The sequence below is a fragment of the Paramormyrops kingsleyae genome, chromosome 16 (genome assembly GCF_048594095.1).
Source record: "Paramormyrops kingsleyae isolate MSU_618 chromosome 16, PKINGS_0.4, whole genome shotgun sequence".
Taxonomy (NCBI): Eukaryota; Metazoa; Chordata; class Actinopteri; order Osteoglossiformes; family Mormyridae; genus Paramormyrops; species Paramormyrops kingsleyae.
In genome coordinates, this window is record NC_132812.1 from 31,506,449 (window position 1) to 31,578,537 (window position 72,089).

General features: G+C 41.4%; 1 long non-coding RNA gene and 1 other non-coding gene across 2 annotated transcripts; both read right to left on the reverse strand.

Moving 5' to 3' along the window:
- Positions 1 to 3,373: 3,373 nt before the first annotated feature.
- On the reverse strand, positions 3,374 to 39,725 carry LOC140578734 (uncharacterized). The gene is made up of 5 exons (XR_011983011.1): positions 39,541 to 39,725; positions 39,320 to 39,390; positions 26,423 to 26,505; positions 5,129 to 5,219; positions 3,374 to 4,731 (listed from the first exon to the last, which is right to left on the reverse strand). It is a non-coding gene; the product is annotated as an uncharacterized lncRNA (long non-coding RNA).
- An 11,346-nt stretch (positions 39,726 to 51,071) lies between these two features.
- On the reverse strand, positions 51,072 to 51,164 carry trnai-uau (transfer RNA isoleucine (anticodon UAU)). The gene is given in 2 exon segments: positions 51,072 to 51,107; positions 51,127 to 51,164. It is a non-coding gene; the product is annotated as a tRNA-Ile (tRNA).
- Between the last annotated feature and the right edge of the window lie 20,925 nt (positions 51,165 to 72,089).

Sequence of the window (72,089 nt, forward strand, 5' to 3'; positions counted from 1 at the left end):
TTGTGAAAACCACTAAAAATACCATGGGGTCTCTGTGCTCTCCATTCAGGACACTTACCACAAATGCTGCATCCACAGGGCCTGCAGTAGCCTGTATAAGTTCTCCATTGGTTTCTTAGCACTCCCCCTGCTGTTGGGACCAAGGTACTGCCAGCACCTGGGTTCAGGGGCCCCAAGCTGGCCCCAATCAGTCTAAATGCCACATATTAAATGCGTTCCTTACTTAGGAAACATTGAAGCAGCATTTTCTGCTAACCAGCTAGTTAAATACGATCTCCTGTCTCTACTCAGTAACGATTTAGTTTTTGGAACATATATTCATATATGAAGTATAAAAGTTTTTTACCTTGTAGGGACAGTTTTATAAAAATCTGTGACTGCAATCAAAAAAACTAAAAATGGCAAATGTCTTGTATTTTGTTTGGTTACTCATGGTTAAGGTTAGGGCAGGGTGGGGGTTAGGCTTATCATAGTTGGAAATAGGGTTATGGCCATAGAAATTCATGGAGTCCCCACAAAGATATGAATATGTAGACTGTTTGTGTGTGTGTGTGGGTGTGGGTGTTATCAAAAAGGCCTTTGAGTTACAGAATAGAAAATGATGCATATTCAAGTAAGAATGAGATTCATGTGCATTTAATTATTACATTCCTTTTTGCATTTTAAATTTGAGCAGGAGGAAAAAAGCAAACATTTGTGGATGTGCTGCACATTGGCTGTTCAGTGAGTTAGCCGTTCCTCAGCATTTAATAAATATTACATGAAGGCTGAAGTGACGGGCCAGCTGTATAATATTGGAGTGGAAATGTTTAATTGCCTTCAGATGCAGAAGAACACTGTGATTCTGCAAAGTGAATTAGATTTAAATATCAGGGCAAATTCTCGTGAAGTGCTTTGGTGACATAATCTCAACCTTCTGTTGGCCTTTTAAAAGTGAAATGCACATTTCAATTGCCCTGATCTGTCAGCAATAAAGTAGAATAAATAATTAAATGTGTGGCTCCTTTCCACAGACAGCACATTGTTCTGGGGTGATTATACCATAAGATGATTCTACAGACTAGTGAAGCCAGCACAATGCTCAAGAAAAACAGGCTTCAAGTGGATTTTAATTTTTTTTTAATTTTTACAGCTGCTATGTTAAATATTGTGTCATACCGGTAATCATACTCCCTAAGGTTATCCCCAGGGAACGGTGATTCAAGAGAACTTTATTACAAGCGTGGTATTAAGTACTGTTTTAAAAATTTATACACACTTACACGTAATCATACTGGTTAAGATTACCCAGAGAGATTGGCAGACGAGATGCCAGATTTTCTTATCCTCTGAGCCACTTGTCTCTGTCTAAGTGTTTGTTTGAGGGTCATTAGGAATCACCATGTACACTAGAGGATGTCTATGTAATAGTGGCTTGACAGGAGACCCCTGGGATGCTTCCATGCTCTAACTGGCTTCCCCACTCATCTCTCTGCTCCCTCCAAGGAGCCGCACATATGCTCCTCCGAGCGAAGTACATGGGTCGCCTCGAAGAACACAGGAAGGGAGGAACTGGGCCTGCGCCTCCATCTGTCGATCTGGAGGCCTCCGCTGTTGTATCTCACTTTGTGGTGCCGCTGCGTCCTGAGCAGGTGTCCGTGAAAACACACGCAGGCCCATCTTCACACTTCACACGCAGGCCCATCTTCACACTTCACACTCACAGGTTTAAAAGAAAAAGTAGATGGAGGCTTTGGGGTATTTTTGCACAGCTGACAGATTTAAACGCTTTGGACTGGAAACTTCCAGCTGATGAGTGAACATTTGCTTTCCTGTCATTCTGCTGCCGTACCCTCTCTCTCCTTTGACAAATGTCCTGTTCGGGACAGTGCAATGCGTTATGCCGGGCATCGCCTGAAAGAAGGATGTTTCCAAGCTAGAACAGGCCCCTCGGGTGAGGAAATATGACGAGAGAGCAGAGGAAAACACAGGCCTGACAGACTAACAACACCTTTCTGTGTCTCACTTCAGATTCATTTACATAAAGTCACATGGAGATTTTTAATATATCCTCACTTCGCAGCTCACAAGGAAAACACAACACATGCTGGACAAGGAACATGGCTCAATGAATGCATTTCAATCAATATTGTCTTATTACAGCTTCAAATACCGGGAAATGTTCATCTATAGCTAATGATGCAGTGCAGAGTCACAGAATGGTAAAGAATATCTAGCTACGCCCTGCGAGGCCAGGGCCAAAACCCTAACCCAGGAGATACAAGACCATGACAATACTCACTGTTAAGCAGCTCCATCCAAGTTTATCCGTAAGTTTGCATTTTTTCTTTCAGGCCCAAAACAACAAAACCAATAGCATCTTTTGATCATTAAGTCGCTCGGTCTTAGCTCTGAGTTCAGTCCAGATTCATGCACAGTGACAAACCCAGCCCTGTAAGACTATCTGTGAAAGTACAGCCAACTCAAATTTAAATATAAAGTACAGTGAGTCATCAGATCAATGCATGCTAATGGATTTATTCAGTTTTCACCTCAACACAGAGAACTGAAGGGCACTTTGCTTTGATGTCAAAAGAAAAAAGGCAATTACAAAATGTATTGCATAATGTACCATCTGCTTTGTAGTTTTTTGGGGACCACAGAACGCAGTATAATATACAGTATTATTATATAATGCATGCGGATGCCCTACAGCTTCTTAGGGTGCTTTCTGACTTTTTTTCGTTGCTCAGAACATTGACGCCAAATTACCCAGGTGAGCTTATGTACCAAAAAATGATTACCCTGCGACTCGTTAAGCGTGCGTGACAGCCCGTGAGACGACATTTGTTGTTTTAATCCTGTCTGGGGCTGGTCGCGGTCAAACGGTGAACCAAAATATTAAGTTAATAATGCAGTCAGCCAAAAAAGGCTTTCACACAGGGACTTGCTGGCTGGTCACCATTTTTCCAGCTCTGTCCAGTTGTCTGTTTACATTATTGTCATTGATGACACTTGACATTTTATTTACAATTAAGCTTCATGCCAATTGTGCCATAGCTTACATCCCATTGAATTCCACATATTTTCCTCATTAACATTGTCTCTTCTTCATTTTGGTTGTTATAAGTGGTGATTATAATCATTTTAAGTGGTGATTTATTAACAAACCATTCTTGCTTCTACCTCTAACTAGATCCCTTTTTATTGCTTTTTACTCAGAAAGCAATGGGGATCAATGGAATTGTAGCTGACTTTAACTAATGTGCACCAGGCCCATTGAAATGTTAATTTTGCATTGTGCCTCCCATAGTTTCTTACAGAATTTTTTAAATTATTATTTCATATGATTCAATTAAATTTTACAGGCAGGCACTTTAGTATTTTTCCCGTCTAAAGTTTAAAATGCTGTTGCCCACTAAATTGGACCTGCGTTGGATCATTCTCCCTGTATAATGATATAAAAGGCATCAGCCTTTCACCGGCGAGTAAAGCTCAGCGGACCTGCCGAGTGTGCAGGCGGGAGGTGCCAACGGATGAACACCGCCTCCTCTTAGCACCGTGTTCTAGGTCGACTGTGGCGACTTGAGTTTGTGGGATTTAATTAAATTCCAGCACAAATGGAATGGGGGGAGTGTGGTTAAGTCCGCCTCTGATCCAGGCACAGAAAAATTCTGCGTAAACCTGCTAAAGAAAGCTGAAATGCTTGATGGCTGGGTGTCATTTTCAGCTGGTAATATCATACACAGGAACCTCCTTATTTATTTATTGTTTTAATTATCTGCTACTGCATATTTCATATAGCTACATTCAAAGAGCTTGCTGACCTGAATAGCCAGAAGTATGTTTATATAACAATATTCACATAGCAACTGTCCTAGCAACATACAGTATGCAGTGTGCAGTGTGCAAAGCACAAAGCACAGAGGCTAAGAGACGGTACCTGAATAGGTCAGAGGATGAATTACCAGACAGGGTACCGCTGTTATGCTATTGAAAAAGGCATTTGTGCTTCAGTGTCCTCCATAAGAATCCTGGTTCTGTTCATGTGAAAGAAAACTGTATAAGAAGCACAGGATTACAATATACAAAGACCATTGAAGAAAGTCTTTCAAATATGTGGATTTTTTATGATTACCTGCTCGTTTGAATGAATGGGAAACACTGTTTCCTTATCTTATAATGCGTATACAATGCATACGTGCATGTAGCTTGTATGATTTGCTTGTATGACTTCTTAGTCTGCAGATTCTCTCCAAAAAACGTTTGTATTATGTCCTTTCAGTTTAGAAAACGGCAGCACTGTGACAGAACACATCGGTGCAGTGTCACAGAATCATTTAGGCATTATTGTTAAATTTCAACTCTCTTTTAAAACATTCTGGTCCTTGTAATATTTAACTAGTGATTTAGACAAAGAGAGAGAGGTAAAGAGCATGCTCTGATTACAGCACGTTGCTGCACCCCCCACACCACCTCAGGGATGAGAACCTGAGTGCAGCCAGTGACACCCCCATCACACTACCCCAGATGGTTTTTTCCAGTGGCTGCAGTGCCAGTCCTGCCACCAACCCCCACATTTTCCCTCTAAATTGAAGGATCTACTTGCAGGGCCGGATGTAGAGTAACATCATACCCAGGAGAAAGCAATTGCAGGTTAAGGGCCTCGCTCAAGGGCCCGACCGAGTAGGTCCACTCCAGCAACCATTTGAACCAGCAACCATTCGATTGGCCTCAGGGCTTCCACTCCACCTGCAAATAACAATACAAAAGAGAGTTTGTAGATAACTGAACACTGGCCTGCATTTTTTACAGGATTAGCCCAGTTGGCTTGTAGCAAAAATTCTTAAATAGCACCCCTATTGCAATAACAGAAGAAATGTTTTTACAGTGTTGATCACTACTAGTGTGATGTTTGTAAATGATTTGAATGCTTTGAAACAGCTTGCAAGCTGTTTAATACTAATTTATTATGTAGCAAGTGTTATAAAGGTTATTAAGCATTTTATACAAAGGGTCTGGTTCAAGGGCCTCAGGATCACGTCTTTGCAGATGACGTGGTCCTGAGGGCGTCGTCGGGCTGTGACCTGCAGCAGGCACTGGGGCCGTGTGCAGCTGAGTGTCAGGTGGCCGGGATGAGGATCAGCACCTCCAAGTCTGAGGCCATGGTTCTCCACCAGAGAAAGGTGGATCGCCCTCTCCTGGTGGGGGATGAGTTGCTGCACCAAGCACTCGGGGTCCTGAGTGAGGGAAGAAGGGAGCGGGAGACGAGTGCTGTACTATTCTGTCGTGGTAAAGAGAGAGCTGAGCTGGAAGGCAAAGCTTCTGATTTACCGGTCGATCTATGTTCCTACCCTCACTTATGGTCACAAACTTTCACTAGTGACTAAAAGAATGAGATTGCGGATTCAAGCGGCAGAAATGAGTTTCCTTCGCAGAGTGCTTGGGTTCAGCCTTTTTTTTTTTTTTCAGCCTTGAGTGAGGAGCTCGGACATTCAGGAGGGGCTCAGAGTTGAGCCACTGCTCCTCCGCATCGAAAGGAGCCAGTTGAGGTGGTTCAGGCATCTATCTACGATGCTTCCTGGACGGCTCCCTGGGGAGGTGTGTTAGGCATGTCCAACCAAGAGGAGGCCCCGGGGCAGACCCAGGACACGCTGGAGAGATGATATCTCTCGACTGGAATCCCCCAGTGCAGCTGGAGGAGGTGGCTGGTGAGAGGGTTTTTAGTTTTTAGTAAAAATGCATTGTTGCAAAATCACAAGAGTGAGGTTGTTTATTACTGCTCACCGAAAAATCTGGTGAGGAAGGCAGCTTAATTTTTAACATATGTTCATATTTTCAGTAACACCTTAATACAGTGTTATCCTCTTACTTACGTATTAATTAGCTGCAAACTAAGGTGTAGTTATGTACTAGTGGTGGCCTAATGGTTTGAGGTGTGCACTCCTACAGTATTTGAAAGACTGCTGCTTTGAGTCCCCTACCAGTAAAATGCCCTGGAGGTACTCTGAGTGAGTTACTGCTCCCTGGATGCTGAATTACCTGCCATCCCATGTCATGATGTCACATGTGGGTTAAATGCATAGGATGTGTTTTGCTGTGTGCTGTGGTATGACAACTAATCTCTTTCATTTCACTGATCTCATATTCGTTCATCCATGGATCGTGATGCATCTTTTATCTCAAGTAGTTACTATATTTGTTTGTGATTTGTACTTCAATAGTAACTTCTGAACACTGCATAAAAGTGCCGACATGCAATAATCCTGCTGCCCTTCATGCAGATTTTCACAAAGATTTCATCATGCATTGAACACGGAAATAGATTCCTGATTCCTGAAGAAAGTCAAAAAAACTAATTTTTCAGGAATGAATCCTGCCAAGACGTCACCCTCTCAAAACAGCTGCCATCAGTCATGCTCACACAAGGAAGATTATATGGAGAGTAAATTTTGCCAAAGTGGAATTTTATAAGTTCTCATTCTGTAAGCCTCCTTACAGGGTTAGGGTTAGGGTTAGGGTTAGGGTTAGGGTCCTCATACCCTCCCGCTCTCCTTGCCTCTCCAGGGAAAGTGAACGTACAGCTACCCTCTGCTCTTCTCTGGTGCTGAGTTCAAGGTCACTGACTAAAATAAGCCCAAAGCATATGGAAAGTCCACTTTGTGCAGGTCATCCAAATGCATGTTCTACCTTCGCCGGTGGATCTTCTCAGCAAGGCCTTTGTTAAATTTTCTTGTGTCTACTGGGACAAACATTTTCTTGGAAAAGCCTGTCGCTGACAAGTTTCAGAACTACAAAGCATACCGGTAGTTTTGTTTGTGGGTCTTCAGTTTTCAAGAGATTCAAGCCAGTTGATGAATCTGATCCTGCTGTATCTGCAGAAGTGAAAAAGTGCTCCATTTCAAATTTTATAAAGAATTTCTGTTGTCTTCACTGAGATGAAGACTTCGTAAAAGTGGAAAGAAAACTTTAGCTTTTATCCCCATAAAGAATTTTTCTCTAAGCTTTCCCAAACACTTAGAGCAGTTTGAATGAAGCATAAGAAATAGTGCATTAAAAATAGCCTCTACATTATTAATACATCATACTGACTAGAGTGGCTTTATGTTTGCCAATAATATTCTGTGATAAAATCTTGAAAAGTAAGGAGATGAATGAGAGCAGATGCTACTGACAATTTATTTTCATACATGGAATGAAACGAGAATATTCATTGCAAACACAATGGACCTGGTTGTAGTTATTCTGTCATAGTATGTTACAGGAAAATCTACTCCTGTGAAATGGTTTTATGTGCATTCATGGAGAAAGACACTCATTAGCATCACTCTAAAATACATGAAGAAGTTCTTCCTTGCCATTTTTAAATGTTGGGTTGATACCTGTAATGCAGAAAAGAGGCAAATGTCCTCATGCAGAAAAAAATACTGCTACCATCTGCTTAATTTCCTGACCATTTCAACTCTGTTGACACATGTGTTTCCATATTCTATCCAGCAGGCAGCTGGCTGTTTTGTTGCTAAACAGAAAAATAAACTTTATATCTGAATTGGCCCCATGGGATATTTCGGGCGGACAAGTGAAAGAGTGTTTTAAATTCATCCCAGTCAATCCATATACTTGCAACAAATAACTTTAAAACTGAGCAGAGTCATTGTAAAAGAGCATAAACTATTATAAAACAGAGGAAGTGACTATTATGGCTTGTAAGCAGTTTACCTATTTTCTTTCGATGGCAATTAATCATGTGAAGATTTGGCCTCAGTCCTGCTTTTGTGGGTAATGACACTCTATCAATGCTGCATTTATAGCTGCCAATCAATACAGGGTTTGTTAGGGAATCTCCTTAGTCCCATATGTTTGGCAACAGAGATTTCATTAGCAATGCCAATGTGCTCCCTGCACCGTGACAGCATATCCTCACACAAATTAAAACCTTAAAGACAATCCGAAAATTGATTGTTTCTCTTTTGTTACATCTTCATTAATCATCCTTTTCCAAATAGTGTATCCTTATGGGCTCGGCAATCACATAAGATTAAAGGTTCCCAGGTCTGCAGTGCTGTAATGTCTCCGCACTTTTTGGACATGGTGTGACTGTTTTAATTCATTCCGCTGTGGCGAAAGATCCATCAAATAGCCACTCCCATCTTTTACTGTAACTATACATCATTTAAAGCATAACATAGCATCTTAAACAAGCCAAATATGACAGTAAAACTAGCTTAATGCACAACCTTTCCATAAAAGTGTCCTGTGTGCCACATCTTTACTAATGTGGACCTATGAAGGTGGACCACTTTAATGAGACTAAGTTGCCCTACTAAATTACCACATTCACTTCTGTCTCAGTCATTTGGCATGTTAAGCAATTACAGAGAGCTGGGTGTCTGGACATTGATCAAGTCAATGTCGCTCATTAGCTCTATTTCTTGACCATTTCTCTTCCGACAGAAACTCCTCTTCCCATGACCCTGAGTAATGATCATTACACTCACCCACAGCCTGGTCTCGTTCACCTTGGGAGTCCACAGCACAACCATTTGCTGATAACTAATGACTTCTAACAAAGCTTACGTGACGAAACCTGAGGAGCGGTCTCTGCATGACCTTGTGCTCACGGGCATGACCATACACCTTTCAATTGTTCAAATAATTCTTCTCCAATCCTCAGTCCTGGGAGTGTACTAAGGAACAAAGTTACAGTGTAATGAGTAAGGAGTAAGGAGCTGCACATATCCCAGGAGGACAGCTGCAAGAGTAAGTAAAAACAGTTTACTACAGCTTACCTTTTTATCTAGATTTTTTTACATATATTTATTAGGCTACACTAAGCTGCTCTGAAGTACTAATTTACTGCCCATTGTAACATTCCTAATTTTGTATAATAACAGTAAATAGATGGAGGACTTTTAAGAAAGTATAACAGGCATTATAAAATTACAGTGTCCTGTAAACACACAATTAATCTTAATGAAGAGTAATGATTTAGTTAATGGGGCAACTCTCTGAAGAATGAAGAATTTCAGTATGAACTTGTTTGCTTTCAGTTACAGAGAACTTAGGAATGTCCAGATACATCAAGCTATCATGTGGAACAAAACCCAGCGTGCACAGTCAGTGCAGACCTGAGAGCCCGCTAAAATGTCTTTTTAATGGCCATGTGAATGAATTTCTCACTGGTATTGTGGAGCATTCTTAACTACCTCTGTTGCTATTTGCACATCCTTCCCCTGATACGCCACATATTTATTGCATGTTTATTGTTTCGCTTTGTATATTGTACTGTCTTTTGTTTTGCATGGTGTTGTCTCATTGCACTGCTGTCTGTCCTGTATTTCCCCGCTGTTTGTCCTGTATTTCAGTTGTGTCTTTCCTGTATTGCACTGCTGTTTGTCCTGTATTTCACTGCTGTTTGTCCTGTATTTCACTGCTGTTTGTCCTGCATTGCACTGCTGTTTGTCCTGTATTTCACTGCTGTATGTCCTGTATTGCCCTGTTGTTTGTCCTGTATTGCACTGCTGTTTGTCCTGTATTGCACTGCTGTCTCTCCTGTTTGCACTGCTGTTTGTCCTGTATTTCACTGCTGTCTATCCTGCATTGCACTGCTGTCTCTCCTGTATTGCACTGCTGTATGTCCTGTATTGCCCTGTTGTTTGTCCTGTATTGCACTGCTGTTTGTCCTGTATTGCACTGCTGTCTCTCCTGTTTGCACTGCTGTTTGTCCTGTATTTCACTGCTGTCTATCCTGCATTGCACTGCTGTCTCTCCTGTATTGCACTGCTGTATGTCCTGTATTGCCCTGTTGTTTGTCCTGTATTGCACTTTGCACTTATATGCAAATATGGCTGCACAATGCATTTAAGTAGATGCTTTCCTCCAAAGTGATGTACAACTCACATGGTCAGACAGTACCTGAAGCAACATCACTCTGGGGATCTGAACTAGTGACCTATCACAAGTGCACTATCACAATTTTCCCAACAGAAATTATGTGTAAAATTCGGCCTGTAGTGTAGCATGGTGGCTCCGCAGGTGACAGCCTGGCTCCGCAGCCCAGACCTCCAGTGCGTTAGGTGCGCAGCTGGCATGTTCTCCCCAGGCACATACTGCTGTCCAGTGGGGACTTGGGTTCCCTCCTCTGCTCTACAAATACACAGGTAGGTAAACTGGCACCTCTGAGCTGCCCAGACCGTGTGCCTGTGTATCATGGTGGCCTGATATACCGCCTCATGCTCTCTGTTTCCAGGTGTAGACTCACCACGTATCAGATGAGTGGTTATGGAAGACAGATGCATAAATAGGTGTATGTTTACAGAGAAGCTATATAATTAATCTTAAAATTATACAAAAAAGCACTGGAAAGTAATGCATTAGAGGAGAGAAAGCCAGAGAGCAGCAGCAGTCATTTCAAGGTTACTGAAAGATTCATGCCCTAAGATGGGATTTGCTGTTACCTCTTAACCAGAAGCCAGGCCTGTGTCATATACAGCAGTAATAAACAGGTCAAACCTATAATCTGCTTTGAGGGAAATCATTGGCTAAATAGCTGAAATAATTGCTCTCTTCCCAAGCTGAATGCGATGGCTGTTTTAGTAAAATCCATGTGTACAAGTTATTCATTGTGTAGGACAAAACAATCATTGTTGTTCCAATGCAATAATGATGTGAGTATGAGATACCCTCAAGTTTTGCTTAGTGTAGGACTCAACTAAGCACAGCAGGACATCCGGATGTGCACAGTGAAATGACATACAGCGTCACTTACAGTTTCCAGGATGCTTAATTTGCTCAGTCTGTAAATCTAAACTGTGCTGGGCTACCAGAGGTTAGAGTGCAGCAGTCTAAAAGTATTATTACATACAGGTATACGAATTGTTCTTGTTATTCAAGCAATAAGTAAAGGAGGCAATTAAATAGACCTGAATCATGCTCACAAAAATGAACAGGAACACAGCATGATGGCTAAGAGGACACACAGGATGTAATGCCTCTTGAAGAAACAGCCATATCAAAATTTGCTTCAGAATTAAATAGCCTGCGAGGGATATTTAGAACAAATAATCAGGAAGCGTCTAGGGCCCTTAGCGATGTTTAGCGATGTTTAGCGATGTTTAGCGATGTGCGCGCCTCTCAGCTGCCTCCTGTTGGCTGTCGTTCAGCCGTGTCACATAACGAGGCAGCGATAGCCCGTGCCCTCGTGGAAGCCGCTTTTACAGTTTCTGTCAGACAGCAGGACTGCATTGCACTGCAGACAGAGCCCACATTAACATGCAACTAGCTGCTACTAATACAGCCCTGTTCTCAAACGAGACGGCTGTCTATTCCTAGGCCACTGTTTCATTTTTGTTGGTGTCCTTTTCCCCCAGATACTTCCCAGTCCAGTTTTAGCAGGAAATGGTGGGAGCACTGCCTATTCCGCTGTGGCAGAAGCCCGGAGAAGCCCAGCGCCGTGTCGCTTTCATTTAAGCGGGAACTCAGTGGCTTTACGGGGAAAGCGACTACCGTTGCTTTTTTCGAGTGGCTGTGTCTGCTCCCAGCCATTTTGAGGGAGTCAGATGAAGTCTTGTTTAGAAATACTTTGTGGTGCAGTTCCAGAAATGGCACATAGGCAAATGAGAGCTTATCCGTCGTGCAGGAACTTTCAGAACTCCAGAAAGATCTAATTTTTCAAAATCAAAATTTAATTATGTTATGCAAAAACTACCTGTACGTGTGAATCACGGGTGTGTGTGCCCTGCGATGGGTTGGCACCCCACCCTGAATTATTCCCTGCACTGGACCCGTAGCCTCCGGGATATGCTCTGGACCCCCCAGGAGTAAATAAGATAAGCGGTTACAGAAAATGGATGAATGGATGGATGGATTGATTTGCAAAAGCAGAAATTATCCAACTTGTTTCCATATAAAATAGGATACAGAAGAGTGTGTCAGCAATCTGTAAATATGTGACTGATGTGGCAGGGTCGAGCTAAATAAAAGCACAAGCATACACTCTAGTGAGGCTCTATTTACTAAACAATTGGCCAGCTGAAGTCAGGAGAAAAGGGGAAACTTGTTACTGTGGCATTGTGGGATACAACTGCCAGCAGGTACCTCTAAAAATAAGGGTGCTGTGAATGGCAGGAGGCGTCTGGAAAGAGAAAAGGAAAGGCGGGGGGAAAACAAAAAGAAAAAGAGAAAAGGGATAGATAGATAGATAGATAGATAGATAGATAGATAGATATATTGAGAAAGAGAAGTAACCAATAGCTTGCACCAGCAATCACACTACAGCCGTCATTTTCAGAGTTTCCTTTCACAGTCAGGGAGGCTATTTTAAAGGGAGCCGTGATCCTGGGACCTAATTATATCGCTGTAGGCATGGCTGCCTATGGCTGCGTGCTGGCCAGCTGTCCAAAGCACCAGTCCTGAAAGGTGTCTGCTGTCCGGGCTCCGACCACATGCCCACCTGTCTATCAGTCAGAATGCCGTCGGACCCAAGGGGGCTACAGTGGAATTAAGCACATTGAGCATAAACGGGTATCTGCCTACCTGATACCAGAAATAATAATTCGTAATAAATAACATCTAAGCTAACCAACGTGCACAATTACCTGGGTGTCTGAGGCAGGAAACATAAAACAGAAAACTATCATTACTACCTTCTGGCCATATTCAGACACGGCGACATGATTATAAATAGTTTGCAATGATTGGTGATTAACCTGACGCAGTGATGTTTATAATGCTCCACGGAGTGAACCATGACGCTCCACGGAGTGAACCGTGACGCTCCAAACAACAAAGCTATTGGTTTTTAATAGCCGACAATAACATAGCTGGCTGGTTATAATCTCATGCCCAAAGCAGCATGTTCTGCTTTCATATCCTTATGAGTTTCTTCAATTTAACTGAAGTGTTGAAAAGTGCATTGTCATCCAAACTGATTTATTAATAAGTTACTGACATCCACGTACATGCTCACTTTCAGTGGTGACCGGTTTTATGTGCTTGTATATATATACTCATCTTCTTAAACTCATCTACTGCGTCACATAAGGATGCCCTAATGCATTCATGTAAATTAACTCGCTCTCCCACCACTGGTCACCAATAACATTACTCACTATTCACACTGATTATGGTCATAACCTAGATTGTTTTTTTTTCTGCTCACCAAGCAGAAATATCTATGTTTTTTGGTGGGGGTCACTGCTGGCATCTGATAGGTCATCTTGTGCCTAGAAGGTAAGAAAGGCGAGGATGTGATAGTATGACTTGGAGGGCGCTTTGGAGTACACAGATTTACCCAGTGATTGTGTTTACAACATGTATTTTCATTTTAAAGTGATGTGATTACTATTTGCTATGTAATTATATTTGCTAGCTATGTTAGGATTACCAGTCAGAGCGCTTGTTTTGCAAAAGTTTTTAGAAATCATGACTAATCCGACCCACATACATAATCAATAACATTGAGCTGGTCCTAGTTAGGGAGGCTGGTAAGAACTAAAATTAACCTGAAATTCTTACGGAGAGAAAAGCCTCCTCTGGGTGAGCTTATGTTTTTAACAACAGGATGCGGAAGATTTTTCCATTCATGTTCGGAATTAATTTGAGCTCCTGTTCTGTAATTGTTCAATTTATAGTGCTTAAAGAGCCAGAAGCAGATTTATTTTAGCTTTCGTTAATAAATACCTTATCGTTCTGCTGCCTGGGCCTCACACAGCCACTTCGCCCCACATTTGCAGTTTTACGGTATTATACTTTAATACTAATAGCTATCAGGTACACATTCTTAGATGACTGCTGGGCATTTCATTACGGCTTAGCTGTGAGCAGCCAATCGGTGATGACTGAAGGGCTTAGAGGCTGGAGCCAGAAGTAGGACATGTGAGGAAAGGATCCAACACAGGCACAGACTGCGTGACAAGGCAGCGGTCAGAGATGTTTGTTTGGGAAGACGGAAGATGGAGATCCTCAGGGAGGAATGGGAATCCTAGTCAAAGGTAGGTACCAGTAAAGTGTAAACATAATTTATAAATCTACAGAGAATGCTGAGAGACAGGTAATGAGGCTTAAAGATGAAGCTGAAAGATGTCCTCTGACAGCTTCCGTAGAGCCCAGAGTCCGGAATGCAATCTTATCCCGCACATAATGGAACGGCAGCGGGGAGGTGAACTCCTAGCGGGGGAAACATACTTTGAATAGAATTTTGAAAAATTTCTCACTATTTTTAAGCAACTTTTTGTGTGCTCTGTTTGAGATCTTTTTTGTAAAAGTGTGGGTTTTCTTTAGACTGAGAAGGCGTTTTTATTTTTTGCTTTAGTTAATATATGCTAGTTATTTTTTATGTATTTTGTTGGAATTCAATATTCTTTTATAAACAGCAAAGCTGCCGACTGTTTCAGCCTGAACAGACAGTGGGACATGGAGAAATCGGTCAGTTTGTTTTTTTTTTGCAAATATATGTGCAATTTCATATTGGTAAGAACATCTAAGCTGACCAGGTTCACTGCTATAGCTCTGTATATAACTACTTTTTTTGTTTGTTTAAGTAAAATTTTATTACATTCATTTATTTAGCAAAGAACTTTGTTCATAGCGAAGTACAAATCAGGATCACGACACTGGGCATGGACACAGAGTCCTAAACTGCAGGGCAGCACAGCCCACATACTGCCTACGTGTCACAAACAGCGGCACGTACTGTACTGCCGTCAGCTGCACTGCCGTCAGCTGCGCATGCTTTACTGCCTACGTGTCACAAACAGCGGCACTGCCGTCAGCTGCACTGCCGTCAGCTGTGCATGCTTTACTGTCCACGTGTCACAAACAGCGGCACTGCCGTCAGCTGCGCATGCTTTACTGTCCACGTGTCACAAACAGCGGCACTGCCGTCAGCTGCGCATGCTTTACTGCCTATGTGTCACAAACAGCGGCACTGCCGTCAGCTGCGCATGCTTTACTGCCTACGTGTCACAAACAGCGGCACTGCCGTCAGCTGCGCATGCTTTACTGCCTACGTGTCACAAACAGCGGCACTGCCGTCAGCTGCGCATGCTTTACTGCCTATGTGTCAAAAACAGCGGCACTGCCTTCAGCTGCGCATGCTTTACTGCCTATGTGTCACAAACAGCGGCACTGCCGTCAGCTGCGCATGCTTTACTGCCTATGTGTCACAAACAGCGGCACTGCCGTCAGCTGCGTATGCTTTACCATTACTCAACAAATATACTACTGCATCAGCAACAAGAACTGCGCAAAAAAATATCAATAGTACCTTATTGTCAATCTGAATACGATTTCCTGCAGAGGTGAAGCGTAGCCATGTTTTAGCATGGCAAAAGAAGTTTTGAATATTTTTCTAACACAATGCATTTATGATACTGCTTCAGTAACTGGCTATGTATAGAACAACATACAACGTTATTAAAGTCTGGCAGGAAAAACACAGTGTATAGCCAGGAAGGAAAGAATAGAAACAGATGATTTAATGATACAGATTATTCAGGGCTGCAGACATCTTCCAGTAATATTGTAAATAGGATCAAATTCCCCACAGAAGTGGCATAACGATCCTAAATAATACCAGGTCTAGTAAGTGATTCTCTTCCTATCATCAGGCAATATCCTGACATTGTGAATTATTTATACCTGTCAAGACAAAACAAGCCAGGAAAGGAAGTACTAGAATTGTTTCAGTTGATTGGGCTTGTCTGGTCCAATGGGCACGTTGAATTATTGAGAACAATTTATCTTCTGGCCAAAATTCAGAAAAGTTTTTTTTTTTTGGCTTTGCAACCGAAAGAGCCCTCTGTTGTTTTAATATTTATGCCTGTAAGTGCAAGATGTGATTCTATTCTACCACTCTACTATCAAAAGTGTGGGTCCAATTATTGTTAAGTGGCCAGAGTGTTGGACCAAATAATGGCCAGCTAGACTTCAGGAGTTCGTAATAAAATATTTTTCTTTATATTCATTTTTCTAACTCTTAAGCACATTTATTGAATAGTTTAAAGAGTTTTAGTGTGGCTATCTGTTGTACTGGTCACTTATAGGGTTTATGAGTTAATTAATAATTATTGATGGTAGCTTTTGAGAATTCTTAAACAAAAATATGGAGCCTCATTTAATTGTCTGATTATCAGCACCAGATTTGAATAATCTATGAGAATGACGAATTACCAGTGATACCAGTGATAACTGGCACACAATAGCACTTACATCATTTTAAGAATTCTGATGTATGTAGGAGTTTCTGGGAAATGACAATGTGACTACTGGATTCACAAATAGTCACAGGGAACGGTTAGTTTCTAAGAGTTCCTAATAATTCAAAAACAGCCATAGAAAGTGTTCATTCTAATCTAAGAGACAAATGATATTTATAAATGTTCCATTGAGGCTAGAGCTTGTAACGCGTGTGTGTGTGTGTGTGTGAGTAGACTAGGTTTATATTACATTGTGGGGACCAAATGTCTTTTGACATTGTGGAGACTATTTTTCAGGTCCCCGCAAAGAACTGTGAATGCAATCAAAAAAGTAAAAATGCCAAAAGTGTCATATTTTGTTTGGTTACTTTTGGTGAAGGTTAAGGCTGGGTAGGGGTTAGGGTTGTCATGTTGTGGGGGGGGAGCTGTCATGAGAGGGGGGTTTGCATAAATTACATTTGGGGACCAAAATGTCCCCAAAATGTGGTAAAACCGGAAATTTCCTCACTTTTGGGGATATTTTTCAGGTCCTCATTTGGATAACATCAATTTTATGAAAATATGTGACTGCAATCAAAAAACTAAAAATACCAAAAGTTTTGTACTTTGTTTGGTTACATATGGTTAAGGTTGGGTAGGGGTTAATGTTGTCATTTTTGAGTTTTGCCTATAGAAATTAATAGATGGTCCCCACAAAGATATAAATGCAAACAGTTGTGTGTATGAGAGAGATATTAGGGATCTCCCATTATACAACATGTAAATTCTTAAAGATGTAACTGACCTGTTGTAACTGAATAAAACTGGTATACTTGTCCAAATGAGATCCAAGTTTATAACTTTTTAAAAAAATTTATGTTTTTGTATAATTTTATACCTTTGCAGCTGTTAAAATCCCATTCACTCTAATGCAAATAGGCAGGTTTGTTCAAAATCCATAAAAGCACCCGAAAGCTTTGCATGCCGAGAATTGGATCATTCGTTGTAAACCGATCAAAGATTATAAAAAATAGCAATTACAGAAAATGTGAGGACATCCTGCACTATTGTAAGCTACAAGAGAAACCAAAAAGGTTAAAATACAGTAGAAGTAAATTACTGGAATTAATTATTCATGAATAACCATTAGGAACATTTGTTATTGCATTGTTAAAACAGAAAATGCAGTACCTGAAAAAAATCGGTAAAAGGCTTTTTTTCCCTTTTCTTCAAAAAATGCTTTCTGCTGCTTTAATGTGGTTTGTAAAGAGCTTTATAACTTAAGTGGGCAATCCACTAAGGTGTAACTCATACTTTGGGAGTGATGCCGTTAAGGAATCACTTTGCTGATTGGTCGTATGGCGTGTCACTGCTCAACAGAAACGCAGGATGTGCTGTGTGTTCGAACGTAAAAGGATGCATAGAATAAAAAAGAAAAAAACATTCTATGAATGGGTCAAGACTTCGCAGACAGTCTTTGGTATGGTGCCATTTATGCTATTTTTTTCACAGGTGAATTCCTTTAGCCGGTTGGCTCCATTGAGTGCTTTTTTGGACTTAGATAAAATATGTGGCATCACAATAGGCCTGGAAGAGTGCAGTGTACTTTGACGATGATGCACAAATTTCGTTGGAAGTCTTATGTAATGGCTTGAGTCAGAGAGAGGCCTTGCAGATGTCTGATTTAAGCTGCTCTGTACATGTTCTGCTGCAAATGTCCAGGACCTGAAAAGCTGCTGCACTCTCTGCAGATTTCACATGCAACTAAAATCATTTCAGTTAGGGGAGATATGATCGCAATCCCATCTGTAGATTGAATGGTTCCAAAAGGATTCTAGAGGTGACACGTTCTTCAGTGGCATAAAGACGCATTAACATTGTAATTTGGTATTGCTTCTGCAGATTATACCAAACTACTTGCAATTTTCTCAACAGGAGAAATACATTTTAAGCCACAATGTTTCTGTTGAGCCTACGCTATCTGTCGAATCCACTATGCTGCCAGATGAATTCATGTTTCTAGCCACTATGCTATTAGCTGAGTTCATGTTCCTAGTCACAATGTTATCAGTAGAACTCGTGTTCGTAGCAACTATCCTATCTATTAAGTCCACATCCATGGCCCCTCTATGTATAGTTGTATACTATCAACTACATGCCTCTATCCAACAGTTGTTTTCTATTAAAACTAGATTTCTTATCAGTCTTTATCAGTATCAGTATTTATCATAAAACAATTCATTTTCATTGCAGTACTGTAGGTTTTGAAAAGCCAGTGGCAACAACAAACAACAAATAAGAACATGAAACATTTGAAGAAAAAAAATAATATATATATAATATAAAAGAAAAAAATATATATATATTCCCAACTAGTGACAATGCTTTGAGTTATAACACAAATTTAAGAAAGTTTACATCTTCACCATTCAGTCAGAGTTTGCTTGGTAATTGTTCTTAAAGTGATATTGTAGCCTTGGGTATTATTAAAAGTTAAGCTTGAAGTGCTTTTTTTCACCATTTCATTCAAAGCAATTTTCCTTATATGTCAATATGTGTGAACACTGTTACATTTTAAACTAATATTTTAATTGCTTCTCAGGAACAGAGGGCAAGCCAAATTGGTTTGATATCCCAGAGGATTTTTCCTTAATAGGATATTTTCCACTCCCGTTCTTCATTAGGTCACGACCTACAAGTCAGCCATGGGATATTATTGTAAAAGCTCATTTCAGTTATGTAAAAATTAAGAAAGGTTAATTAAGTTCTGGGGTCAGAGTGCAAAGTGGGTGTACAGTATATGGTCAGTTTCTTGCAGTGTAGCGGTCAACACTAATATTAAATAAACTTGTTACATTGTAGGTAGTTTCATTCGCCAGTAAACATTGTATAATACAATTATGGAGCAAAATTAATTTTCATTACCAGTGACTAATGTCCAGTGATATGTTTGCTTAGTAATCCAGTCTTAAATTGACTTTGGGTGTGGAAATAGCCCGACTGCATTTCACAGAGAATATGCATTGGTGCTGCTCACAAACCCTAATGCAGTGTGTCCCAGCCAGGGACTCACAGACAGTCCACATTTTTGCTCCCTCCCAGCTCCCGGTAGGAGCAAAAACCTGGACTGCTGCAGGTCCCATGAGAACTGGATAGGGAAACACTGCTCTAATGGATAAGCACCTGCAATACAAGCATCAGATGACCCAGGCTGACAAGAACCCTGTTTAGCTAATGAGCATAATAGTGTGTCCTTATTCCCTTTTGTCAGTTAAATGGCCCCCTACACTGGGGAGTTTGTGACTCAATGCTACTGCAGATGTCTGCCACTAATCAGATTAGTAATCTTTCATTGCTGAGCTGCCAGGAAGAGTGCCAATTATTCCAGGAATGCGCCTTATTCTTATTTTTCCATTCTATTTCAGAAACCATATGAAACTTTTTTATTGGTCTTTTGTTTTTTTTGCTCCTAACGTCTTTGTGATTTCAGCATTACATGTGAAACCGAGTGGGACGCCACAGAAGCACCATGTTTTGCAAAAATGAGACTGCAGCATATTTTTTTCTGATCAGAAATGCTTAGTCTGCTGTTTTCATCCTCTGACGTGTGTCTGCATGTGTATCTCAGTGGCTCTGCCTATAGAGGCTTGGTATAAATATTTGGGGGGACAAATTTGCAGATGATATCCCTCACGGTATCAGCAAAACCTGCAGAAAAATGGACACTGTGGGGACTTCACTCTATAACTGAGCAGTTTTTTACAATTCCAACAAATGTTTGTTGTTCTATTTAATGACCAACCATCCATCCATCTTTGAAGCACTTCTCTTGGTTACAGTAATAGGAGGGACCTGGAATCTATCCCAGGCACCACAATTTGTGATTGAGCCTGGATGGGATTCCAGTCCATCATACACAGAATTGTACGCTATGGGTAACTTAGACACCAGTTAGCTTGACATTTTGTTTGCATATTTTGTGCATGTGCGTGTCTGTATATGATTACAACGTACAGCGGGAAATGAATTTTTGACACACATTTCACATGTACTTCGAATGATCAGGTATCTGAAAATAACAAAGAAGACTTAACTTAATCTTCTAAAAGCACGGTGAAATTAGTAAAGTTACCACAGCAAAATTACACCAAATTCAAGAGGACAATTGGACATGTTGGGAAGGAGGACAGGTGAGAGTCAGATTTCAATTTCACGTCCCCATCTTTGCCTGTTTAAGGTATAGATCACTGTATTTAATTTCACCCCCAGTAAGCTGAACCACAAACAGCTCATCTTTGTTCCAGGTTGAACTGTGCTGATATTCTCTGTCCAGGCCTCATTATTCCTGAAAATGAATCCGGCCCAGTGTGGAGCCGCGTGTTTCTGTTTGTTGAAGTGACTGGAGGGTGTCTCACGGTGAGTCAGGTCGATAATCTATTCAGGTCTCACTTACTGCCATATTCATGACAGCACAAAATAATGTCCAGCAGGTGCAGCCAGAAGACATGTAATCAGCCTACCCTAAATGAAAATATAATACTTCATAAAAAAAAGCATCTTTCAAGCCTGAAAAGATGCCTGATTTCAGATTCTGTAGATCATTTGCACTCTGGAAACCTTGCAAAAATATATTCCTTATAAGAAGTGGCAAATTCATGTTGACTATACAGAGAATCACCATAGGTAAATTTAAAGGCAGTGTTTCCCAACACGACCCTTGGGTACTCCCAGTCCATGTTTTTGCTCCCTGCCAGATAGTCCACTTTTCTGCTCCCTACTGGAAGCTGGGTGAGAGCAAAAACGTGGGCTGCTGGGGTCCCTGAGGACCGGGTTGGGAAACACAGGACATAAACATTAAAAAAATGGTTGAGTGGTAATGACTGTCTTGTTACTGCGACTCCCTTAAGTACTTCAAAAGACAGATGACAAAGCAAATGGTTTTGGAGAGGTTCTGCTTCCATTGTAAAATAACTGTCACCGTGGCTGCTTCCACTAGCATGGAAAATGATCACACGAGGGGATTACAGACAACCCTGGAAGTCTGTGTTGTTTTATCCCAGGGCCACTTCATCTTCAAAGATTTTGGTGATTATCCTCTTATTGGAGCAAATAGGGCGGTGGAGGAGGAGCCAAATCCTACCGTGTGTGACCGTCACATGACAGCCCAATATCCAGCACTCATATTCATCTTAGCTAACAATATCTGTTAAAGGGGAACTCTCAAATCTATAGAAACAGGCTTATTATCACTATGTTTTAATGGGATACTTTTTTGAGAGCAGTAGAAACCTGTGACATCAAAAATTAAAAAGAAAATGAACTGAAATTTAGATATGAATGTCTGAGTCACTTTTACATTTACCTGTATGCATAGGTGACAGTTACTGATTAATCTCAGTTTGCTCAGAGTTTTGTATTTTGTATTAGTTAGCAGTTTCCAAAATCATGTGGAGGCCATCTCTCATGAGAAGTCTGAATGGTATTCCCACTTAGTGCATGAACTAAATAATGAAAATATTAAATTCTGCGGTAGTCAGAATTTCATTCAGTCATTGTGTAGTTTCCCTCTGGCCAAAAACTCAGTGTTTCTATACCAACAGTAGATTATTACTTTTGTTTCAGGGTGACATCTAGTGGTGGGAGGACTAAAGAAAAATACCCAAAACCAGAATCAATCAGGTGCGAATAAATAATCCATAAGTGCATGTACCAAACTTAAAAAGCAAGTCATGCATGCACCTAGACCACAACTTGAGAAAGAGACACAATACTGCAAACCTAAGACAAAGACACAGTTCACAGGGTGAAAACAATACAGTGAGTATTTTGGATGAAGCATGAGCCTGAATCATGTAAAGGTGTGACAGTCATATTATTGTATAGTAATTGTTATATTAAGTCTGAAAATAATAATACATTACACAATATTAATAATAATACAGTAATAATAAGAGTGACTACATAAGGTACTGTACTGTACCTCGAGCCGACGAAACACTGAATCTGGACAATGTTTTCAGAAGCCTCACAAAGCATTACATGCATTCACTATTACAAACCATTGTATTTAACCCGAATAGTTAATACAATAGGCTTGAAGGCAGGTCAAATTGTCCGTAAGTCGGAAATTCTTAAGCCAAGGACTGCCTGTATTTGATTATTTTTTTCAATCTGTTTTCCTTTTACCTTTTCAGAGACATGAGTTAAATTCAGAGACACACACTGTTAAATGTGATGAAGGAGTAGTTTGGTTAATTGCTTGTATTTTGTTGTTTATATTTCTTGTATTTTTTAATTCATAATCACCCCATGATGCTGTAAAAGAACAGTGGGCCATTTTTTTGCTTCCATGAAGACTAAAGAGCCGAACTGTGGGTAGCACAGAGCAGATATTCTTCACTATACCACCTCACAATGTATGTACAAACAGATGGGCTCGTGCTACATGGCAAGGCACGATAGAATGTGCTAATTAAGGGCTCAGTTACTGCCAATTAGCAATTAATTAATTATCCTACTCATAATGACTTGCAAGGCCAAAATAGCCGAAAGAATGACAAAGACACATATCTCTTTGTTAGTAATGTAGAAGCCGTAAGTACCCAATATAACTGAAATATAATTTGCTTGAAAAAGACCTAACAACTTAACAGTTCTAATTTTAACATCTATCTATCTATCTATCTATCTATCTATCTATCTATCTATCTATCTATCTATCTATCTATCTTTTGATCTTTATCTTAGCATTTGTGGAAATAACAAGTATCCACCCAAGTAAATAACTGCTGTTTTCTATTGTTTACCCAAACGCAGCTTCCGAGCTCCATAAGGCAAGAGTGAATGTCTTCTAGCCACACCATGTGACATGAAACCTACTTATACCTATTTCATTTATTTACATTCCTGCAGAATTCTGAATATCTGGAAAAGCATCTGATTAAAGTTTCCGTAATGACATTCCAGAGCTTTGTCTTTGTCACGGGTCACTGCATACTACAGACGAATCTCTGCGGATGGCTGTAATTTAACAAAAAACTAAATTAACCAAAAAATCTATTAATCTATTAATTTATCTATTTTAATTAAACAATTTTGTGGATACATATGGTGTTAATTATTAACTCGGTAATTTATGGGTTGCAGTAATTAATAATGGCACGATCACAAAATTAAGCACTATTAAACACTATTAAGCACTATTAAACACTTGTGACAATGGAGTAAATTATAGAACAGGTAACAGCAGCTAAATAAGACAGCTGTGGTCATTGTGCTATCAGACTCAACAGCTTATTCACATCTTGGAACTCTACCATCTGTGTGAGTGTATTTTTGTATTTGTTGTATTAAAAACAGTTTTTTTTATTCAATTGTAGAAACCACATATCACATGTGTGTCTGTATAACCTGTAAATATGTCTGCTGTATTTATTAGCAATGTTACACTGTATCTTTTATGCATTATATTATATGATGCATTGTATGAGTGTATCATGTCTTTATAGTGCACATTATATACAGTACCAGTCAAAAGTACCTACCCATAGAAAACTTTACTCTCTACATTTTTCAGTGATTATAAAGAAATGTAACTATAAAATGACATATATGGAATTATGCATTAACCAAAAAAGTATTAAACAAAAAAAACCCTTTGTTTGGGGGGCAGTTCTGTGGGTTGGGACTCAGAAGGTTGCCAGTTCAAATCCCTGGGTTGGCAAAGTGATCTCACAATTGGGCCCTTGAGCAAGGTCCTTAACTCCGATTGATCCAGGGACTGGCTGATCCTACTTTCTCCTCTACGTTAGCTTCATGAGGTGGCCTCTTGGGATGCTTTTCCAGTCGTCCCGAAGGAGTTCCCACATATGCTGAGCTCTCATTGACCGCTTCTCTTTGACTCTTTCGTCAAACTCCTCCAAAACCACTTCTACTGTGGCCAGGTCATGTGGCCAGGTCATGTGGCCAGGTCATGTCATGCGACACCATCACTCTCCTTTGCAGGCAGCCTGTGTGTCCAAACTTTTGACTCGGACTGTACAAGAGGTATTGAAATAATCCTGTACCAAATTTGTGTGTCTGCTTAACCAATAAATATGTCTGCTACATCTATGAATAATTTATAATGCATCTTTTATGCATTATGTTATGTTATGATGCATTGTATCAGTGTATATAGTCTGCATAGTACACCTTGTATACAACTCAAACCATGATATTCTTAGTTGGTTGAATTAAATGGTTAAGTAGTAAGGTACCTGTTGTTCAATCCTGGACTCTTGTTTTTTTTCCCCTCAACACACTTCAGATTCCAAAGCTGTTCGGTCTTTTCTCCAGGCGAAATAGGTTATTGAGCTGCATGTCATGTCAGGATTGCTCCAGAACATCTCTTCACCCCATTCATGCCCGTAGAGCACATTTACATGACAGTGTTACAAGATCCATCTGAATATGGTGTTACGCCAGCTACTCTAAACACAGTGAGTCATTTGTTTTTAACATTCCTGTTACCCTAGTCCATTTCACTCCCTGTCTCTATATGAGAGAACTGAGCTCTCAGTTGAAGACGTTATGCTTCAGCTCTGTGCGGTTATGATCGAGAGGCTACCGTGACTCGATCGTAACCCAAAACCTCACGCCATATCGAAGGGCTGACCGAAGGTCAGGTTCCAAACCACAGATGGGTACGTATTCCAAAATGATGTGAAGATAGCTTCAGATGCCGTTAGCTCAAAACCAGGAATTATGAGAAAATCAAAGGTGAGCTGACAATAGTATCTGACCACACTAATTACACTTTGGGCTTCAACAGGCCAGAGTCATTCTCAGAATTCATTTGCAACCATGTCCTTCCCCTCTGCAGTATTTGATAGCAACGGGGTCCAAGGTGATATGACAGGTAATTACTGAATTCATTACTGACCCCATTTAACAGTCCCTTATTACTATACAGTAAAAATTTAATGCTCCTGCAAGATTTCTGGCAGTGTGTGGCCGTCACTAATTCACTATCAAAAGAATAACTAACTACCGCACAGGAGAAAAAGAATGGGGAGCCTTTTCTGGGAGCCGTCAGATCTGTGCTCTAATTTTCTGTGGTCACCATGCAGGAATTTCACGCAGTCTTAAAGGAATGAAATCATTCCGCTATCCTAAGCACAGTGTGGAGAATAAATGAAGAGTGCTTTCTTTGTGAGTTCACGGTGTAGAGCGTATTGTAAGTCACTAAAATGAGGCTAGATTTTCATATGTATATATATTGTTTTCACACTTTTCACCCTGAGCTGGCATCTGCCCTGAAAGGACCACTTATCAAACATGACTGGAATCTGTGCAGATGCTGGGGTGCTGCTGTGGGCAGGAGGCACCAAAGCTAATAAATAAAGAAATAAAAAATCACCAATGCTGACTAAAATCATACGGCACACTTTAGATATGAAATATGAGCAGAGCTCATTAACACAGGTTAGCGCAGTTGCCATTTACAGCCAGGCTCGGGATCTATCCTTAGCTGAACTACGCTGTCTGCCATCCACAGTGGCATTTCTCTGATGATTCTTGTGTGTTCCAACTCATAGCAATCGAATAAATCCCACAAGTCACGCCATTTCAGAACGCTGGTCCATGTAACCCAGGAAGACATTCAGGTGGAGCTATATTAAAATACATAAGTTGTTATATAGAATGGAAACAATGAATCACTCCCACCTTGACTTGTGTATTTTCCTAGATAAGCAAATATATGTGTGCATGTGTGTGTATGTGTGTGTGTGTATAGATAGATAGATAGATAGATATATATTGCTTTTTTGCTTCCTATATATATATATATATATATATATAGACATATATAAAATTAAACTACAAGTCATTGAAAATGAGGTAGATTTATACATGCATTATTTGCATTTTTAGCAAGTAAAAAATCAATTTCTACTTTGATGATTTAAAAATTGAGCTAAAAGTCTGAATTATTAACTTTATGATAAGAATAAATAAGTAGGGTGTTTTATATAATTTCATATCTGACTAGTGTCCAGGCTCTATGTAGCGCAGCGCAGTGTGAGTAATGCCAGCATCCAATCCTTAGACAAAGCCAGAGACATAACAGAGGTTTACAGGTCTCACACCTTCCAGCCAATCATCAGCACCCCCCCCCCATCCCCCCCCCCCGCAATCGCAACTCCCTCTGAAGCCCCCTCCCACAGTGTAGCTGATTGGCATCTCAAGGTAATTCTAAATGTGCCCCTTATCCTTGCTCAACTCACCTGTCACACATGACACAAGCTTGGGGGGGGTGGCTTGACATCACACAGCATTGGGTGGGACCGCACCAGACTCCTGTGTGAAGCTGCAACGATGCAGACAGTGATCAAGACTTTCCATAAAATGTAATTACATTCCAGATAAATCATCAGTCACTTGTCAGCAGCAATAAAAATAGAATTTACCATCTTAACTATAAAAATCAAAATGAGATAAAAACCCCTGATTGGTAGGCTAGAATTAATCTGCAAAGTCATGTGTGTGTAAAATGTAAAATTAAGAGTATATATACTGTATATCCTCTTAATCATGAGTGCTGTAAGGGGGGGAAAGTTAGGACAATTCCAGGGGCCCTAAAAAAATATGGAACATAATTGGATTGGTATGGGTTGGGGGCCCAAAATTTCCAGGCCCACCCTGACTTTTCACTATGGTTTATAATGTATGTGAACCTGATCTGTGATCAGTTCAGCAAACAATACAGTAGGTGTCTCGTGTAGCCTCTCCACAATCAGAAGCAGTTTGCCTTTTCCAGCTGTAAATATCTGTTTCTTGCTTTTCAGAGTATTTAATGGTTCGTTGATTCTTCCCACAAATGAGTTTTTTTCCCCCCCAAGTGAATACTTTTTCCCCATTTACTGAAATCCAAATAATTCCACCGTGAGCCAGTAATAACTGAGGCAGCATGTTTATTTACAATAGATGTACAGTATATTGTTCGTCAGTTATAAGTAACATTTATGTCACTACTTAAAGAATTCAGCAGTTAAATGAATACAGTGGGGTGGCATGATGACCCCTCACCCTCCCTCCAAGGGCTGGGGGTTCAAATCCCACCCTTGCTTTGTGTGTGGAGTTTGAATATTCCCCCCACCCTCTGGGTACTCCGGTTTTCTCCTGTAGTCCTGTGCTTAGACTAATTGGTTTGACTAAAATTTCCCATGGATTGGCTTCCTGTCCAGGTTCCCTGTGCTTCCCAGGATTGGCTGCAGGAATGCCGACAGATGTATACAGTGCAGGGAACAAATATATCACTCCTCCCCACACAGACCTGACCCCCAGTGAGTTACCCCTTCCTTTTTCAAAACTATATATTTCCTTCATTAATTTTTCCGCCTCCCCATTATTCCCCGTGGTCTGTAGAGTTGAGGATCATTATAAACCTCAACACTGAACTGATTTAATGATTTTCGTTGCAAATTACGAGGATACCTGGGACGGAGGTTACCTTGAGGAGATTTCAAACACAAATGGAATTTGTTCACATATCGAGAAGAAGTTGAGGGGGGGGCTTTAAACAGTAGAGATGAGCAGATACGGTTCTGGCCGTATCTAAACTACACTTCCAGCCACCCACAGAAGCCTCTCAGACTCTCAAACAGATATTTTGTTCCATCTTATAGAAATCTGATGTCCCACAAGTCATAGCATGTTGCATTGCAGGTCTACGTAATCTGAGGAAGTCTTTGAGGGAAGGGAACATTAATCATTATGACCTATAACTTCTGTCTGCCCGCCATTGAAAGATCCATCCATCCATTTCACACTAAATTTGACAGCTCCGATTCACCTTATGCACGTTCTTGGACCAGAGGAAACCCCACAACGACATGGTCAGTGACTCGCACCCTCATCTTCCAAAGGTGTGAGGTGACCGTGTTTCCCCACCATTGACGTTTAAAAAATATTATTGTAATTCATTGGAACGGAACTGGATTTTTACATGTAATATTGTCATTTTAGGCAAACGCAGGGCTGCTGCCAGTGATTTTGGGCCCCATGACAACGTATCATATTGGGTCCCCAACACAGACAAATCCAATTATGTTCCAGATTTTTTAGGGCCCCTGTCTCTCAAGGGCCCTTGGAATCATCCTAACCTTCCACCTCCTTTACAGCGGCCAACTGAAAGTTTGTAACCCTGAATTGGACTATTGGTTACAGAAAATGGATGAAAGGGAAACAGTTTGTATATAACACAGAACTGGGCAGTGTGCAATTATATAAAACACTCCGATTATTCATTCTTACAATACATTTACTCATTTGTGCTTTTAGCTCAAGTCTTCAGATCAAAAAGGTTAACAATTACAAACTAAAAGTATAATGATTGTGTTAAAAAGTACATACCATCCCATAGTCAGTGTGTTATTGTTGTTTGTCTCAACCATTAAGTAGTATATAATACTACCCCAGTATTTGTATAAAATGTTGCTAAAATTGGGAAAATAACTGTGTAGCTAAATGTTAGATGCAATACGATATTTGATGTTTTCACCATGGTTACAGCAGGCAATCTCTGCAATTGAGCAATGCCAAAAATTGCAAGGTTGGAAAATTTTCAAGACTTTAAAAAATATATTTTTTGAAAAATCTGTTTGAAGCATAACTCCTAAAAAAAGAGATGGAAATCTACTTATCTGTAAAAACATTGTTTTATTCGGTTTCTATTTATACATTTTATTTGATGTAGTACTGTTAGAAGTAATTTAAAAAGTAATGTGTGATGCAGAAGTCAAAACTAAAAATGAGTTCTCTCCAGTTACAGATCTAATATGCATTTTTCTTATAGCACTTGTTTATCGCCAATCTGTTTGGTTTGAGAGATATAAGGCTGTGAGCAGCTGAGGCTGAACTTAATTTATGACCAAAAACAAATGCAAGGCGTGATGCAACCATGGTTATATTTTGGATGCAACTAAGGAACAGAAATGAAGGCTTTACTGGCGGGGAGGAGCAGCCCAATGGGCACACGACTCGATTTTAGATCGCTTTTCTGTTACCATGGCAATTGATCACTAAGCCTGCGCTTATTGACACCTTTGTTAATGAAATCCAGCTGGTCCTGATTGGTTTAATCAGGGTGTTAGGGTTGAATTGGTCAGGTGTGACAGATTTTGTATAGCGTGAGATGTGTTCCAGTGGGGAGTTTCTGTGATGGTTGAGTTTGTGATGTGAATGGTTTCTGTGCGTTTTGCACATTGGACCTGTTTTGTTTTTATGTTTGTTGTGACAGATTAAGTTGTTATTATGTATGAGCCCTTAGCATTTTGATTTTTAACAGTTCGATTGTAGACGTAGAAGCAGTCAATTGTTCTGTGTCTGGATAATGTGGGTATTTCTGATCTATACTGTGACTCAGATTGTTATCATACTTCAAACCGAAAGCGAAGTACTAATTTAATTGTTGATCCTGTAAAACAGTTGGATCAAACAGAGTATTTAGCCCCCCCGATGCTTGTATAACCTGTCACCAGAGGCAGTTTCTGATCAATAGTCTGACCAGGAGCGATGCCCTTAATAAGTGTACATTTATTGGTCTGTACCAAGACCGGTTCAGCCAGAGGCCCTTTCTCTTTATTGCCAGTAACTGTTTTTATTTGTTTTATTTTTTCCACAAAGACCAATTTAAAATATATGATAAAATATATTTGATGACACAAAATTAGTTTAAAAGGATTCCATTATACTGTCTAGAGTAAATCCCATACAGTTGATCTATTTGTGATTTGACTAGATCAAATTCCACTCTTTATGACTTCTGGATTCCATTACAAGCTTGACAAGGCAGTAGATGGTGAAACACTCACCACCAGAATTTTACTCTTTTGTTCTCTCAGACTTGACATTATTCTGTCACACAAACCATAAGCTATTTCCTTTTGTACTGCATACAAAGTGCATGTTTTCAGATTTTCAGTGGTTGGACAGGAGATTTAATAAAATCCATACAGTATAACCAGTGTTGCATAAGGACAGACATTCTGTCATGCCCAGACCCAGACCCCTGGGTAAGAGTGTTACACGAGTGTTCAGATTTGTTTTGCTGCATGTGGGTCAAATAGGAAAGTCAAAGTTGTGGCATCGGGTGGACAAAGGAGTTCATAAAGGACTCCTTGATAGCTGTCATGAAATCACCCTCCCCGTGCTCAGCATTGGGGAGCATTGGCTAGATAAGCAAGACAATCATTTGTTTATACTTTTTCTATCCATGTTTGTTTATTTTTGAATGACCAAAACCCAATGAATGCTTTGTCAATCAGTGCCCTGGCTGTTTTTGTTCATGTGTTATAGTCCAAGAGAAGGATCAAACCTTTTTGTGATCATGCTGGAAAAATAAGCAGATGAAGTTATACTATATCGACAAAAGTACTAGGCCTCGTCTCGTAATCGTTGAATTCAGGTGTTTCATTCAGACCCATTGCAGTGCCTGTATAAAATCGAACACCTAGCCATGCAGTCAAGGTTTCCAAACATTTGTGAAAGAATGGGTCATTCTGAAGAGCTCAGTGAATTCAAGCAAGGTGCTGTCATAGGATGCCACCTTTGTAAAAAGTCGCTATGTGAAATGTCTTCCCTGCTAGATATTCCATGGTCAACTGTAAGTGTTATTACTGCAAGTAGAAGTGTTAGGAACAACAGTAACTCGGCGACAAAGAGACAGACCATGTAAAGTACCAGATTGGGGTCGCTGAGTGCTGAGATGCACAGTGCATAAAAGTCACCAACGCTCTGTTGACTCAATAACTGCAGAGTTCCACACTTCCTCTGGCATTAACTTCAGCACAAAAAATGTGCGATGGGAGCTTCACGCAATGGGCTTCCATGGCCGAGGATCTGCGTGGAAATCTCACATCAAAAAGCGCAATGCCAAGCGTCAAATGGAGTGGTGTAAAGCAAACCACCACTGGACTCTGGAGCAGTGGAAACGTGTTCTGTGGAGTGACAAATCACACTTCTCTGTCTGGCAGTCTGATGGATGAGTCTGGGTTTGGCAGATGCCAGGAGAATGTTACCTGCCTGACTGCATTGTGCCAACTGTAAAGTTTAGTGGAGGAGGGATACTGGTATGGGGTTGTTTGTCAGAGGCTGGACTAGGTCCCTTAGTTCTAGTGAAGGGAACTCTTAATGGTTGAACATTCAACATTTGCTTCCAACTTTGTGAGAACAGTTTGGGGAAGGCCCTTTTCTGTTTCTGCATGACTGCCCTAGTGCATAAAGCAAGGTCCATAAAGACAAGTTTGGTGTGGAATAACTTCACTGGTCCACACAGAGCCCTGACCTCAACCCCACTGCAACACCTTTGGGATGAACTAGAATGGAGATTGTGAGTCAGGCCTTTACATCCAACATCAGTGCCTGACCTCACAAATGCTCTTCTGGATGAATGGGCAAGAATTCCCAGAGACACACTCCAAAATCTTGTGGAAATCCTTACTGGGAGAGTGGCAGCTGTTTTATTGCTGCAAAGAGGGAACCAACTCCATATTGATGCCTATAGATTTAGAATGGGATGTTATAAAAAAAATTGTAGTTTCCACAGAATGGTGTACTTTTTTCCTCAAAAAAACATGCCTGTCTAGGCCTCTGAAAAGGTTGTGACCGGATTGGGTTTAATACAACCTATAATCTAAGGCAGTGTTTCCCAACCCAGTCCTCAGGGACCCACAGCTGGTCCACGTTTTTGTTCCCTCCCAGCTCCTGGTAGGGAGGGAGCAAAAAATGTGGACTTCCTGTGGTTCCCCAAGGACCAGATTGGAAAACACTGAGTTACATTTTATAACTAGAAGAATGACACCACTCACATGGAGCCTTTGGTCCTTCTGTTTTTAAAGACTTCACAACTTTTTCAGAGACCTAGACAGGCATGTTTTTTTGAGGAAAAAAGTACACCATTCTGTGGAAACTACAATTTTTTTTATAACATCCCATTCTAAATCTATAGGCATCAATATGGAGTTGGTTCCCTCTTTGCAGCAATAAAACAGCTGCCACTCTCCCAGTAAGGATTTCCACAAGATTTTGGAATCTTTGCTCCACCCCTGCTCACTACCAGGTACTGTAGGTTAGGCTCTTACTGGGAGCTGGGAGCGAGCAGAAACGTGGATTGTCTGAGAGTCCCCAAGAATCAGATTGGGAAATTAATCTAAGGGCATGGGTTTCAAACTTTGAAGATCCATGTACTGTGGCAGAATCAAAGTATGAGCCATCAAGGATTACATTTTGCTGTTGATTTGTATAATCGTCTGTTTACGTGTCTAAGTTTATGCATATGGAACATTCTGATTTAATGTATCTATGTCACCTCACCTCGGTGGTAGGCTGTATATGTGCATTTATCTGTTTTTCATAACTCCTTATTCCATAACCTTATGCCACAAACAGGCTGTGCAGCCCCTCTGAGGAAGCACAGGACACACCCTGGATGGGACGCCATTCTCTATCATGGAGCACAATCACACGCGATGGGAATCTCAAAGACACCGTCGTCTAACTGCCCGCTTCTGCACTGCAGGAATAAACCAGGCTACGCTTCTCAGAGAAAATACAGCCACAAGCTTGTGAGGTCACTAAGCCACTCCCTATTTGCCATGTAACACAGAGGTAGGCAACCCTGATCCTGAGCCTGAAACCCAGAGGTAGGCAACCCTGATCCTGAGCCTGAAACCCAGAGGTAGACCACCCTGATCTTGGAGTGTCTGTATCCAGCAAGTTTTCTATCCTACCTGATGAGTTACTCAGGTTTGGTTCATTAGAGACCATGTAGGATGGGAAACCTGCAAGATACTGACACTTCAGGATCAGGGTGGTCTACCTCTGGGTTACAGGCTAAGGATCAGGGTGATCTATCTCTGGGTTAGAGGATCAGGGTTGCCTACCTCTGGGTTACAGGCTCAGGATCAGGGTGGTCTACCTCTGGGTTACAGGATCAGGGTTGCCTACCTCTGGGTTACAGGCTCAGGATCAGGGTGGTCTACCTCTGGGTTACAGGATCAGGGTTGCCTACCTCTGGGTTACAGGATCAGGGTGGTCTACCTCTGGGTTACATGATCAGGGTTGACTACCTCTGGGTTACAGGCTCAGGATCAGGGTTGCCTACCTCTGGGTTACAGGCTCAGGATCAGGGTTGCCTACCTCTGGGTTACAGGCTCAGGATCAGGGTTGCCTACACCGGACATAAGCAAATTGTTAGTCCTATAGACTATGGGTTTCCAAACTCCGGTCACAGCTAGTATTCTAATTTTAAAAATCCAGTATTGCCATGCCTCCCATACATAATGTGATTGTCTCATTTTCAGAAAAAATCTCCCATATTGATTTTGATTTGATTGATTTTCTGAAACAAAATCTATAATTGGGACCCCTCCCCCCCCCCCCCAAATTCTGCAAATACTAGGGGACAAATTCAACGGTTTTGTTTAGACTAATCCCAGCCCCCTCACCAGTTTATGAAATTTTTGTACAACATAAATCCAAGAACATCAAAAGTTTGAGAATCCCTGCTGTAGACAGCAGTACCATTCCAGAGAACAACGTTCTATACTGCAGCCTTTGCAGGTTCAAAGGTGAGACATTTCAAAAACGGAAACGTCAGCACTCGAGTGCTTGTGGGTGCATATGTTTGAGCTCGAGTTCCGGGAATCTGAAGGCAGCCAGAATCCCAGCATCTCCTGCCATTCTCACAAATCTGGAAGGCACACCTTTTCAAAGCTTTACTGCAAGCCTGCCAGCCATGTGATCACCCGTCACACGGAAGAAGTGCAAAGCAAGGACTGCGATGTAGATCAAGGAGGCTGTTGTGTTGAGCCTTCACCCTGGTCACTTCTGAGAGATGCACACAAGTCTGGACTGCAAGAAGGGGATTGTGAAGATTGGATGAGAGGGGAGAGTTAACTGGATATCTGTGAGCTGTAGCTAAGTCTGAATAAAACAGAATGTTTCATCCTCAGGTTAGGGTGGAAGATAAAGTCCCATCCAGCCTGCCAACTTGGCAAAGTAGATCTCTTCTACAGGTTGATATGCCTTTCTACAAAATGTACGGTGTAGGAAGTGAAGCAGAGGGTGCAATCGGAAGGTGAACAATGGATGTTTGCTGGGGTTCAGAGACAAACAACAATGATATCATGTGCAGCATAGCAGCCTTTCACCTTAGAGACACAGCTGCAGCTATACAGTAGCTCTGGCACAGTACAATATTCTTAATGCAATATGGCAGGTGTAGAGCATAGACATGCTCATTTAGCAAGTACCCGAGAGGAATAATCGGTGCTTCTGCACCAAGAGCAAATGCAATAGGAACGTTCAGCACATTGGGAATGAAGGTGCATGTTGCTTTTCTGGGAGGTGTAGCATGCAAAGGCTGCGCTTCATCCTTACACAATGCTGTCTCTGCTTCAGTCGCAAGTATGATTGGAAAGATCCCTTAGCTTGTGAGCAAGGGCACAGATTTGGGTATAGATGGTAGGGACATGTCCGTACCTATATCTCAGCATGTGTGTTTAGGGGGGTGGGGGGTTTGGGGCTGATTTTGTCCCTAACAATGTTGAAATCAAACCTACAGTATGCCCTTGGTTGAGAACTAACCCTCCTTCACAGAAACCCCTGTCATTCTGTGGGCAGTCATGATGGCACTGATTCAACTATCATACAGATGCTTTTGCTCTAACTTATGCAGTCCTTATAGTAATCACAAGCTGACAGCATCTGAGAGCAAAGCTGTCTTCTGTGTTTTTTTTTCTCTTCACCCCGTGCCCTAAAAAATAATGACTGACTATGTAAAAGCTAGCTTGACAGGCTCATGAAAGCCTTAGATGCATTTATGCAGTCCTTCGGCAATCCATTGAATCAGTTTATGCAGCCCGTTAAATGAACACTACGTTTAATAATTCACAAGGGCTGCTTTTTTCCCACTTCAGGAATTAACTTGTCTGAACATGAACATGAAGTACATCTATTTGACAGTCCTGGAAACTCGAGCGATTAGCCAGTCATGCCACTAATTTGAAATCAAATGAAAGGTCACAGTTTCATGAGGCTTTTATCTCTCCCGTCACTTTGGGACCGCTCTCCATGGCACCGGTGTGGCGTATTTGTTTGCCGTCACCAATTCATGAGGATGTGAAAGCTCGGTCTTTCCCTCCCGTCAGACATCACTTGGCTCTACCATTTTCGCTTCATGTGGACACCACTTATCGAAAAGCCAACCCTTTAAGTAACACAAATGTGGAAACAAGTAGACCCTTCATAGAGAGGTATTACCCACTGGGGCCTGTCGCTCTTATATGGGGCTTTTAATTCCTCTAAAAATGCTTGTCAAATGTCTTTTCAATGTGGCAGTCTTTCCTGGAAAGAATCACTCCCGATTCTCTTAGTTTCACTCATGACGCTGCAGCCAAATTGATTTTGATGGAGAAGGTTTCGCAGTATATTTTTATATCCGTCATGAAGCCGCTGGTGTGATTTTAACTCCCTGGCTATTCCACGTGACAGGCACACTTTAGAAGGGCTAACACTAAAATCCCCTGATGGCATAACCTGCATCTGAGACCCGTTCTCCTCTGCATCTACATTAAATTACTGGTAATGCTTTCCATGAAGTTATGCATGAGACACACAGAAAGCCTTGAATGGCTGGCTGTGGCTCACATCAGCAGCTACTGCTTTCAGTGCTGACAGTCTGACTGAGACTGACCTCTGGCACTGGTTCAGCTCCAGTACATGCAGTACATGCAGGTTGCATGCATATACATATCTCACTGCGAATTTGGCTCACACTGGGATGTTCTCATGAAAATCTTTTTCGCAATTTGACACCATCTCTATGCTGTGTGCAATGAGACAGAACATATCCGCAATCATTTCACAGGGGTCAAATTATCGCTGCATAGCGGAGTAATTGGACTATATACTGTAAATCCTCCAGTTTGTTAAAACTGAGAAAAATATGGCGAATTGTTGGAATAAAAATATCTTAAAATTATAAAGCCATTAAACATCCACAATTAAACTAGCAATAAACTGCTAGCTACCGATATATAGGCTGCTACGTTCGAAATGACTCCATATTAAGTTACGTTGAATATGAGAAGCAAAATGTTACAGTGCTTTAGATCAGCAAGAGAAATGTTTTCAAATCATCTCAAATCACTGATAATCAAGTTAGATGAAAAATAGGAACAGTGGCTTATTGTCATAAAACATTGAATATTGCAGACTAATCCATAAAAAGGAACCACAGACCCATTAGCTGGTATGGAAGATTGTAGTGTTTCATGTTACACCACTAACGGGTTTTTGAGGCTAAACCGATATATCCTTGGCTATGTCAGCACGGTCCCAAGAGTCATTTTACTGCAATTCCTTTTCAGTAATGCAGAGCCCAGCCAAAATTGACTTCACACGCCATTTCAATCCATTTTATTTGGTAGAAAATGAGTAACGTGCAACACTAATAAATACCAAATAGAATGTTTCTCTGTGTATTCAAAGATTTAGGGATTTTTATTATTTATACACTTATCACATACAATGTTTATACATTGTCATTTCTTTTAATAAAGATGCTAGAATCACAGACTGCCTTGAGGGTATAGTGCTAAATTGGCGCAGCATTTGGATATGACTCGGAGTATCTGAAAATGCTTGTGAGAGCTCCTCCGGTGGTGCTGCTGCTACACCTTGCATGGGGCTGAGCTGAAAGATGTCCCCAAGAGCCTACGGTCTTCTGCTGGGGTTTGAGTTTCTTGCTCACATGGCACAAATTAGACTTCCCAGTGCATTTGTTTTAGCTGGTTTATTTGATGTATGTGTTCCCCTTTTTGGCGCCCCCATTGTCATACCTTGTATATCACAGCTCCTACATTTTTTCAGCTCACTAGTAAGAAATCTATTCTGTACCCTGCACATGAGGAGGAGGACTTGGGCACCTGGTTGAAGCTCCTGGGGCTGTCTCCATTGAGGTTACTCCATGCATTGCTTCAAGGAGAATAGCCTGAATTCAACTTCGTACCTTAATAAAATGTTTGGTAAGGCTGCAGAGACTTAGGTTTGCTTTCCCCTTGTTATAATTTAGCAGTTTGAATACTGAAGGCCAATGGAAGCCCTAGCACCATGAAAATGGTGAGCTAAGCTGGTGCCGATACACCAAGCATGATATACCATCTGAGGAAGGCAGACTCTTTGGTTAGATTTTGTCAGATTGATCAAACAATAAAACAATCATATTAGAAATGATGGTCTTTATCTGTAAAGGGAGACACCACGACACCACTCTGAACACTGGTTTTCAGGTATAAAGTTATGAGAAGAGATAAATAATAAGATGTTTATTGGTAGCCACCCAGAAATTAGCATGTTTCTTAGTTTTTTTGTTACTTGTCAAGTTAGTGAAAATATTGCAGGGTTGCCAACTTCGGTCAGCTGGCTGGCGTGAGATTTTCAATTCGAGATGAGTCTGCACACACATGCACATGTACATTATGTAGCAGTTTTATTACCTTGAAAATACCTGTAGGGTTTACAAACTGCCCTACTATGGATGTCGCTAATTTTAGTTTTAAAATGGAATGAAATACAGTAGGTTTACCGTACAATTTCTTGTGTGAGTGTGAGAGTCTGAAAGTGTTTCATGCCAGATGCGTGACATTTGGCAGCCCTGCCAGTCACTTGTTGGAAAGATATTAATATATTACTTGATGCTTGATCTCGTAGCTACCAGAAGACAGTATTTACTTCCATTCTTTGTACACATGGAGGCAGGTTGACTGGTGTTGTTCAGGGTTTAAATATAGATGGAGTCCAGCAGCCAGAATGTGGCTAGAACCCCTTCAATGTTGAACTTTTTTTCTTAATACCTTAAACTTAGTAAAATATCGTAAGTGAACAGTTTACATAAAAGTTGGTTTTGCACTAAAAAAGCTCTAATTTTCATTATTTGCTCTGACTGTACATTAATTCCTCCAGTGGATGAGATATTCCTACAGCACATAACTTCTTAATTTCTGCGTTGTTTTTGTATTTATACTTATCACAGCTGCTAAAACTTACTAGCTAGATATTCCTAGAGTATTACATGTGTAAGAACCCATTGATGAATAGCTTGATGTTGGATGCATATATTTTAGAACATTACCAATGAATAAGCAAGAATATTACTTCTAGTGATAAGCCATTTTGATGCATTTTTAAGTTCCAAGTACCATTTAACATGCAATATGTAGAATAACCCTATCAAATACAAATACTTTTTGATCACATTTTTAGTTTACATTGTATTGCGTTACAATGGCAACTCAACATGCCAACAAATTAACATACTCCATCTGTAAAATTGTAATCATAAAAACATTTATTAACGAGTAAACTAATGTTTGTCCTTGCAGACTTACTTTGCAGGCATCAGCAGTCACTGATGTTTTTTGATTTTAGCTGAACCAACACTCTCAGCTGAAGCAACACTCTCAGCTGAAGCAAAACTCTCAGCTGAAGCAAAACTCTCAGCTGAAGCAATACTCTCAGCTGAAGCAACACTCTCAGTAGCCACATCAACATACTTGGACACTGTGATGGTCTGGATTCTCAGGACATGTCTTTACTATTACTAGATGCATGAGAATCGGTGTCCTAATTCTGTCATTGCCTGCTTCAAATTGAACATTTTTTTGCCTAGCAAATTCCTCAGCCTTGACCCCAAACATGACCTTTGTTTGTCACACTCAGGCTGAAATTTCAGAAGGTCTAATTCTCATTAAAAAGTTAAACTTCAAAAATTGAGTCTGTCCACAGGGTCTGATAAGTTTTCTGGACCTCGTAGTTGAGTCATGAGTCCAGATGAGCACCTGATCCCGCAATCCCCTAACTCATATTCAGTAATCTGTTCAAACCTATAGAAGAAGAGAAAGGATCTTGTGCTGTCATGGAAAGCTAGAGTAGGGACCTTCAGGGAAAGGATTGATTCAGGCACCAAGCCCAATGGCACCAGTTAACTCTGAGACCATGGCTTGGATGTGCACTGGTAGCTATTTCTAGTATCTAAACCCAACCCTTCAACAGATCAGGCTGAGTGAATAAAACGCAGAGACTGAAACTTGGAAAATGCAGGTTAGTGTCAGGTATCTCACCTCAGTCGGAGCCTAATGGTTTTGCTGCCTGAATTCCACACTGAACTTAGGAGGCCTAGTAGGACGAGAGGCTGGGGAAACAGGGAAGACACAGGAAGGTTCCGTGAAATTCCAGCCATCTTAATGTAGACAGAAAACACCCAAAAAGTAAAAGCCATCGTCGCTGCAACTCCAGGAATTGCAGTTTCCAGCAGGCTTTAATAAACGTTACCAAACAGCACCTTCCTTGTTCTCTCCCCTCACAGAGTATCTCCTGTGCTCAGTTGTGCCGCTTCCACTCCTTGTTGATAATTAGCCGATCAAGTGCAGAGGCCGGTGTTCAGGACAGCACCATGTGCCGAGCTGTCGCCCAGCGCTGACGCTGCCCTCGGCAGTTCTCCTCTGCCTCCAACGCTGCTGTTGCTGCTGTCATTGCTTCTCCCCCTGCAGCTGTCAGTAGAATAGGATTCAGGGCCCCTAAGCATAAATTCAGTGCTGTTGTGCCTCCTGACAAATTTATGATGTTCTTTTTACTGTAGTGGGTCTGTGTTAGCTCAGCTGACGGTCTCTGAGGTGTTTGCATTCTGTCAAAGGCCTGTTATATTCTGCGGCTGCCCAGCATGTCTGCTCGCTGACCTCAGCTGCTTGTGAGCCGCTGACCTCCAGCAGTTAAGAGATGGAGTCCCTTAGGGGCCGTCACTCCCCCACCCCCCTGCCTGGCATCATGCGATTATCATGTGAAGAAAGCGACTGACTTAGCACAGAGTGCTTTGCAGGTCTGTTGATGAGGGAAACACTAAGCAAGCAAGGCTATTTTGCAATGTCAGAAAACAACATAAAATTATATACATAAATAGATACCATGCCAATGTACTATACCAAAGCTCTTCATTCATCTTTCATAACCTCCAAATCTAAAGCAGACACTTAGCTACAGGTGGAAACCAGCATAAACACAGGAAGGACATGCAGAATCCGAACATTCGCAGCTGGGTGTGGGTCAGAAATACCCAACCGTGGGGGCAAGAGGACACAGGGCCGCCCGTTAAGCCAGCACGCCATCCAAGCCGATTAATACACATAAAAACTACACTGAACCTGAGGCACTGATTTGCATACGACCACAAGCCTCTGAGTTTTTTTTTAATATCAATATTAACTAGATCTCTTTCGTGCTGAAACCAGTTGTCATGCTGAGCATTGATGGAAGGGAATACCAGCGGGAATATTTACCACCCAGGGGAAGGCAGTTGACCCCCATGCCAATAAGAAGTCCTTACATCACCTTGCAGACCAGCAACCTGCTGAGAAAAAAAAAAGCTTCTACCCAATTATTTACAGCTTAGCTCCTGTCTCCTTAACAAGGTCACATGATCTGTATGGGCCAGACTTGGCAGTTAGAAGGAGAGGATGTGATTTAATTATGGCAAATACCATAGAAGCTGCGCCTTTTCTCTTTCTTACACCTGGGTAGGGGGGTCCCCCTTGCTCTCTCACTAAATACGGAACCATTTTTCCTTCCTGCGTCACGTTTTCCAAATCGGTGGTTCTTTTTTTCCTCTTCTTGTTTACTCTCCAGTTTAAATGCTCAACAATGCAGGAAAATAACAATCTATCGTTCTAAGATCTTCAGCAATATGCTGACTTTCATAACCATTGCATGACGGGAGAACGATATATACGGCTTCTGCTTGAGCTGCTTTCTTCACTCAATGAAATTTGCTTTGTAAAACCCAGTTGGATTCAGGGATCATCTTCCAAGAGCAACAGTCATTCACGAGAGCTTTATCTGTGCCTTTTGTCAAATGGTATAATTAATGATCAATTAATTCTTTAATTTGTTCATATAATGTCCTCTCATGTATGGTAATGGTCATTTACAGCTGAATATTTGCACCTAAATGACTGATCCAGGGCCCATTATTAAATCCCGTTCTGTCCTTAGCCATAATCAATTTTCTTCTAATTATATATTTAGAAGCTGTTTTAATTTTGCATATTTAACTATTGCATATTATTCTGCCTAATGCTAAAATGTAGTTCTCAGATTGTATTTGTATCTGTATTGTGCTCAAGATCTCATCCTCACACAACAGAACGGCTGTGATGACAAATAGCCAAAACACAGAAATAGAATCGTGTATCAGTCACTATGTATTTATATGGCTGCATTTCTATGCTCCTTTCATGTGGATGCATATTTTATACCTTTGTTAATCTAGTACCATTGTTTTAAAAATTATGTCGTTTTAGTTCTTAGCCTCACTGCTAACTTGATGTGAAATTCCCATTTCATGGTCAGTGAGTGTCTCTCATAAATATAAATATTCTGGATTTTAGAAAAATTTTCAGTCTTTTGTAACCAGGAAGATGATATAAACATTATTTTTCGTATTACATGGCCTAAAGCACATTTATTACTTTAATTTGGCTAATAATTTAGTTTTCAACATCTTGTGTTGTTAAAGCTTCCTCTTCACATATAAGTAGTTCATCGAGCTGTCATATGGAGAGGGATCGTGGTTTATAGCACAGTGTGTAAGCGAGTCGTATGGAGAGGGATCGTGGTTTATAGCACAGTGTGTAAGCGAGTCGTATGGAGAGGGATCGTGGTTTATAGCACAGTGTGTAAGCGAGTCATATGGAGAGGCATCATGGTTTATAGCACAGTGTGTAAGCGAGTCGTATGGAGAGGGATCGTGGTTTATAGCACAGTGTGTAAGCGAGTCGTATGGAGAGGGATCGTGGTTTATAGCACAGTGTGTAAGCGAGTCATATGGAGAGGGATCGTGGTTTATAGCACAGTGTGTAAGCGAGTCATATGGAGAGGGATCGTGGTTTATAGCACAGTGTGTAAGCGAGTCGTATGGAGAGGGATCATGCCTTATAGCACAGTGTGTAAGCGAGTCGTATGGAGAGGGATCGTGGTTTATAGCACAGTGTGTAAGCGAGTCGTATGGAGAGGGATCGTGCCTTATAGCACAGTGTGTAAGCGAGTCGTATGGAGAGGGATCGTGGTTTATAGCACAGTGTGTAAGCGAGTCGTATGGAGAGGGATCGTGGTTTATAGCACAGTGTGTAAGCGAGTCGTATGGAGAGGGATCATGGTTTATAGCACAGTGTGTAAGCGAGTCGTATGGAGAGGGATCGTGGTTTATAGCACAGTGTGTAAGCGAGTCGTATGGAGAGGGATCGTGGTTTATAGCACAGTGTGTAAGCGAGTCGTATGGAGAGGGATCGTGGTTTATAGCACAGTGCGTAAGCGAGTCGTATGGAGAGGGATCGTGGTTTATAGCACAGTGTGTAAGCGAGTCGTATGGAGAGGGATCGTGGTTTATAGCACAGTGTGTAAGCGAGTCGTATGGAGAGGGATCGTGGTTTATAGCACAGTGTGTAAGCGAGTCGTATGGAGAGGGATCGTGGTTTATAGCACAGTGTGTAAGCGAGTCGTATGGAGAGGGATCGTGGTTTATAGCACAGTGTGTAAGCGAGTCGTATGGAGAGGGATCGTGGTTTATAGCACAGTGTGTAAGCGAGTCGTATGGAGAGGGATCGTGGTTTATAGCACAGTGTGTAAGCGAGTCGTATGGAGAGGGATCGTGGTTTATAGCACAGTGTGTAAGCGAGTCGTATGGAGAGGGATCGTGGTTTATAGCACAGTGTGTAAGCGAGTCGTATGGAGAGGGATCGTGGTTTATAGCACAGTGTGTAAGCGAGTCGTATGGAGAGGGATCGTGGTTTATAGCACAGTGTGTAAGCGAGTCGTATGGAGAGGGATCATGCCTTATAGCACAGTGTGTAAGCGAGTCGTATGGAGAGGGATCGTGGTTTATAGCACAGTGTGTAAGCGAGTCGTATGGAGAGGGATCATGGTTTATAGCACAGTGTGTAAGCGAGTCGTATGGAGAGGGATCGTGGTTTATAGCACAGTGTGTAAGCGAGTCGTATGGAGAGGGATCATGGTTTATAGCACAGTGTGTAAGCGAGTCGTATGGAGAGGGATCATGGTTTATAGCACAGTGTGTAAGCGAGTCGTATGGAGAGGGATCGTGGTTTATAGCACAGTGTGTAAGCGAGTCGTATGGAGAGGGATCATGCCTTATAGCACAGTGTGTAAGCGAGTCGTATGGAGAGGGATCATGGTTTATAGCACAGTGTGTAAGCGAGTCGTATGGAGAGGGATCGTGGTTTATAGCACAGTGTGTAAGCGAGTCGTATGGAGAGGGATCGTGGTTTATAGCACAGTGTGTAAGCGAGTCGTATGGAGAGGGATCGTGGTTTATAGCACAGTGTGTAAGCGAGTCGTATGGAGAGGGATCATGCCTTATAGCACAGTGTGTAAGCGAGTCGTATGGAGAGGGATCGTGGTTTATAGCACAGTGTGTAAGCGAGTCGTATGGAGAGGGATCATGCCTTATAGCACAGTGTGTAAACAGTCAATGTCCCCCTGAGGTTTTTCTTGCTAGTTGACACTGACCTTTAATAAACCTGCAAACCGCCCTTTCAGCATCACAAAGCATCATTGCCTTGTTATAATGCTCATAAGATAGATATAATGTGTTGATAGATCAGGATATTTCCGATGGGACGTACAGTGATGGGGCCTGTTTGACTTGTGTAGAGATGCTCTCTTAGAGGAGGGCAGATTCACTAGTCAATTCAATAAAAAATGAGGACTTTTACATACTGTCCCCGACTTGCGACTGGGTTCCACTCCGACAGACAGATCGTACATCCAAACGAATGTAAATATCAGAATAGGATAATCGCACTGACTTTTAGGTGTGAGAATGAAACTGGGAGATTGTGTGAGACTGGGACGGTCGCTCTGCCATACAGTACAGTTATTTCCTATGGTAACTATCGTACAGCGTACAGCTCACACTAGATGGCTTAGCGCTGCTGGGCATACGGCAGCCTGAAATGTATTTTTACACACATTTATGCATTTACTAACTTAAAAAAAACTTCTGTTATATGTGTGAGTCATCATAAGTAGCATAGATTGTAAGTTGGCGGCAGTCTGTATATTAAAAACTAAAACCACAAAATCATTTAGGGATTTAGCCCTAAATGGCTACAATCACCTTAGGCACAGAGCACGGTTTCTCAAGTTTCATTAAGCCCTTAATTCTACTTATTTATCTCCATATAAACCATATCAAGGTGGTCACACCAATCAAGGTCAGCTGTATCTCAGTACTCATACCACATAACTGTTGATAGATTACCCAGAATCCAACAATGTGCCACTGCTTCATCTCCTGTTATCATACGGATTGATATCCATCTTAAATATCATTTTGGCTGTAATGGTTGCATACTAATAACTATGTTTAGAAATAAAATCCTACCTCATTAATGTTGTATTAGAATGCATATCTAAATTAAATGATAAATGTGCTATCAAACGCAATTTAGAAAGTTAAGAGAATCTAATAGACACTTATTACCATTTAAATAACAGACTGTTTTTCAATTAATGGGTAGATGGAGGACCATTGGAAAGGCCCTGCGCTCCATCCAGAGCAAAGAGGACTAAGCAGGCAATAGACAAAGCACCAATTATCTTCATGAGTATATTTCACTAAATTAACTCTGCAAGCAATTTTATGAATAAAATTGCTCCACATCATAATCCACACACCACACCAGTTTCTTTTTGCCATAGTTGACCTAAATTTACATAGATAATTGCAGCTCCAAAATAGCAGAACAGCTAAAGGTGTAGACCTGAACATCATAACTCCAGTCCCACGACTAAAGTGAGCTACTTATCTTGAATTGTCCCTGTAAGTGATCCAGCTCTGTGAAAGGGCAAATGCATCATCTGATAAAAAGGCAACAACATTTAAAAATACAATTTGCCTTTAGAAGTGTTGCTTTTGTATGTTTTTTTTATAATATGATTTTCAGCGTCTGTCTGTGGAGTTTGCCTCTTCAGCTGTTAGTGCAGGTTTCCTCCAGGTACTCCAGTTTCCTCCAGTGCAAAAAACATGTATTTATGCATCTATAAATTGTCTACAATTGTCCATAGCATGTTTTGTATGTTCTTTGTGGGGGACTGGCATCTCTTGTAGGCTCTCCACTGTCTTCTACCCTCCACCAATAGGCTTCTGGTTTACCGTGACCTTGCTCAGAACATGCAGTTGGGAGCTGGATGGATGGGTGGATGGATGGATGGATGGATAAAAGTGTTATTGTTACAGTCTATATTTATGGTGATCGTGTAGTTATGTTTGTGGAGGATCAGTTCCCAGAAAGATGAGGCAATGAGGCATCAGAAACCCTTGGCTGGATGACACTCCATAAACCAACATATACATAATCAAACCCTGGGAAGAGGAATCTCACATAAACACAGAGAGAAGATGCAAACTCCACACACGGCACCAGGGCAGAACTTGAGCAAAAAAGCCTGAAGGTGTGAGTCCTCAGCATGAATCCATCAGCTACCACACCATCCAAGAAGGAGGAATACAGCCCATATCCTGTGCAGATACCGACTCTCCAGCTCACTTACATAAGTACATTCCAGTTTCAAGCTTCAAAGTTTTATTGAATGTATATATAGTACAATGAAATTCTTACTCATATGCATCCTCAGACTAGTGCCAATATGTGCAATTAATTATATAACAGGAGTAACTAGTAAGTAACAATTCAAATACACGTGTGCTCAAGATATGAGACTCTGGTAAGGAAGCGAGAAAGGATTTTACCATAATGTTTTGCAGAACCCCTTTTCAAATTCCAGTTTTTAAAATCAAAGTAGTTTCTGCCATTTGTCTTCACTGAATATTCTCAGATTACACCTCAACAACATGAACAATAAGGTCCCTACTAACCTTCAGCATCTGCCTACATTGTATAAAAAATAATCTAAAACTGGTAAATGAGTGTCATTAACAGTTGTGAATGTAGGAGGTCCAGCAGGTGAGGATGACTGGGGAGTTGAGGAATAACCTTGGCTGAACAATCTAGAAGCCTCCCACGCATCCATACACCTGGGATGGAATCAGGCTCCAAAGGAAGATGTGCAATTAAAAATGATACATAAGCCATCCTTTCCAAAATATCACAAAGCCAAACCGCTGAGCTATTAATAACACGGAGACTGAGGAAACGAACATCATTAGATGGAAAACAGCTTTAGAATATACAATCCATCAAAATTCCTGGGTAGGGTCTGGTACATTTTCAGACCCTCTTTTTCGGTGTAATAATGGTCGTTGTTATTGGTTACAGAACCCACCACTCAAAATAAGCGCAAACCGGCCTAGATTTCTTTACCCATCGGATATTGCAAACTCAAATTAAAATTAAAATGGCTTGTGCAGTGCTTCCTGATCTGGTCCTTGGGGACTTCCAGACGGTCCACATTTCTGCTCCCTCGCAGCTCCCGGTAGCAAAAACACAGAAGACCTGTGGGTACCTGAGGGCCAGGTTGGGAAACATCGGCTTAGTACCTTCCATGCCCTGTGTGTCTCCTGGAATGGCCTGCAAGCTCCCCAAGATCCTGCACCAGATAAGCATTTACAGAATATGGATGGATGGAATTTCTCAGTGATTGAAGGTCCAGCACTACACAGTACCCCTAGACTGCTGTGAGACTGGAGTTCAATGGGTGCTCTTTAACCTTTAGAAGCTAACCTGGGGTGAAAATTCACCCCACTGCCAGTATTTGTACTACAGTGTATTACAGCTTTGGATCTATGCTACTTGCGTTGGTGCATCTGTTCCTGGATGATTTTGGCAAACTTTCATATTTTCAGTAACCATCGCATAATCTGTAAAATGTCTCGAAGTTTATCTGCTGCAAAAGCTGCTAAATTAATATCAGAATGCACTGAAAATCATAACAGTAATGATGAGGATGTAGAATTCGGTGACAACAGTGATGTATCAAATGTGGATAATGTGGAAATCGATGACATCAGCATTTAAGCACATACTGTATCGAAGAAAAAAAGCGAAGTACTAAGACGGTTAAGCAATTTTGTGTTGAACATGATGCAAATGAAATTGTTCACCAAATATGGGTTAATTTTGTGTACGACAATGTGGGGTGAAAAAAATACACCATGTTAGCTCATGTGTAACATGATTATTTATTACATCCATTCTGTATATGTACTTATTACATGTTATTTATGTTATTGGGGTATATTTCATATGCTAGGAGTATTTTCAAACTATATGTTGCGGGGCCTTGGACAACAGAAGAGAGCGGATTCCTGAGAATACCTTGCTGGGCCTTAGCATCTTGTCCATGTGAAAATGCACGAAGCCATGTTGCCAGGAGACGTGAGCGAAAGCTTGCCCCACCACAGTAACTATAGCTGACGGCAAGCCTCCGTCACAGTGCGTCTAATTGCAGATAAAATGCCATTCGTAGACCTTCGAATCCCGCCGGAAAGCCTATCTAATTGCGAATGTTTACAGCTTGATTATAACGAACACTCTGGGTTTTTTCTGCTCCCATGTTAAGCCTTCGGGATGTTCTGTTATTGCTGCTCATGGTAGCTCTTCACATTTAACAGTCACACCCTCTACTGCCTCATGAATTCTTTTTTCTGATGTACATTTCGTTTGTTCAGCAGACATTTTTATCCAAAGCAGTGTACATTTTGAGGTGGGGGGGGGGTCAGCTTATTTCTTGTTCATGAGACCAGTGGTAGAATCACTCTAGTGGGATTTGAACCAGTGATCTTTCAATCACAAGCACAGCATCCTAACTCACGGAGACACATACCATCCCTACATTCTTTTAGTATAGCCCCTTTATTCATTTAATATAAACTTTTGTTTTATTAATATGAAAATTAAGAAGTACAATATAATCCTTGCATACATATTTATAAATACACAGTAAAAACTAAGAAGGAGAACGTAATAATGATAAGTAATAATTACTTACCCTATACAAAAGGTCGTCCTTGGAATATTGCTTCCTCCACTACTCCTGTGTATTTATAAATATGTGTATTTACTGTGTACTTACTGTGTATTTATAAAAAAAGTATGCAAGGATTATATTGTACTTTTTTTATTTGGAACCGTTTTGACCAATCACAGCAGCAGATAAACCTGGTTTACTCTTGATGCACCCAGCACCAAAAGCTGTCAAACGTGGGGGAGCTTATCAGCACAAGTCAGGTCAGGTCAGGTCAGGTTGGGCAGCATGCGCTGATGCAGCGCGTTGCCACACCCACCACACAGTGAAACTCCTCAGGATCCCAGCCAGGGAACCCCCAGGCAGATACACGGTCCAGTCCCACCCTCTGGAAATGGCCATCCACGTGGGCGTCCCCTTCGCCTGGACCAGCCACTTGGGTCCTCAGCAATGAGGATTCTACGAGCCAGATCACCTTCATGGAAATGCGCCACATGGCCGTAGTGCCGTAACTGAATCTCACTCACAATGCAGGTAATGTGCCTCATTTGGGTCTCCTCTAGCAACTGCTCATTCAACATGAAGTCAAACCAAAGAGACGCAGTACCAGAGGAGTCCAGCCTTCGTCTCAGCTCACTGGATAGCGTCCATGTCTCACAGCCATACAGCAGGACAGAGAGCACCAGGACTCTAAAGACTTGGACCTTCGTCCTCTTGCAAAGATGTCGGGAGCACCACACACCCCTTTCCGGCGACCCCATGACCCCCCATGCTCTTCCAATCCATATGTTGACTTCATAGGAAGAGTCATCAGACATGAATGTCGCTGCCATGGTAGGTACATCTCTCAACAAGGTCGACATTCTCCCCACAGACAGACATTTGGGATGACGCCTGACTCCCAAATGGAAGCAAAGATTGCCTGCAATGCCAGGAGGACGGCCTTACCACCAGCCTGGAGAAGTTCACCCTGCATACCACAGATCCCTGCAGCCTTCCCTTCCCCCAGCTGATTCACCAGTGAACCACTTATTCTCAGTGAGATTGGTTGGTTCACAGCTGATTGGAGGATCAGCTTCGAGATATGTAGACCTAGAGATGTCCAAAATCCTAGCTGGAGGGTCAGCCTTAAACAACTGCTCAAAGTAGCCGGTCCAGCGGGTCACAACTTCAATGTCATCCATAAGGACCATCTTATCACCCACCCTGACTGCTAGTCTACGAGGAAACAGATTCAGATGTGATTAATGCTTCAATTCCTCTGTAAGAGGGCCGTGGGTCACTAGACCACAAATGGTGCGTCACCTGCTCACAAAGGCCTCCTTATCTGCCCTCAGAGCATCCTTCTCAGTTCCTGGTACAGAACTCTATAATATCCAAGGTACCCAGCGAGATGAAACACCTCCTTCTGGGAACACTGGCAACACCAACACAGCCCACAGCAACCTTCAGGGTCTCATTACAGAAGGTCTCCCACATCACATTAGAGTCAGCAGTCACACCCAAGTCTGCAAGTTCCTGAGACAAATTGTGTGCAAACTCATCAGAAACAGCTTCATCTTGGAGTCTGGCTAAGTCCAGCCTCATTCTCCTAGTAGGTGGTGGCCTACTAAATCTAAGCTGTACCTTGTATGTAGAAAAAACAAGTCTGTGGTCAGAATTCACAAATTGGGCACTTCTCTAGACCTTGCAGTTCTGCAGGATCCTCCAGCGTCTGCCCACAAGGATGTGATCGATCTCCTTCGCCGCACCACCAGTCCAACGATGCGGCTCAAGGCATTAAGAACAAGGATCCGCTGACCCACAGCCATTCACCTTTCTCAAAGTCAAGGAACATGGAGCCACTTTCACCCCAGTCTCCAGGCCCATGGGGACCGACACAATCCTCAAAACCAGCCCTGTCAGTGCCAGTGGCCACATTGAAGTCATCCATGACCAGAGGAGTGTCACCTCGTGGGCACCCTTCAACCACTGAGCAAAGTTACGAGGAAAATGTCTCCCTCAATGAGACATCACTCACCGCGGTCAGAGCATACATTGAGACAACAGACAAGACACCGGAGAGACAACATGTTCCACACGCCTACCCGGATGGGTCACCTCAAACTGGCACCGAGTGCCGCCATGCAGCATGCGACGCCTCAGGACCACACCAGCCCCGATCCCCGACAGGCCTCAGCACCACACCAGCCCCGATCCCCGACAGGCCTCAGCACCACACCAGCCCCGATCCCCGACAGGCCTCAGCACCACACCAGCCCCGATCCCCGACAGGCCTCAGCACCACACCAGCCCCGATCCCCGACAGGCCTCAGCACCACACCAGCCCCGATCCCCGACAGGCCTCAGCACCACACCAGCCCCGATCCCCGACAGGCCTCAGCACCACACCAGCCCCGATCCCCGACAGGCCTCAGCACCACACCAGCCCCGATCCCCGACAGGCCTCAGCACCACACCAGCCCCGATCCCCGACAGGCCTCAGCACCACACCATCCCCGATCCCCGACAGGCCTCAGCACCACACCAGCCCCGATCCCCGACAGGCCTCAGCACCACACCAGCCCCGATCCCCGACAGGCCTCAGCCTATTAGCTCTCTGACAGTTTTGACTCGTCCAGGGATAGGACTCCCGAAAACTTTCCCCCATCCCCTTCATGATGCGTGCAGCCTTCCTGTGGGTGGCTGCAGCTGAGCTACTCCTGCGGAGAGCAGAAGAGTATCTAGCTTGTTATTAATCGAGCAGTTGTGAGTTGTTTTACGGTGGTTGGAGTGCCAATCCTGCCACCAGCCACGAAAAATTGCTTCCCTGCAAGTTGGAGGACCACTGGCATGGACCGGATGCAGTTTAACGTCAAACCCAGGAGAAAAAGACACTGCTCCAGGTGAGGCTCGAACTCACAACCTCGGCATTGCTCTGCTTGCACTGCTGTATAAGTACCACACGCTAACCGATTGCGCCACTGGAGCTCACTGGAAAAGTAAGGAATTACAAAAAAATGAACGATTCCCCAAGATAAGCCCATAAAACATGCAGATGGCCACTAGTTCCTGGAGTGACGTTGCACACTGTACCTTGTGACATACAGTAGCTCTTTAATATAAAATTGATTGTATTTAATAACGTACAGAATTTGAGTGAAGTGTACACAACACAATACTCATCGTGATAATTCCCCAATTGATGCAATATATTTTCATGGCTGTATTAGGGCTATATGTGGTCCAAAAAAGATGTCCGTCTTGGGCTAAATGTGAACCAGACGGACCAAACCCAGCCCAAGTTTCAACGTCTATTTTTGGTCTAAATAAAGGGTATAATGCGCCGACCAGATTTAGCCCATAAAACAATGTCCCATGGAAGTGTGGTGCTCGGTGGACAGGGAAGACACCCAGCAGAGAGAAGCAGCCAGTCCCACCCTGAAAATTAAGCTTAGATTTTCCAGTTTGTAACAACACTATGATATCGAAAAGCATATGGAACAAACTGGTCAAACCCCATTTTAAATTATTAATAATAATTTTTTCGAAGGGTCAGCATTCTTCAAAAAACTGTTTCTGAGCCTTAGCTTGATGTCCATATTTAATGAGTAATAAACACATGAATCAACTCATATGTTAATTTTTCCAAAACCAAATTACTGACTTTTATCTTATATGGTGGTAAGCATAGGTCTGTTTTTTAATTGCATAAATATGAATTTATTTTTAGGGAGTGGGTAAATATTGAATCTCAAAATATTTCAGTTTGTCTTATTTCTTTTAACAGACCCCAGTAAGTTTCTCTTTCCTGACCCTGAAAAGAATGTGTGCTGTTATAACAAAGGCACCTCTTTCATTTTGTCTACAGTACCTCTCTGCTATTGTACTTGCTGTCCTTGCTTGCTGTATGATCAGCAGCATCTGACAGACAATTATCATAGCGGGCCGACTTCAGCGAAAGTGTTTCCCAGCCCTCACACATGATAACCAAACTGTAATTATAAAGACTATATTATTTCTCAGCTCATGTGGGATAAGACTCACGATGGAAAACACAGACTTTAATTACACGTGTTTTCAAGCAGACTTTTTTCATAGCAGAAAAATGAAAGGGACTACAGAAGTGCTTGATGATTGTGTTTAAGTGCCCCATTTAGAAATGTTAATATCTCCGGATTCATGCTGCGATGCCTCAGATGAAAGCAGAAGGCCCCTATTAGGGCATCATGTCCCCCGCCGCAACTACAAACGAGATGCAGCCATTGCCCCTGCGAGCTGAAACAGTTGACCGTCATTTATTAAAGGCAAAGGTACTCGGATACACTGACACACACATGCTAGTGCCGTCAGAGCTGAGTTTCTCCCGTATAAACCTGGTCATTGTCGCTATTAGAGAAGAGAAGCAAGCAGATTTTTTTTGGCTCATGGGCTGTTTGTTTTACAGAAGATTTATTCACTCCTGTTGGCCTGTTAGCAAGCTGAGAGCCTGTCCTGGGATCTGTTGTCCCTGAATATTAATAAATATTAAATTCTATCAGCATGAATGACCTCTTAACGCCCAACATGAGATGCATACTTCAAACAATGAGTCCGTCCCAGGAGATACGCATCACACACAGTTGTAGCCAAACTTACTGGTGTCACAGCAGTTTTTCAATATTTTCTAAAATAAGTTGAAGAAAAAAACTTCACACTTTTATTGGCTTGAATCATGGCTAAAACAGCAGAGGAGAGAAAAATGAGTTCAGCATTTTTATTTAGTCAAAAACTTGCTAGGGTCAATAAATTTGGCTGCAGCTGTATATAAAATGAGGATATTACTGGGTTGGTGATTTTACAGAACTGAGATATAAATTTATAGAATAATCTATCAGCTTCCAGAAATCCACAGGCTTTGTAAAATGATGTGGTCTGAGCAGGTTAGCAGTGATAAAGACACCACAGTTGGTCAGTGAGCTTTGTTTTGTGCAGAAAAGTCAGGCCATTGCTTAATTGCTGATGCCGCATTACAGTCATACAAACTGATTGAATTAATTAAACAAACTTGTCAGTTCTGACTCATGCTGCATATGAAATGAATAGAAAATAGGGGTTAAAGGGAACTAGGATGGATCAGAGAAGAATGAGCATGGCATGCGAGGATTACTGTTTTAATTCTCCTTCAGATGAGGCAGAAAGTATAGACTGAGGAGAAAGAGAATGGCTGATGGGGCAGAGAACTGTCCTCCAGACCGTACAGTCCCAGTGTGGCCAGAACAAGCCCCCACAGAGGGGCGATTGCTCCCCGAGAAGTGGCTGGCACAAGCAGACTGGCCCAGGGAGCAGGTCACAGATGGTATGAGATGGATCCCCCCCCAAGGGCACAGCCCATAGGCCTTGAAACATTCCCCCCGCTGTTGGGCTGGGAGCCGCGTCCAAGGCTTCTGGGAGCCCCAAGGACAGCTTTAGTGTGGGCGACAGGAGAGCAGCTGTCAATGGGTTGGAACAGATATTTATAAAAGAAAAAAATATAGGCTGTTGTACAGTTCATCAGTTTAATGCCTTTTTCAAGGGAGTGAGGACTGAAATAGCAACAGGAACATCACTCCTGGCCAGTTCAAGCAGAGACTGGAATAATGCAAGCAGGTTCCACATGGGATCTGGTGAGGCAGCTTGAACATGCATGCAAATGATTACCCTCCATGTTGGGGGGTAGCTGTGATATACTTGCATATTCTAGATCTGTACCTGTGATGTAATGTATGTTGTGTAAAGTCCAGGTCAAAAGGCAATCCTTCCTGATAACATTATTTAAACCATGCAGAAAAACAGTAAACTATTGAAGGAACTACATAATGGGATTAAAAGGAATGAAAAACTATCCATGTGGTTGAGCAGTTATCACTTAGATAACCCCTCTGTGGAGTTAATGCAGAGAGTTAAAGAAGGAGAGTAATTCCATTCACACTAAACTGTTCTTTCTGATGACCATTTGCTGTCAAAGCTTATTTGCGTTTGCCTTTCACCGGTTGGCTGAGGTTTACGTTTGCCTTTCACCGGTTGGCTGAGGTTTGCGTTTGCCTTTCACCGGTTGGCTGAGGTTTATGTGTTTCCCTCATGTGATTTTATGGGTGTCCTCAAGAAGCTCTAACTTCCTCTCTCACTCCAAACATAAATGGTGGATGTGAATCGGTGTCCCTAACTCGCCCGTCGTGTCAGTGACACCGGGCGTGAGTGTGTGCCCTGCGATGAACTGGCATCCCGTCCAGGATGTCCCCTGCCTTCTGCCCTGCGTTTCCTGGGACAGACTCCAAGCTCACCATGACTATGGAAGATGAATGACTGAATGGATTGGTGGCCCTGTCTTAAACTGTCTTTTTAAACAACTTTTTTTACTCCATTTTTACTACAGCAAGGCTGCTCCTGCAATGCCAGCCTTTGGATGTCAAGGTTGCATGTCTGTATCCATAAACCAGACACCACCTGCTCTCCATACTTCTGTTGCAACTTCTTAGTTAATATTGCACATTTCTCTGGAGCAGCCATAACCTTGAATTTTATGTATTTCTTAAGATAAGGTAAGATATACTTCATTGATCCCAGGGGGAAATTCGTCCTTCTGTTTTCATCCATCTATAAATATTGAGTTATTATGATAAATCAAAGGGGGTGATACTGAAAGAAGAAAAGAAGCACAAAACCTAAATTTTGATTAAAATCTTAATGCCATTTATGGGGAGTCCTAAATTTAATACCCATTTACAAGAGGTTTAAGTCCCATTAAACATCTGAGAATGATTATGAATATTGTTATGCTTTACATTAACTGTACTTTCATAATACTGTACCTTTATAACGTATGTGTACAATATTCAGTGCACCTTCATAATGCATTCATGGAACCTTCATAAGCAGCATGTAAGTATACCTCAACATCCTGACATCCCTTAACAGCTTTAATGTACATTAATAATAAATCTTATACAATAAACCTATATATCCTATATACTCATAGAACTATACCCTAACCCTAACACTGCAATTGTATAATCATATTATGTTTGTTATTAATGTACATTAAAGCTGTCAAGGTATTTTAGGATGTTAAGGTGTACTTACAGGCTGCATTTAAATGTTCTATGAGTGCAAAATGAATGTATCATTAAGGTTCAGTTAATGTAAAGCGTTACTGAATAAGCATCTCAAAGTCACCCAGTGCGGCACTGAGAAGAGCAATCTGACTGCTGACTGCTACATTACTCTGTTCCATCCAAGAGCCCCATGGCTGTGGCCTATGTGACAGTCTGCCCTGTGAACGTGGCCAGAGAGCCAGAATAATCCTCAGGGTCTGGCTCAAGCCAGACAGTCCAACTCTGTGCTGGGAGTAAGTTTGCATAAGTAGGAAATCTCCTCGCACTGTGGGACCTTCCTCAACCTTTCCAGCTCCTTTCTACTGTCCCACCATTACTCACTCATTATTCCCCATAAATACAGTTTTACCAAAACTGTAAAACTAATGAAAACAGTAGTGGTGATACCTCAAAATACATTTGTTAGGACACTGGCATGCAGCCTCTGCATCAGGCCTATATTGTTGGGACACTGGCACGCAGCCTCTGCACCAGGCCTATATTGTTAGGACACTGGCACGCAGCCTCTGCACCAGGCCTATATTGTTAGGACACTGGCACGCAGCCTCTGCACCAGGCCTATATTGTTAGGACACTGGCACGCAGCCTCTGCATCAGGCCTATATTGTTGGGACACTGGCACGCAGCCTCTGCATCAGGCCTATATTGTTGGGACACTGGCACGCAGCCTCTGCACCAGGCCTATATTGTTGGGACACTGGCACGCAGTCTCTGCACCAGGCCTATATTGTTAGGACACTGGCACGCAGCCTCTGCACCAGGCCTATATTGTTAGGACACTGGCACGCAGCCTCTGCACCAGGCCTGAACTCGCAGAAGGAGATTAAACTGATTTGGTAAGACAACTGCCCCATCTCTCCTACAGTCTCATCATCGGTCTCAATATACCCAGGGTGCACTGCGGTTTATGGTTCCCTATTACCAAACGGCATTACTTTAGTTTTTGGGCTCTTACAGGAGACAGCAACCACTAAGGCTGTTGCTCACCTATGCAACTACTGATGGATTTCCAAACATGACCCGGTTATATACACTTATACTGTACACACGTGTGTATGATTCAATAAGCCATGGCCTTCAGCTAAATACAGCAGTCATTCTCCAGTTTCCATTAATGCTATAATAGCTGATCTCGTGGCTCCCTTGAGGTCCAGATAAGCCTCTGTAAAAACACTCAGAAGAAAATATGAAGAAAATTAATTTAATGTAATATTCTTTAATATGGGAGAACTTGTTTACTCCCTAATAGATCGTTTCTAATCTGCTTTTCTTACTTTTTTCCTTTTTTCCAACTTCAGTCATTCCCTGAATGTTTGGTTTGCCACTGCTCTCTATGTCCATCCCTTTGCTTCCACAACCATGACGAAGATATGCAGCCACAAGGCGGGTATATGGATGGATTTCCGTTACACCACGAGAATCTGTGCTGTGCAATCTTGTGACCTAAAACTGATTTTGTATGACTTTGACTAAAGTATTGCAAGTAAACTGAATATGAATTTTAAATGGATTCTGCAGTGGAATCTCATCCAGGCCTTACTCCTATTGGTTAAGATGCTATTAAGAATGGATGGATGCATGGAAATGTTTCTTTTACATTATTCATCATTCCATGTTGGACTTGTGAAAATAGCAGAACTTGCCTTATTTGGGTCAGTTGTAAAATAATAATGAGCAGTGGTCCACAGAAAGAAGTTTCAAAAGTCATACTGCAAGGAGTCAAGAAGCTATGAGAGGGACACATAAAAGGAAAATGCTTCTGTAATTAACTGGTACAACTGTGCAATTTCTATTTCTCTCATTCTACAACAAAACATTAGGGTCTTTGCCATTTTGCCCATTTTATTGGAGACACCATGATATGAGTGAAATGATATACATGATACAAAACATATTAGATTTAATGGTCTTGCAAGGGAACTGCCCGTAAACTGTATGGTTCAGCTGCATATAATGAACTGCCTGTAAACTGTATGGTTCAGCTGCATATAATGAACTGCCTGTAAACTGTATGGTTCAGCTGCATATAATGAACTGCCCGTAAACTGTATGGTTCAGCAAATACACTCTTTATCTGACCCAGTTTCCACTTTAGGTTTCTACTACATATAGTAGGTGAAAAACAAAAGTCCTTTCCATTATCCATCCATCTATCCATTCACTTATTTTCCATAACCGCTTTGCACTTCGTTTTAGTCATTGTTGAATGACATTCCAGGTACTTTCCTTTATACGTACCAAATCAAAGGATTCTTTTACAGTTATCAGGATGATTAAAGTTAGATATCTAGAAGTCCAACAAAGATTATATTTTTTATGTGGGTGTCTCCATCTGCCATGCAGTGACATTTAATTTTTTCATCTCAATAGCTTATCTTATGAACAATTTAAAAGTTATATAATTCACTTTTGAAATAATTTTTTTCTTCACAGATCAAGTCATTCAGTTTAAGGTCTGACAGTCCGATTTTGATATATACTGAGTATACAACACGTTAATCACAGGAATCGTAAATTGCTACATTTTTGGCACAATATGCACCCTGATGCCATGATTTTACTGATTCATTCAACTTTAAAAGTGTTCTCAGTAACCAGATAATATTCAGTTATTTAAAAATATATAATTGTGAAAGTTAAAAAAAGTTTAACTAACACTTTCTGTGCCATTAAAAGCCTCTGCAACCACTTATATACTCTTGAACACTCAAGAAGTAGTGCAACTATTATTTTGTATATAAACAATGGCATTTCAAAAGGACATACTGCATAACACAAATATATTATGACTATGGATGCCATTATTAGTGGTATTTTTGACTACAAGAAGTGGGTGTGTTCCTCTTCAGTTTCCAAGTTGAAATCAGACCCAGAGGATTCAAGTTAAAGGCAATATGTATTGGGTATTAGTAGCTGAAACTACCATTTATAATGGAACAGCCCAGACTCCAACAGAATTCTCTGCCATTTAACTAAGTCTTGACAATTATTGTTTCAGGCGAACAGTTGCTGAAACTAGACAGTAATGGATTTATTTATAAGCACTTTAAAATCCATCATAGATTCAATTTTGACATATGAATAATGTATTAAGTGATTTTTAACATGTCTTATCAAATTTAATCTGAGACTTGAAGATGTTTATAAATCAAATATTACACCAGACTTTCACCTCTTTCTCATACACCATGCAGACCAGTTCAGTTCCAGGCCCACAGACCAATGAGGAGCATGGGAGATATCATGAACCAATGAGGAGCATGGAGGATATCATGAACCAATGAGGAGCAAGGAGGATATCATGAACCAATGAGGAACAAGGAGGATATCATGACTTTGTGCTTGTCTTACTTGGTCATTGCAAATATCAATAACATTGACCAGAAGATTTGTATTTTCTGTTATAAAATGTTAAACCACCAGCAGTAAATGAAACATTCAGTGCAAATGCTATAGATAGATTTTTAAGTTTCCATTTGATTGACAATTTATTTTCAAAAGCGACTGACCGAGTCTAACACATTATAAGAAGTAAAGCTTAAAATTGTAAAGTTGCAGCTGGTAACTGAGGTTCTGAATTGCTGTAATCGGTATATTTAAAAATACTTCATAAAAGATTGTAGGACCAAAGTGAAAATAATTTTTACATTTGCATCTTAGGATTTACTAATACTAAGAACATAAGAAATTTACAAAGGAGGAGGCCATACGGCCCATCAAGCTCGTTTGGGGAGAACTTAACTAATAGCTTTAAGTTGTTGAAATCTTATCTAGCTCTGATTTAAAGGAACCCAAAGTTTTAGCTTGCACTACACTAACCGGAAGACTGTTTCATACTCTAACAACATGCTGTGTAAAGAAGTGCTTTCTGAAATCCAGTTTAAAATGTTCTCCTGCTAATTTACACCTATGGCCAGAAGAAAAGCACATTATTTATTTTATTCCATGACCAAACATTTATAAATGTGTAGCAAATCATTTGATATGTATTTTATGGATTAATTTACACATTATTATGCATAGTTTTTTTCTAATTTGTAGTAAGAATCACAAAGCCCTCAATCCACTGATTTTACTTTCTAAAACAAATCACCTACGTAATTTCCTACATAAGCCTAAACTAAACTTTTTTAATTACTAGCTGACTTTTTTTGAGAAATCTATGGACTATGGATATTTCTTCAAATCAAACTTTTGGGCTTTGTTCATGGTTTTATCATGAATATCGTGAACCTTATGTCAGTGACACTGGGATTAGTGGTCTCAGATGTGTAACTAAACATTACATGTGAATTTTGAAAGCTTCACTTTTCAGCAAGTGAATCTGAAATTCTGGACAATATTTCTCCTGCATTGTAACTACAAACTATGTCAAATGTTAAATAAGAGGTTGCTGCAAAGCAGTCTGGGTAACTCCTGTATGTGTTACTCTGATCACTAGGTGCTGATGAACAATGCTGATGATTAATTTCAGTATTTGACCCAATCGTTTTTCTCTCTAAACTTATCTCTCATGTTCTGTTAAATCCCAGCACACTGTCACTCGTCCAATGGTCTGTCATGAAACACCAGTCGAGGCTGCTGGCATATTTTCTGGTTTACTAAATTAATCATGAATGTAATTTAATTGGAAAGTACGTTTAGGAAAGAATTTGGCAGTTTGTTTTGTATCACATTGCATTGCAAATGACATGGGACACACTCATAGAATGGTATTTCAGACATCAGACAGACTCATACACGGGGGGGGGGGGGGGGGGGGGGAGTTAGGATGATTCCAGGGATACCGAGTAAATGGGAAAAAATTTGGGACATAATTCGATTGGGCAAGGGTGGGGCCCAATAGGGTATGCTTTGATGGGACCCAAAATTTCTAGTGGCACCCGTCCTGCTACATACTGTACCTGCATACGAGGCCCCCAGGGACACATAATGCATCACATTCCAGCTAAGTGACATGAAACTACTGCTGATCTGATTATTATTATTATTATTATTATTATTATTATTATTATTATTATTAGTGGAGTAGAACTATGGGAGATTGGAAGTACAAGGGGATTCTTGTATGAAAAAGACAAATAATTACAGTACAGTATGTATCTTAGTAACAACAGAATTAATGGAACATCTTATGACTCGGGTATCTTAAATTGGTTTATTTAGTTTCTGTGTTTGTAGTCCAGGTATACCTTACCTTGTGGGGACCAAACATCCCCACAACGTGATGAATACTCGTTTTCTTTTTTTTTACCTTATGGCAGGGGTCTCAAACTCCAGTCCTGGGGGGGCCGGAGCCCTACCCAGTTTTTGATTCACCCTCATTTAACACACCTGATTCAACTCCTTGTGCTAATTACCACACAGCTCTTGAGCTGAATCATTTGTGGTGGAACAGGGAAAGAACTAAGATACACAGGGCTCCGGCCCCCCAGGACTGCAGTTTGAGGCCCCTGCCTTAAGGGAATCAGTTTCCTGGTCCCCATATGGGAAAATTCTATTTTATAAATAAATCTGTGACTGCAATGAAAAAACTAAAGATGCTAAAACACTTGTATTTTGTTAGGTTACTTATGGTTATGGTTAGGGCAGGGTAGGGGTTAAGGTTGTCATAGTTAGCGTTAGCATTTTTCCCATAGAAATGAATGAGCGGTCCCCAAAAAGATATGATTACATGACTGTGTGTGTGTGTGTGTGTACACAAATATGTCAGTCTAGGGAACATCCATGTTACATGGCATTGAAGTAAGAATGTCTGTGGCTCAGTTGAAGTTATTGCTTCAGGTGACCTTAGACTGGCACGGAGGCGTGTCTGTCCCATGACCACTTATTCAACGTAGGGTCACACTGACCCTGGAAACAATCTGGATGTGATGCCATTCCATTACAAGGCACAAACTTACACAAGGAAACTCACACAGCTCATACAGCCATACCCAGGGCGGGAATCAATCCAGCAATGCAGGAAGTGTGAAACTACAATGCTGCCCACTAAACCACCCTGGCTTAACCCACAAAGGAGCAAGTTTAATGGGCCAGTAAGTGACAGAGACCACCATGTGGGTACGAATCAATCAATCCATACTATCCTCCATCATGTATAAAAAAATCAATCCTGCATGACAAGGACTATCCCTCTTTGGGAGTAAACCGTACCATATACATTTATTATTCATATTTCACAATATACATTTATTGTTCATATTTTATAGGTCAGTCCACATTGATAAATGAATAGGTCCAAATCCACTGTTATTTGAGCATCACATTTATAGTCTCCCATTTATTTTCCATCAATCCATTTTTAACAATGGCATATCCAATGCAGGATTGCTGTGCTGCTGGAAGATACCCGAAGGAGGAAATGAGGCAGGGGCGAACCTGGACCAGTGGTAATGCATGTTAATGTGTCATGCAACCATTGCTGTAAACTATGTTTCTTTCTTTGGGATTTCAGGATGCTGGAGGTGTGGTCATGACATGGAAGCTGGAGAAGACGCCGGGATTTCCCAGCATGGTTGTTTAAATGAACCTGGTTAGCATCAGAAAGGCTGTGGTCTGATGTACATCACAAGTAGCAGCTCAGTTAAATATTAACACAGAAATCTCCAGAGATGCCATGACAGAACATGAAACACAATAGACATTCATCAAGCTTCAGAAGAGCATTGCTGCAGTCAGAATTGCCAGTTCTCTTCTTTTTTTTTATTTTCCTCTTGTTTGCGATGTGTCCCTTGAGGATTAAGGGACTGCCTAGGGACTTTACTCAGTCCTTTGATCTTGCGTTCTATCTTCAGCAGTTGCATGTTTTACACTGAGCTCCTGAGACTACCAACTACTGATCAATTATGCATAATTTGAGAGTGGACTGAATTTGTGTATCAATCTATAGAATTCAGAATTCTATAGCTATCTTCAGAAATACAAAAGAAGAGTAATAAAAGCAATAACAGTTATGTCATCTCATTGTTGTGGTATAAAAGGTGGCCATCCTTCTTCTCCACAAGGAAGAGGGAAAAGACCCAAAGGACCCCAAAGAGCTACAAACCGCAGAAGCTGCAGAAATACGGAAAAGGAGACCATGATTTCCATTTTTGCTGCAAGTGCTGTGCAACATTCTTAATTGCTATAATAAATTATTTATTATGCTTATAGATCTCTGAGCGTTGCTTCGTCTGATGCTTCCACCAGTTTCATGGAGAACGTGTGCATGTAACTTACCAGTATGTGGATTCATAGCCTGCGGCAAGTATCACCTCTGGTTAGGAACTAGGGTACAACTGGGTAGCCTTTGTCAATAAGGGCAGAATTTTAATTTCCAGATATTTGTATTTGTATGTCTTTTTAAAGGACTGGGGCTGCACACAATTTAAAGGCACATTAATACAATCAAGGCCTAAACAAAGTAATTCTGTACCAGCAGAATTAGAACTGCAAAAATCCCATCCATCCATCCATCCATCCATCCAACCAAAATCTTATGCAGTTACCCCGGTAAGACTTTACTTGACGGGGCACAAATTCTTAGTAATAACTTAGTTACTACTAAAGTATAAATTATGAAGAAATCATGAACAAATATAGTAATGTATAATAACTGCTTGGGATGAACAATGTATCATGTTTATTAATGATGAAGTAACATGAGACCAGTAAGTATATAAGATAATTAATAAATAATTGTATAAAACTACATTATGTCCCCATAACGTGATAAATATCAGTTTTTTTTCCCCTTATGGGGACCGGTTTCCTGGTCCCCATAAGAGAAAACTCTATTTTATAAAAATCAGTGACTGCTATGAAAAAAACTAAAAATGCAAAAACTCTTGTATTTTATTAGGTTACTTATGGTTATGGTTAGGGCAGGGTAGGGGTTAAGGTTGTCATAGTTAGCGTTAGCATTTTTCCATTGAAATGAATGAGCGGTCCCCATAAGGATGTGTTTACCCTACATGTGCGTGTGTACCTCCGGCAACTACCCTCCAACCTGCCTGCCCTTGGCTCAACACGATGCCTCGCCATCCATCCTGCGGCTGTGTGTCTATTAATCCTGCCATCGTGCATCAAGCACCACGTGCCTGCACCGGTCGGCCGCTGCATTGAGACATATATTTCAACCCCTGTATTAGCTTAGTCATTTCATCTTGTCTGTATTAGCTTAGTCATATCATCTTGTTTGTTTGACTCATCTGCCGGCCCCTGGAGGATGGGCTCCCCCTTTGGGTCTGGTTCCTCCCAAGGTTTCTTCCTCTTAGGGAGTTTTTCCTTGCCACCGTTGCCTTTGGCTTACTCAATGGGGGGTCCTTACGAGGCAGAAATGTAAAGCGCATTGAGACAATGTAATGTTGTGATAATGCGCTATATAAATAAAATTGAATTGAATTGAAAATTGTGTGTGTGTGTTTCTCTGTGTCTGTGCCCTACTTGTGCACTATGTTGGCTGGATGGATGGATGTTATGGTGAATCGATATGGTAGGTGTGTGTAGGGTCTTCATCTCACTTCTTCCTCCCCAATATGCTATGAACTCCTTTGAATATATGGCAATTTAACGTAAGACAAGCTGACACTCTGCTGGCGAAAACAAATGGTCCTGATGTTAATTTTTTGCCCTGAGCACAAATGTTGGGCTCAGATATTTGATTGATATGTATCACCTTTTTTTTCCCACAATGCCCTGAGGTGAGTAAATTATTAGACCTGGGCCTTAAGCTTTTTTTAATCTCTTTCATGTGCAATATTGTCTTTTATTCCTCATTTATATTCATTTTTTTCTGTTGGACTGTTTTTCTCTGCAAATTTGTGATAATGACATGTGAGAGAGGAGTACCTACCCCATGGGTAAACATGCTTAGATAACCTAGAAACGGCTCTTATTTCATCCCAACGAGAGAAGCCCTCTGTCATGCTGAAGCTGTTACCATTGCTCATTTTGAGACCGGCGCGCCTCATTGACTCTCGAAATTATTTTTTACATCTCCTCTTCTTCTCAAACAGTCCATTTGTAGTCTTGGTGTCAGTCCAAGTTTTCATTTTACCTTTCATTAATATTTTCGAATAGCATATCAGCATCACTCCCTTTAGTGCTTATTCATATGGTAAACACATAGTCACAGTGGTGCACTTCCACTCAGGTGTAATTTCAAAGCAAGAATTTGCAGTTGCCCCGAATGAAAAATGTGTGTCCCCTAACTTCCCTTTTTTCATCAAAGGATGCTTACAAAATGTACATTTTAACATTTTACGTACAGGATATAATAAGACAAATGCATAAAACATTTTATAAATGAAGCTGGCTTGTCCCACAACTCTGAGCAAGTTCAGTGTTTTGATGGATGGATGGATGGTAGTAACAATTTCAGAAATAACTGGTTTGTACTAAATGCATTTTCACTAAATGCACTTTCTTATAATTCCATTAACCCCAACCAATATATATATATTTAGTTGTAACTTTTTATCAAAAGCAGCGTTATTTAGTTCATTATCATTAATCTAGCTGCAGTATAGTGATTAATGTACAGAAGTGAAGAGTAGGACTGGCATGGTGTTGCGGATGTGAGCAGTGAGTTACTCCGTCACCCCGCACCCCCACGACTCGGGCTTATGAGCAGTGCAGTGAGTTACTCTGTCACCCCGCACCCCCACGACTCGGGCTTATGAGCAATGCAGTGAGTTACTCCGTCACCTCGCACCCCCACGACTCGGGCTTATGAGCAGTGCAGTGAGTTACTTCGTCGCCTCGCTCCCCCACGACTCGGGCTTATGAGCAGTGCAGTGAGTTACTCCGTCGCCCCGCACCCCCACGACTCGGGCTTATGAGCAGTGCAGTGAGTTACTCCGTCGCCTCGCACCCCCACGACTCGGGCTTATGAGCAGTGCAGTGAGTTACTCCGTCGCCTCGCACCCCCACGACTCGGGCTTATGAGCAGTGCAGTGAGTTACTCCGTCGCCTCGCACCCGCACGACTCGGGCTTATGAGCAGTGCAGTGAGTTACTCCGTCACCCCGCACCCCCACGACTCGGGCTTATGAGCAGTGCAGTGAGTTCCTCCGTCGCCTCGCACCCCCACGACTCGGGCTTATGAGCAGTGCAGTGAGTTACTCCGTCACCCCGCACCCCCACGACTCGGGCTTAGGGCCCCTCCTATGTTCCGTGTATAAAGCATGTTTTCTCAGTGTTAAACTGGGGTGATTCTAGAACTTGATCTCCACCATTAAGTTCTCCAAGCGGGGGTGGGGGTCTCCAGTGCAGTGAGCTGAGGTACTATGAAATGCATGCTAAAATACAGAACAAAGCACTAAATGGTTTTTGAAAATTTATTTTTAAGAGGGTTGAGACAAAAAATAGGAACCGAATGCTGAATGGGTTTCCTCCTGCAATCCAACGATATGCATTTAGGTTAATTAGCATCTCAAAATTGCTCATGCTCTATGATAGTGTGTATGTCCTGTGATATGCTGCCATCTTTTCAAAGGTGTAACAGTGCACTGTACTCTTCCTTTCTCGGGATAATCTCTCGGACACTTGTGTGATCCTGAGCAGGATAATTGGCTGGGAGGTGCAAGTTGAAGCCTGTGTTCATCACACCCTGACTAATTTCAGGTGTTATGCAGGAAACATACCACAGCTTTGCATTCTGGGACATCAGCTAAGCAGGTAATACAAAATACTCTAGCAACTGATGACTCTTTCTGCTGATGTTTACAGGATGGAGATGATTCTCCTGACTCATAAGCTTATAAGCCCTTAAACCCAGAAGGGTTTTGACTGGAATCCAACACCCTGCATGCAGTCCAATTTAAGTTCTGAAAATAGCTGCTTAATATCAATTGATGTTTCACCCCTGTAGAAACATCAATATGTGGACAGTGTTCATCTCATCCAAGTCACATGTGGTCAAATGAACTGCAGTCCACAAGGTGGAACTGCACAACACCCCTTATATTTTGTCGTTATAACTAAAAAAACTTTCATAGGTAACTATTTCACTGTCGAAAGAAGGATGCAATATATGCAGTATATATTATTAAATTAATCACAGCTGTGCAGTCATTTTCTGCGTGAGAGTACATTGCCAATTTGGACATTTCGTGAAGGTTCATCCACTGATAGCAATCCAGCAAAAACTGAGAATATGAAATTGGAAGCCAGTTATGTTAACCACATGTTGGATTAGTCAAAATGAAAACCAGCATGAGACTCCTGCATGCTGATACTGTTTAACGCATAAGGACAGTCAGCTTTGTTGTCAATTCATGCAAAGACAGAGTCAAAAGCAACACTTCATACTTGCTCAAACGCCTAAGACATAAACAAATATCTCTCTGCAGGCAGGGAGCGATTTTCAACCCGCGATATTTTCTCAGTAGGAAAGACTTAGGCCTGATGTATATGGCAGCCCCCTGTGGTCTGAGACAGAACTGCAGTTCTAACAAAAAATACAAACCTGGACTGAGATTCTGGCAAAGTAGCCATCACATTAGTAAAGGTTATTAGTTGGTCTAGTTCTTGCCATTCCAGGTTTCTTTTTTTAATAAAAGCGTAATATTTACACATTGCATTTTATGCTAATCTGCTCTCATTTACCCAGCTCATCTCTTAATGTATGTCTTATGAGCTGAGCGGAGAGTAAGGGTTCCTTTCCTTGACTCTTAAGAGCCAAACTGCTGTAGATTCTATTTTAATTAGCTCCGAAGAGCTGAAATCCCAGGTGAGGTAACTTACAATCTAAAGAAATACTTCAGCAAAGCAATTAAGTAGCTGAAGCTGACCTAAAACCAGCCAACCCCGTGGGCACCCTTATCATTGACATGACTCTGTTGTATACATAGTATGTGTATCCCCGTTCACATTCACACCACATGCAACTATGCCTGTGTTATTGCAGGCGTCACTGATTCCAACCCATTTCACTCCTCTCATGATCTTACTCCCCAGTACTGTCTCTAATCAGTGAAACAGGATAAGTGATTTCATACCCCCGGCTTGTTGCTGTTGTTATGTTTGTTAAAGGCATCATTACAGCCATCATCAGCACAATCACCGGCTCACATAAAGCATGGAAATAGTGTCTGAAGAGGTGGGGGAAAAAACAGGCTTTGAACTTCAGCACATGGCATGTCAGGCTGTATAACTGCAGCAGGTACCGCTGTTAGAATGGACTGATTAACCAGCGTGTTTAATGGGTCGCACGTGTTTGTTCTCTGCTGTGAGCTAATTAAAGTTATCTGTCAAAATTAGCTATCAAGTGACAAACAAAATTTGGAAATCGTAAAGGAAAAACAAAACCTGCTGAACAAGAAAAAAAATACTGAGTAATGATTTGACGTGCCATCTGTGTGTTATTTAATAGTGCACCTGGGTGACCGTTAGCAAGTTTTCACTGCCAGCCAAGTTCCCCAATAAAACTACACTTCATTAAAAACTTTTTGGTCAGTGTATGGATGTTAGGACGGTAGGAATGTTATTCTGATCTGGACAGGAGACAATGAAGAAGAGGAATTATCGCTAAAGTGTTGCACTGTGAATTTGATCCATCACATTGGATACTGCAAGACAGTTCAGTGATGTGTCCTTTTACAAAACTATCTGGTGAAGCAGATATCCACTCATTCTTATTCTGAACTTCCTCCCACAGTCCAAAAACATGCAATTAGGTGAATTGGTGTCTCTAAATTGCCCAAGGTGTGTGATTGTGCCTGAGTACCTTATGAGTTGCCCTGTGTTTCCTAGCTCAGGCTGAACAACCAACATGACTGTACTGGGTAAAGAGGGATGGAAGGTGGACAGATGCTTGTTGTAGAGAAGGCAGCGATGTGTCATTTTTTTATGCACTTTATTTAATTTCGTAAACTTTAAGATGCTGAATCTACTAAAATGCTTTAAATAATACATTCAGAGGAACTACTGCGTTTCATATGCTAGGAGCAGTTTAGTACTCCTTCGTAACAATACCTTTATGGAAAGAGGTTGCATAAGCACTCAGTTGCCATGGTTGTTAAAAAAAGATGTTATCGTCTTCATGTAGCATGGCGTAAGAGCACTCACTGGCATCGTGGGGACCCTTAGCGTTACTTCTGAGCCAGGGGCTGACTAACTTCTCTGGGGGCCCTGGGCTGACATGGGTAGGGGGCCACTGGAGATGTTTTTGGAGCCGAAATAGAAACGAGAGGGAATTAAAAACAATGGAACATCAATACTATTTTATACAAAGTGCAGGATGGCAGCGGTAAACCTTACCAATCAGGGTGGGGGGTAGGGATTCTGTCGGTGATATTTGCTGATGGGGGGAGAGGGGTTTGCCAAGGTTACTCTTGAATTTTTGCATACGTTCACTTAATTGTGTTTTTTCCATGTCTGTTCGCAAGTTGTCTACCACTATAGCCCGACGGTATCCGACAAGGGAGATGTGATGTTAGTCTTGTATCTTTGTGCTGTTTTCTTCTTAGGCTACTTTGTGCCAGTTCACTTGGCAGTGATCAACCTGTGGACTCCAGTGGTAACAGGAAGCTGGGTAGCCTGAAGTCTCAAAGTCGGATAGCCCATTAGAACTGGGATGGGGGCAACATTGTCTATCCTGACAACTGTCACTAAAAATGCTAATAACACATATTTTGTATAACTCAAATCATTTATCTAATATTCAAAAATGTATCTTGTGGAAAATCTGTCTTCATGGGGCCTCTTGTTTCTTTGGGGCTTTAGAAAGGTGCCTACTGTATCTTTGCCTTTTGGAGTGTCTGCCCCTGCTCTGAGCTCAAGCCATGCACGACTTCACCCTTTCTCTTTGTTAATCTACCTATTCATTTATTCATTTGTTACCTATTAACCTATTAATTTACCAAGTCCAATATTTTTAGCAGTAACAGCTGTCCGGGTTACGCCGCACAATTCAGAGATTGTCTAATAAATTTCCCCTTCAAAACTGCAGCCCTGATTGTCAGAACCAATAGCCATGACAGCATTTTCATTCCTAGATGTTTCCGGTGGAATCCATCAATTAATAGTTTGTATGGGTCTTTTTATCTCCCTGCATCGTCTTCTTGCTTAGCAGTTAATATAATCCATAATATAACTTTGTTCTTTTGTTTTTAATATTTATTTACCTAGATGCTCGCTGAACCAATGATAAATACCAACCAGCTTTTGTTTTTAAAATCTAAACCTGATACCTGATCACTGTCAAGCTCGCTTTTAAGTATCTCTAGTGTGCAGCCAACAATGTATAGATGCCCCTACTTGCAAAACATTAAAACCCACCTAAAATCTGTTTTGTGTTTGGGAAAGCCGAATGTTTTTGAGATTTGCAAGAAAGGAAAGTTACAGTGATGAAATTAGACTTGCTTTTTCCCAGCGAGAGGCCAATAGACGCACGGTAAGTTAGCACAATGTTCTCTATGCCCATCGCCACAGTACCATATAATTTGTATAACATGCAGAGCTTTTGAATCTCAGCTTTTGGAGAAGAACAAACGGCTCAAGTTGAATGTGGGTTAAGTATTTGAATTAATGATGAGTCCAATTCAACTCAGCCATTGCACAGTGTTCAGAAATCCTGCATGTGTGGCTTGAATGGCTTGGCGTTCTGTAGAAGGGGCCCTGGGACAGATTATTTTTTCATGTGGGCATATTGATGGCCCTCTGTCCTAGGGGTTTATTACCATTGAGAAAAATGTTCCTCTACCCACCATCACAGAACCATATACTGCCTGTCACATGGTATTCAGTATATGTACAGGCTTATTGAGTTAATCATTGATTGAGAACATTTTGTAGATAATAATGCAATTCATTGAATGCTGTTACCTTGAAAAGGAAATATTAAAGAAATAAAATTGCTTTTATTGAGGCATAATCAGCCTACTACAGCATACCCACAAGTTAGAGTACACCAGACCTTACAGTGACGTGCTGTGTGGGGCTGGGGGGGGGGGGGGTGTATATATATATATATATAAATGCAGGGGCTGTGGAGAGGCATAGAGACCCTGGCAGGTTCTGGGGGCCTGGCACTTTACGGGGGCCCGTGAAGATGTAAGGCTGGGCAGGGGGGCCCCCCAAAGTAGCATTTTGTCAGGGGACCCAGAGTTTCTAGGTACACCCCTGAATGAATGAGATTCATCTCTCCACCCAGGGAAGTTGCCCCCGGGCACTGATCCCTGACCCTCTGCACAGTGATAGCCCTGTGATTTTGAGCCTATTTCCCCCTCTGCTCGTACCGCAATGGCTGTTTAGTTCCAGTGCCTCTCAAAAACACCCATTTCTACCCTAAAAGAAAATGTCATGTTTGCTGTCCCGCGCACAGCACATTCTCACAGGAAGTAAACCATTGGTGTCATCTAGTTTCTGAATGTAAATGTAGTTAATACTTTGCTAAAGTACAACTAATTCTAAACCTTGCTGATAAAGTACAGAGGAAGGTGGATGTGCTGTATGTGTTTAAATATTTAGCATTATACGTGTATGTAGAATTATATTGTATACATGGATATATTGTATTATACGATTTAAAATATAGTACAAAAATAGAAATATGATTTTCTTTTGGTTAGTGTCATATATATTTAATTTTAATAGTAGAACTGTTATTTAAGATATATTGTAAGAAATTTTCAGCTGCCATGGTAACGCAACTTGATTTGGAAATCTGCAGCACTTGAATGTTGAGTGTGGCTTTTATCTCGGTAATTTTAACATGAGAGAATTATTACATTTGGCAAGCTGTTGTCACGTATGCTTTTTTCGAGCAAGTCAAGAACCATATTGTAATTAAAAACAAAATGATTGCAAGATGATGATGAACTTGTACCACGGGTTACTAAATCTGAAAGATAAAAGAATAACAATCATATAAGTCATAGATATATAATCTATCTATCTATCTATCTATCTATCTGCCTACCTATCTGAATCCCACATGAATATAAACAATTTTATCTATTTTGTTGGTTTCCACATTTTTGCATTCCTACTTCCTTTGGGTATGAATCAATTTACTATGTCTCTCCATCTTTCTGACCACATGACCACATGTTCCATCTCTACTCTTGTCACGCCCTGCCCTTCCAATCGTCCTGCGTGCCACGCCCCCTCATTAACATCGTGTGAAATCCCGATTGTTATCAGCTGTCTCTTGTTATTTCCATTGAATCCTGTGTATTTCGGTCCGCGTTCGAGTACGTTTCCCCAGTCCTGTCACTGACGTCCTTCACTGTTGCTGCTTATGTTTCCCCTGTTCGCTGTTTTCACCTGAATATACCGCGAGTTTCCCCGGATCCTGGACTCCTGTGCTTCCCTGCTCGACATGTCCGCAGCTGGTCATGACAACTCTGCACAGGGGTTGACATACGTGACATGCAGCACCAACAAAATGACTCAGGACCTTTCCATTTCCTTTCGAATAAATTTACAACTAGCTAGAAGGGCTCTCGGGTGGCATGGTAGCCCACTGGGTCGCATTGTTGCCTTGTGCCTCTCAGATTCGGGTTTGAAACCCCCCCCCCCCCACATTGTCTATGTGGAGTTGCATGTTCTCTCCTGCATGTTTTGTGGGCTTGTGTTCACCATTACACATTAGGTCAGCTGGCATCTCTAAACTGCCCATACTGTTTGTGTCTCTACCCTTCAATATACTGGCATTGCGCCCCGTGTTGCTTGGGTTTGGCTCCAGGATCTGTGACCTTGCCCTGCATTAGTAATTAGAAGATAGATATGTGGGCTCAACCTAAGGGTTATGGACTGACAGCTGCTTTTCCAAATTCAACTATGTAAATATACAA